The sequence below is a fragment of the Thermobia domestica genome, chromosome 2 (assembly GCF_964235325.1).
Source record: "Thermobia domestica chromosome 2, izTheDome1.hap1.1, whole genome shotgun sequence".
Lineage (NCBI taxonomy): Eukaryota > Metazoa > Arthropoda > Insecta > Zygentoma > Lepismatidae > Thermobia > Thermobia domestica.
Genome location: NC_137455.1, coordinates 94,144,618 through 94,216,706, shown reverse-complemented (window position 1 = coordinate 94,216,706; position 72,089 = coordinate 94,144,618). Strand labels below are relative to the sequence as shown.

At 36.4% G+C, this 72,089-nt stretch overlaps 1 protein-coding gene across 2 annotated transcripts; it reads left to right on the top strand.

The window, feature by feature from the left end:
* Positions 1-19,968: 19,968 nt before the first annotated feature.
* Rnmt (RNA guanine-7 methyltransferase) lies at positions 19,969-62,993 on the top strand. Of its 2 annotated transcripts, none has more exons than XM_081743952.1 (8): positions 19,969-20,422; positions 37,262-37,469; positions 40,382-40,638; positions 45,495-45,676; positions 49,250-49,420; positions 50,852-50,963; positions 56,507-56,642; positions 61,802-62,993. In XM_081743952.1, exons 1-8 carry the CDS (start codon positions 20,327-20,329, stop codon positions 61,909-61,911), a joined length of 1,272 nt encoding a protein of 423 aa, XP_081600078.1. In that variant the 5' UTR covers positions 19,969-20,326; the 3' UTR covers positions 61,912-62,993. The 2 variants fall into 2 exon arrangements, with proteins under 2 accessions (XP_081600078.1, XP_081600076.1); XM_081743950.1 differs by having other exon boundaries at positions 19,974-20,422; positions 37,259-37,469.
* The last annotated feature ends 9,096 nt before the right edge of the window (positions 62,994-72,089 follow it).

Here is a 72,089-nt window from a genome sequence, read left to right as displayed (position 1 = left end):
CATCTCTTCCTTATTGTAATCCTCTCCTATTATTTGGGAAAACGTGAGATTTAGCAGCTCTTCTTCATTTCTCCTTTCTTCGACGTCTTCTTCTGTTCCTTCTTGTAACCACTTTATAATTTCTTTAATACGGCCTGATGCTTCTTCTGTTATCGTTCTATTGCTAGCACTGTTCAATAATTGTAATAGTTCTTCTTCATCATATTCTTCTTTTTCTACTGGAATTTGAATTTCATTAGTTTCTCTTTCTTCTTCTTCTTCTTCTTCTGTTGCTGATGCTGTTGCTGTTGCTGCTTCTTCTATTCTTTCTTCTCCGTCTTCTTCTTCTTGCATTTTTTCATGATGATCTATTTCCATTTCTTCTTCTTTTGCGTCTTCTTGTTCTTCTTCTTCTTCTTCTTCTTCTATCCCGATTATGGCATTTATTTCACTTAAAAGAACTTGCGTTTCGTTATTTACGCCCACTACCTCTTCTTCTTCTTCTTCCATGTCATTAATGAAGACCGTAATCTCCTTCAGTAAATCTTGCGTACTCTCTTTTGCCATTTTTCTTCCTCAGATGTATATATACGTAATGCAATATGTGTAAACGGTATATGAATATGATATATAATAGGATATATAAATCTTATTTAAATGGAATATATATATATATATATATATATATATATATATATATATATATATATATATATGTATATAAATATTTTGAAAGGATATATAAGCGTTTAAAAGAATATACGAGTAAGTAAAATGTGATATATAAGTAATTAAAAAGGAATAATAATAATAATATCAACAGGAATAGGGAAAAGGATTACACTTATCTTTATTTGTATGCAACCTAAAATAAAAAAGAAATGAATTTTGTTACTTATAAATCAATATATATTAGATATATAAATATATACTATATAAGACAGAACTTTATGATGTCAATGAAATAATCTCTCATCATACCTTTTAAATATTTTTAACTTTTCTTCCTATTCCATGGGATGAGGCGTGAAACAAATGTATGTTCACAATCTCTTTCAAATGTATTGACTAATGAAGATATGTAGATTACATGGTCTTTTATACTTATTCTGTTTTAGAATTTTATCGTTAATTTTAGTGAACGCGAAATCCGTATTTCCTCCTCCTCCTCTCTACACGTCTTTCTTTTATACTGTCATTAATTTTAGCGACCACAAATTCAATGCTATCTTCTTTACAACTTAACGAAAAGATGCTATTGACTTTCCAAGGAAAACCGTTCCTACATGTGTCTTATTCATATGCTCCCCTTAACGTGTGAATGAGGGAGGGAAGACATTTTAAACTAAAAGATTTCATCTCTTTTTTTTCTTACGTGATACAGCGTTCATCTTTAGTGCACGGGAAGTCACAGATTGGAATCCTGTCACGATATGGAATCAACACTAGGAAAACTATGGAATCGATACTAATATTGTTTATTTTATATTATTTTTACGTGTAAGAATACCACCCCCGGGAGCCCACAACTTTTTACCCCTTAGATGTCATGTTACTGATTTCAAAGTGTCTTTATTGAATACAACACCTTCGAAAACTATAGAATCGATACTAATGTTGTTTATTTTACGTGTATGAATATCACCCCCGGGAGCTCAACACTTTTTACCCCTTAGATGTCACGTTACTGTTTTCAAAGTGTCTTTATTGAATACAACATCTTCGAAAACTATGGAATCGAAACTAATACTGTTTATTTTAAAATATTTTACGTGTATGAATATCACCCCCCGTGAGCTCATCACTTTTTTACCCCTTAGATGTCATGTTACTATTTTCAAAGTGTCTTTATTGAATACAACACCTTCGAAAACTATGGAATCGGTACTAATATTGTTTATTTTAAAATATTTTACATGTATGAATATTACCCCCCAGGGAGACCCCGTGAGCTCACCACTTTTTTTTACCCCTTAGATGGCATATTACTATTTTCAAAGTGTCTTTATTGAATACAGCACCTTCGAAAACTATGGAATCGGTACTAATATTGTTTATTTTAAAATATTTTACGTGTATGAATATTACCCCCAGGGAGCCCCTCGACAAGTGAACTTTATGTTAGATAATATTATTACATGAGTACTGTACTTTGAACTAAGGGGACTCGGTGAATCAATGGTAAAGCGTTCACTTGTGATGCGATAGGGGGCCTTGGTGATTTAGTGTCCACGTCTCATATAGCCTCGATGCTGAAAGGGACGCTATGACAATATAGATGAAAGAATTTTTACAAGTACTAGGGGGCCTCGGTGAATCAATGGTAAAGCGTTCACTTGTGATGCGATAGGGGGCCTTGGTGATTTAGTGTCCACGTCTCATATAGCCTCGCTGCTGAAAGGGACGCTATGACAATATAGATGAAAGTATTTTACAAGTACTTATTGTCTTTTCGAGTGCAAAATAATACGCGTTCAATACTACACAGAGGCTTGTAGTATTTGAGCCTCGTCGCCCAAAGCTTGGACCTCTCCCAACAAAAAATTTCTTAATGCACGCCTGTGTACATAGCTAGTATACGAATTCTATGACGGGAATCTGAGCATTTTAGAAGAAATGATGATAATAATAGGGAATATTTTAACTACTTTCGTCCTTTTAAAGTAATATCACATACAGCTTAGCCTATAATATGGAGAAAACTGTATAAAGTTCAACTTCCTAGATCAACTTAAAGAAATGGAGAAATGTTCTCTTATTTGAGAATAGACAATTGTTTTAACTTGAAGATTTGTGCCCCATGATGAAATCGTGGGGTGCTGTGGCTCAGTGGTAAAGCGTTCACCTTCTGTGATTGGGGTCCCTGGTTCGATCCTAACTCTTGCCGTGTGAACTTTGTGGTGCATATAGCCTCGCTGCTGAACGGAACGTTAAACTCAAAAATCAATCAACATCATGTGTACATAGGTAACGGCATCCGAGATGTATAAGCATCACTAGTTTTGTCAAGTTTTAGATCTCAAACACTGTTTTAATATTACCTAAAACACACACACACACACATACATATCTTCGCTTCGTGTTGTCTGAAACCATGACCTAAGATAATGTTGACGCGACAGCTGGAGAATAACATTGAAATACAAAACATGTTCTGTTATCTTATTTTTCTGCTCTTTGCAAGTAGACATTGCAGATACAGAAACTCTCTCTCAGTTCGTTGACTTATGTATGTGTGTATTTAACGTTAGATTTCACTCTTATTAACATTAGAAAATTATGAAATTAACTTCAGTGCCTCAGTGATAGAGTGTTCACCGCTAATGCATGAGGTCCCCGTGTTCAATACAGAAACTCTCTCTCAGTTCGTTGACTTATGTATGTGTATTTAACGTTAGATTTCACTCTTATTAACATTAGAAAATTATGAAATTAACTTGAGTGACTCAGTGGTAGAGTGTTTACCTCTGGTGCATGAGGGCCCGTGTTCAAATCACGTCTTTTTTTTTCTATATACTTGTCATTAATTTTAGTGACCACAAATCCCCTGCTTCCTTTACAACTTAACGAAAAGATGCTATTGACTGTCCCCGGAAAACCGTCCTTATCATTTCATTTTTACGTTCCAGAGGGCACGGTGGGCTCAGTGGTAGAGCGTTCACCTCAAGTGCTTGGGTCCCTGATTCGATCCCAGTTCGTGCCCTATGAACTTTGTGGTGGACAAACATCGTATGCGTGGATTTCCCTTCGGAGTTCACCAGTTTCCTTCCACTTTCTTCATTACATCATTTCATTCATTTTTTCATTATCACCTCTCCTTCATTAGCCTAGTAGACGTAACCGTAGGACGTAAAACTCTGTGGACAAACACCGTGTACGTGAATTTAATGCAACATTTCATTCATTCATTTCTCATTACCATCGTCCCGGCTGGAGCTCATGTGATTCGGATTCCACGTTAATCAGTAGGTCCACGTCTCATATAGCCTCGCTGCTGAAAGGGGCGCTAAACTAAAATCAACTCAACTCATCAACTCATCATCACCTCCTGCATTAGCATAGCCGACATAACTGTAAGACGTAAAACTTAGTGGTTCAGATTCCACGATAATCAGTAGGTCCACGTCTCATATAGCCTTGCTGTTGAAAGGGACGCTGAACTAAAATCAACTCAACTCATTACCATCGCCTCCATTAGCATAGCCGACATAGAAAGACAGACAGACCTTGTTGGCTTTATTGTTGGACGTAAAACTCTTCATTGTTTAAAAGATTTCATTTACAGACAGAAAGACAGACGTATACATCATATTATCAAAATTAAAATACCAAGTCTACAGACACTTCTTGCGTCAATTGCAATGCGAACCAGAAAACATTCAAGAATTCCATCTTATCATTTTTCTTAGAAGCCTCATAGAAGTTCACTTATCTGTTTTTAACTAGGGCAGTCTTGTTATCTCATTGTAGTACGTATCATCAAAACATTTGAGAATAGCATCTTATCTGTTGCTCTTGAAACTAAACCATTTTAAGATGTAGTTCAATGTACTAACAAAACAGAGGAAGAAAGAGACTAACAAAACAGACATTCACATATGTGTCTGTGTGTTTTTTTTAATGTTAGAACATGAACGGAACTTTGAATAAATACACTTGTTCTTTCAACTGCCTTTATAACTAAATGAAGAAAGAACATATATATATATATATATATTTTACTTACCTATTTTAATAAGAACGAGCGGTATCACAAAACACACATACACTTCAGTTTTAGGTTGAAAACACAATCAATTGATAGGATTTATTCGTAAGAACTTAAAGCACAAAACACTCACTACAGTTTAAGCTGAAAACACAATCAATTGGCAGGTTTCAATCGTGGTAACTCAAAGGACTCTGATGAAGATCCGGTAGACGTTCAAGAGTCTTTACGGGAGGGGGCGGGGCTTGGGAATTCAAATTAGCTAACCAATACAAGACGACTAGAAAAGGCATGTTTTTTCATGAACCTATAGCTGATGGTAACCCTAAAAGGCATGTTTCATCTTGTTTCTAGCAACATGATGTTCTCAAAGGCTATGAACATAACAACTAAACAGGAAGTGATATCGATTTACTTATCATAGCAGACATCGTCATGTGAATATTCATATAACATACTTCACACCCTACGTTTTAAACAATATGATATGCTATGAGAAGTTTCCATTATTAGAATTTGCTCAATCATTGGAATCCATTCGCAGGAGGTCTGGGGAAAGGAGTGTATAGGTATGTGTTTCGTTATGAGACTTATATCAGGTTTCATGTCTCACGTCTTTAAAAAATTGTGAAATACAATATTTACCTTAGCAACTAAGCCAATTTCGTGAGAAGCTTTGATCATTTGACTATCACGTCTTCTACAGACACTTTGTGGGAATAGGGCCAAGGGGCTAATCAACACGATTTTGCATGAGTATGTGTTTCGTTATGAGACTCATATAGTGTGTCTCATCTCACGCTTTAAAAAAAAAAAAAACCTTACATTTAATATTTACCTTAGCAACTAAGACCAATTTCATACAATCTGCTGAGAAGCTTCGATCATTTGAATATCATGTTTTCAGTTCATAATCTACAGTCATCTCGTGGGAATAGGATCAAGGGGCTAAATCGCTTATACTCTTTGGCTTTCCAGGAGGAGTAGGGGGTAACGGGGTTCAAATAAACCAAAATTTTCCCACGCGCTTCTGTACTACCCGTAAAAGGCTATGAACATAGCAACTAAAGGCTTGTCGAAACTTGCCTCCCAATTCCAGGAAATGACATCAATTTCTAGGAAAACAAGATAATTTTTTGCTGACTCGGCCATCTATCGGCACCCACTTCTACTTTATGTGAGTAAATATGAGGTCAATGGTGTACAAATAGAGAAAGTAAGCATTATTAAAGACCTAGGTATTGCATTGACTGTCAGTCAAAGTTTTCTAATCACATGAATTGTATTGTTTAAGGTGCCAGAAGGATAATAGGTTTTATTTTTAAACAGTTGCTTGTATTTCAAAGAGATAAAACGTATATATTTCTATATAAATTACTTGTAAGACCAAAATTAGAATTTGGTTCGGTAATTTGGAACAACATTTCTAAAACTTTGACAAACAAGATTGAATCTGTGCAAAAATGTTTTAAAATGAAAATGACCTACTACTCACATAGCTATGAATATTGGATCGATTATTGGGGTTTGGAAAGTCTTATGAATAGGCGAAAAAAATTCGACAGAGTATGCATGCAAAAAATACTAGATATCGTTTATATCAGTGAATATTGTTTACAAAACATAGGTTTTAAACTACCAAATCATAGCATAAGAAATAGCACGATTTTAGTTCAAGATCGACAGATTCTTTAAGCTCATTTCAGATTTACTGTATTGAACAATGTGAAAGTTTTATGTGATCTGACTGAGAGTTTTTAACCAATGACGTTTAGAAACATTTAAGCCAAAATGTAATTTTAGACTGCTGTTCTTAGCTTCTTGTTGTTTTAAATAGATGGAGAACTTGATAATTTTTACTGCGTTGACAAGGAATTATTTCTGCTTAACTGACTTTTATCTACATTGTGTTTTATATTAGTACTATTATTATTATTCCATCGCAATGTAATGCTCTGATACCACGTGCTGTATTTTTTTGCCAAAAGCTGTTCGCGGCACTAAAATAAAGATGATGATTATTATTATTATTATTATTATTATTATTATTATTATTATTATTATTATTATTATTATTATTATTATTATTATTATTATTATTATTATTATTATTATATTTTCAGTTTATTACCTTTTTGAAACCTGGGTCCCTGGGTCTTGACAGTACGTGAATTTAAAACTACAGCTTGTGGGAAATGTACGAATAAGAAATCGGAAACTGTTCATGAAAGTCCATTTGTTTGACTGTCTTCATCTTCTGTACTCTTATATCCCTTTCGCGAAGTACCCGCACGATTGTGCGGGTTGTGCGGATACCATCTACAATTACTAATAATTATATATTTTTGTGTTGTATTTTATTTCTTCGGCTGGGGACGGCTCGCTACAATTTTTCGGGTTACATGAGTTCTACACATGCGTCAATCTCATATGAGAGTTCGTATTTCTTTTGTTTGCGGTTAAAGTTGGTTGGGGATTTATAAAGATGTTAAAAAGTTCCCGTACGGAAAGGAGATAAAGAAAAGAGTTAAGATAAGTGACTTTCTGGATATACTACTACAAGTAGAGTCGTTAAATTTTAACTAAAAGAAAAAACATTTTCTTACGAAAGCAGGATATAAGGAAGAATTTTCGGAAATACGTATCGTAAAAAGGGTGGGGTAAGATATTGTTTTTTAAGAGTAGGGTATCTCACAAATCTCTGAAGCTAGTAAAATGAAACTTGACATATTTATAAACTGTCCATTGTAAAATAAACAAACAAAAAAAGCCCTGAAAATTCAACACATGAAAGGGAAAGAACAAAGGTTGCATTTCCTTTAATGTTCGAGTTCCGCATTACTTATACAGAAAAAAATTTATAGTAAAGAACTGATTCATGAAACTAGGTATTTCAACTTTTAACTAAAAGTAATAAAATATATGTTTCAGCGTCTTGAAAATTACATTTCTAAGAGGTAACTAAAGTCAATTTCTATAGTATTAAAATTTCCCACTGCTTATGAGATTTGGGCAGAAAACTCTCCCTTCAGGTCTGGGTTCGTCCAGTTAAACAAATCTGAGTACAAAGTGGATGATTAATTAGATTTTTTTAATTATTTTAACAAGTTGACGTAGTTTAATTTTTTAAAAAGGTTTTCTTTCACATTCTATTATAAATAATATTAATTTTCCGTAATTATTAAACACAGACTAACCCTCACTTGAGGGCCAAGAGTTCGTTTTGGGAGTTAAGCCATCATTTGCCGTCCGTGACTTAACCCTTGATTTTAACTTCACGTACAATCAAGGCTCAGGTCTAAAAATGTAGAATATTTGAAATTTATTATTATTATTATTATTATTATTATTATTATTATTATTATTATTATTATTATTATTATTATTATTATTATTATTACTAACGGCAACGGTAACAGCTATGTTAGTAATACTAAAACTATTGTTAATAAGGGTAACGAGTAAAGAGTAGTTAATTACGAGTATGACAACTATTTGCTACGGAAAGAGTTGAATATGATAAATATATGTGTAATAATAATTTACTTCAAATCAACACAAAGAAAGCAAAATTTATGACTTATATAAAACTAAAACACAACATTATGTTACTAATACGAGGCCAATGGTGTAGAAATAGAAAAAAAAACAAAACAGACATTATCAAAGATCTGGGAATCACATTTGATAAGTAGTTAATATTTTGTCAACATGCAAATGCTATCATGCAAACAGCAAGAAAAAACAATAGGCTTTATTTATTTATTTATTATTTCAGAACGATAGAATATGTATTTATACAAAGTATTTATACAAATTACTTGTAAGAACTAAGCTGGAATCTGGTTCTGTAATATGAAACAGCATATCTAAAACTTTCCTCCACTTCCACTTCTGGGGGAGGAGATGCTCCTCAGCTTTGTTCCAGCCGTGACGCTTTGAACATGGGGTGTATGAAGAAAGGTAAGTACAAGGGTAAATTACGGAGAAGATTAGCTTAGATTAGGAAGTCATGGAGCGCAGGTAACGATAATGGGGGCTGCTGAGAGAGAATACAGGTCGAGCTTTTTGAGAAGAAGAAGCCGAAGGAGATGATAAATCGCGGTGGAATTTTTAATGGAGAGAATGGTGCACACTGGAATGGGACCATAACCAAGCAAGGAGTGCAAGGAAGTAAGAAACACTGGTCGGTAATGCTGTGTGTATGTACAGGCATAGATTAGGTGATTCAAGGTATCCCGAAGGTCCTGACGATATTTTTGCACCGGAATCTGTACGGTGTTGAGTCGAATTCGACTGAACAAGACATGGTGAGCATGAGTCCATTTAGGGTGATAAATAAAAGAACGTGTGGTAGGATTAGGTTCTATTCGCCAGTAATATTTACCTGGTCCGCCTCTAGCCTGGAGTTGATAGTTTCGCCATTCGCTCTGCTGTTGTGCTCCAAGAGTTGGAATAAATGAGGTAGCCGGTAACTTCACTGCGACAGGCGCTAATAACGTTCCTTGTTTACATAAATGGCCTGCCTCCTCATTACCTTGTACCTGTTTGTGCGCTGGTACATGTATGAAAGTTACCTGAAGTCCTTTACGTTGTATTTGACATGCCCGTTGTAGAATATTGACCAGAATCTAGTTGGAATGAACCGGTTGAGCTGTAGGAAGAAGACGACGAAGAACACTCTGGCTATCATTACAAATACAGCTAACAGGTGGTTGGAGGCATAACACACGTTGCATTGCAGCTCGAATAGCGAGTGCTTCAGCCATGTTGTTTGACGTGTGGCCAGGCAATGCCTGATGAAAGCGCAGATTATAATGAGGTATAAAGACACCAATGCCCACCTTCGATTGTCCAGCCTTTACCTGTTTAGAGACATCCGTGTAAATAAGCACAGCGTCAGAATGATGTCCCATAGAGAATGGGGAGCGTTACGTAGCCAGTAAGGCGAAAGAGATGGAAATTCCACTTGCGTAGGAGTGATGTATGTGGTGTATGATGATTGGTAGTATATGGGGGTTTAGGCGTGCGGTAGATAAAATTCATCCGTTGTTTTACACGAAGATACGCAAAGTAGGTCCAAGGCAGTTGTCGACGGTAGGGTAGATTTTTGCTACTGTTAATAGTATATAGGAGTTGTTTTGGGGATGATGGGTGATGTTGTAATTGCCATTCGATTCAAGATGAACAGTTTAGCTACATGAAAATCTCTAATATTGTAAGGAATTATATGTGCTTCTTCGGGGAGTGACTTGTTCGGTGAGTTTCGAGGTTGCCGAAGTATGGAACGGAGTCCTTGCACTTGTAATCGCACACACAGTTCACTTAGCCGCCGAGGTAGGGGACAGAGAGCTGGGCAGCCATATAAAAGCCTAGATTCCAAGCACTGACGGAAAATACATAATTGTGACCTGACATCCATTCCCCATCGTTTAGTGCTGAGTCCGCTGATAAGGTTGAGGATGGGTAGTACTTTGGTGTTAAGCGTGTCGAGATGTGCAGTCCAAAGTAATCTAGAGTCGAAGGTCATACCAAGGTAATGAAGATGAGAAACTGGCGATAGTTGTCTGGAAGTATTAGCGGCAGAGTGATGTTGCGCCATTTCCGGGTGAAGATGATATACTGATTTTTGTGCCAGTCTACACTAAGGCCATGATCTCTGCACCATTGTTGTAAGTTGTCTATGGCTTCACAAAGTTTAGTGGCACCATGGATCACTGTGAAAGTGTGAACATATAACAAGAAATCGTCGGCGAATTGATTGACTCTGACCAACGTTCTGAGCTGCCTATGAAGCGAGATGATGAACAGATGTGAAAGAAGCGGGCAAAGGCGAGAATCCTGTGGTAATCCTTGAGATACTATCCTGGGGTTAGTATAGCGGTAACCAACATGCATTGAAACTTGTCAATTATGGATGAAGCGGAGGTATTTCGGTGGAATCTTGACTGCAGATAACTCGTGGACGAGCACATCCAAGGGTACACTGTCGTACGCTAGTGCAAGATCAATGTGGACGGCCATAAGGTATTCCCTCCGTTGAAAAGTACTCCATATGTCAGTGACGAGACTGGTAAGAGCGTCATGAGTGCTTCGAACTCAACGGAACCCATCCAGGGTTGGGGAAAATATATTGTAATACTCTGCCCACCACATGAGACGTTGAAGGAGAATCTTCTCAAAAGTTTTGGATATTCACGGCAATAGTGTGATCGGTCTGTAGCTGCTATGGTTCCCAGAGGGCACATTGGGTTTATCTAAAACTTTGACTAACAGATTGACAGTGTTCTTGGCACGGACGCGATGTTAGCGCCACAAGAGATTTTTAGATCCAGTGCCGTTTACGGCTTATGCCGTTTAGGACTTGTGCCGCGAAATTGATTTTTAGGTCTTGCGCCGTTTAGGACTAGTGCCGTGTCTCTAATCGTGCAACTGGGGCCTCAGGGGTACATTCCATTCACTGTTCGCAAAAGTTTGTATGCCACAACGCAACACGAAAGCTATACCAAGCAATTATAAATGCTACACCAATGTTTGCTAACTACAACCAACTTTACGCATTGAATTAGCGCAAACATGGGCGGCGATTAGGGGGGCAAAGGGGGGCAGTTGCCCCCTCCACATTTTTGAAGCAACCCATTAATGTATATACCGTAGTTTCATTTGGAAATATAAAGTTTATGTATATATTACTGTTTCATTAGAAAAATGGTGCTATGTAACATTTGTCGTTGCGTGATTACGTATTGGTTGTCTTCCCGTGAAGTTAAGAAAGCTACAGGAATTGCGTTTTAAGTGCGACGGAAAACAACCCAAAAATTAACCTATTGGAGCACAACAATTCGAGCATACTTTCAATCCAGAGGTATAGAAGCCAAACCTGCTAAATTCATTTTCAGTTTTGTCAGGAAACGAAGAAGTGATGCCCCTATGTTTCAGAATTGTTTAACAATTTTCTTGTTTAGAGGTCCCTACTTAATACAAATGAGTGAAATCAACCATTAAACAAAAAAAGTTGTTCAACAATTCTGAAAACATGAGGGCGTCACTTTTTCTTCGTTCCCAGACAAAATTCAAAAATGGATTTAGCAGGTTTTGTTTCTATAACCCCTTCTTACAAGGGCTCGATATGTTAGTCAGCCGCTTTGAAACTAATTGAGAGAACATTTCGCAAAAAAAAAAAAAAAAAAAAAAAATCACAAGTTATTTTTTAATTGCACAAAAATTGACAATTCCTAAAATGTCTTCTCTTCTTTCTAAAGTAAGGAATATTGATTAAAAAGAGCGTAATAAGAAACAACTTCTACCTTTTCCATCGTTTTGTAATGTAATATACGAGTGAAATGGTGTGTGTTTAAGGGTGTAACTGTATATACAATTAAATTTAGTGGATTCAACATAATTCTAGGTTTTAGGATTATTTTGTGTAGCTGGAGTGTAGAGTGATTCCAAGTATTGTTGTCTTTTAATGTGTTCCAAAAAAGTGAAAACTGCACCTAGTGGCAACGAACATGTTTCGGGAAGCTGCAAAAGCAAATATTGCTTTAAATGTCGTAGCATATGCTTGTAGTAGTTACTGCCTTTCATTTTCTAAGAGTAATAACATGCATTTAATAGCATGTGTGGAACTAAAAATTAGGTTGTTCAATTATCCCCAGTTTCAGTATAGCATCTACAAAACAAGACTCCTCATTCATTACTATGATTAATATTATTATTTCTATTTATTTGGTTTTCAAATTTGTTACTAAATAATCGGATTACACAATTTTCCAGACAGAATTTTAAGATGTTCATGAGCAAGGAATCAAATCTCTTCTTACATTTCCGTTATTTCAGAGTACAAAGGTCTAGTACCTACTTGCGTTGGTTTTGTCAATTTACTTAATAAAATATGAAATACGATATACAGTATTTTAACTTTAAAATATAGTATCCTATTAGTTACACAACCTTTCGTGAAACAAAGTGTTAGAAACAACCAGGAAAATTAAGATTGATATATAAATATTCAGATCATGTCTTGCCCCCGACTTTTAACGTCCAATCGCCGCCACTGAGCGCAAACCTGTACAAAATTAATAGGTGCTTCCTAACGTCTGCGCGTAAGAAAGCTTGTGGGACTTTTGATTTCGCTTCGAATGGATGTACACCTGTGATAGGCATACAACAGATTCCGAGTGATTCAAAGTGATACTTCTGTGGTGATCTAGTGTACTTGACTTGTGTAGTGTTCTTCACTTTTTATTTTCTCCGTGTGTTGTGCATTAGTGCAAGGTTCTTTTTTTTCGTCGCTGCCTAACATGGCAGCCTCATCAGAGGGACACGTGCCTCGATACACTAAAATGGATGCTTCTCCGCCTACTAATTCTTCAAATTCCCATGTATCAAATGTGCCTTATGCACATACTAACAACAAAACTTATAAAGATCACCATCTCGGACCTTATGTCATCCACGTTTCCTCCACTTTTGCTTTGAGCAAACATTTTATGAAACTAGGTAGACTCTTATACAATAATAATCTTACAGATGTAACTGATATTCGTACTCTTGGCCCTCAGAGCTTAAAGGTCTTTTTTTCGTACTGGCAAAGCCACCAACGATTTCCTTCAACATCCTTTATTGATGGCACATAATTGGCGTGCTTACATTCCCAACTATGCCGTTTCTTGTCAGGGCATTTTACGAGGAGTCGACCCGTCCTTAACGAACTATGAACTCATCACTGCGTTGGGATGTAGTGCTCCAATTTTACATGTTCGCCTCATGTTTCGTAAACGTTCTTCCTCTGATGATTCTTCTGTTCCCCCTACATCTGGCTCTTCTTTAACCCCAACCTCACAATCTAAACCTTCTGTTACGGATTCTACATCCTCTTCCATTCCCAACGGAACAATCGTAGTTACTTTCGATGCCAATACTCTCCCCTCCCATTGCACTCTTTTCTATTTTCACCTTCCCGTTGAAACATATATCCCCGACTAAAACAATGTACTAACTGCCTATTTTACGGCCATTTTAAGTAGGCCTGCCGTGGTAAGCAATCTTGTGTCACGTACGGCAAATCAGACCACCCTTCTCCCTCCTTCTCTGCACCTCCCAGGTGCAAGCACTGTGCTGGTGACCACGCGGCTACCTTATCTCAGTGTCCCAAACGCCTCATTCAAATTCAAATTAACATCCTCATGGCTACAGAACATCTATCCTATACCGATGCTAAACGACGCTATTTGACTTCGACTCCTGCTCAACGCTTCTTAAAGGAAGATCCACCTCCCCATTCTACTTCGTCCTTTCTCGCCATTTCTAGCTTTACTCCGTCCTCTATCCCTACCTCTACTTCCTTTTCATATTCAACTGCTATCTCTCGGCCTTCCACTTCTCATTCTCCTTCCGCTGTTAGAAAAAAGCGATCTCTTAGTCCTCACTCTTCGCCTCCTATTTCTGCCCGGCATCCATCTCTTCCAATTGAACAATCCCCTTTAGCATTTTCTCCCATTCCCAGCACCGTCGCAGCTTTTCAGAAACCGTCACATGCGGCAGATCCTATACCTTCTTTTTTGTCCGCTGTTTCTTCTATCCTTACTATTTTAGAAAAATCGCAACATATATTTTCTCCTCCTAACTATAAATCTTGCATCACCATATTCAAGCTATTACAATGACAGTCACTATAACATCATCTGGTTCACTCTTTTCCAATCTCTTACAATGGAACATGAAGAGTTCTCACAGTAAACTGTACGCCTTACATCACCTCATATCTTTATTCCATCCGTCTTTTCTCCTACTCCAAGAAACCTGGCGTACAGATTCCTACCGCTTTATCATCCCTTCCTACCATTGGCTTCATGATATTCGCCCAGACGGACGAGGGGGACTCTCTCTCTCGGCATTCATAACACTTTACCTTATGTTCTACACCCTCCTCCCTTCCAATACCCAGAAGTTCAATGCCAAATGGTCACCGTTCACTCTCTTACCCTGGTTAACCTTTATATTCCCCCTCACGTTCACCTCCCTGATCATCTCTGGCTTTATCTTTTTAATTTCCTTTCCCCTCCCTGGATTGTGGCGGTGACGTAAATTATAATCACCCGTTCTGGGGCTCCCTTTTCCAACCCAGCTGGCTCTGCCCTGTATCGCCTACTTTCCACCTTACCCTGTACTCTTCTAAATACCGGCACTCCTACATGTCTTCCCCGTCCCCGCGAATTTCCTACCGCTCCTGATCTTACCTTTTGTTCTCCTGCTTACTCTAGCCACCTCACATAGACTTTTTCTTCCAACCCCAACGGCAGTGATCACTTCTCCATCATTTTACATAACGCTACTTCTCCTCCCTTTCCATTCCTTATCCCCCAAGGTCCGTCGACCCTACTGTTCCACGCTTTTACAGCTCCCTTCATAACTAGCTGTTTCTACGTAGCCACTTTCTCCAGCTGTAGTGTGACGTCACCGCGGTGAAGCAGGGACAAATATCGTAGGCTAAGCCAATGTTCCGCCATAGCAATTTGCAAAGGAAAATAAATTTTAAAATGCGATAAAAATAGACTACAAACAGATACAATACGTACTTACTTTAGGATTGTGCAGCACTTGAAGAATAGCTTTGCATCCACTATCTTAAAAGCATCCTTCTTCCGAAGTTCCCGTGTTTTTCTATTCAAAAACCGAATTCTGAAGAATGTCCTAGCCTTGTCGAATAGTTTCAACATAGAAGTGTCTTTCTTAGGACATCAAATGGTCAGCCAATCACGTTCTTTTGTTTTCGACTTTTTTTTTAATTTTCAAAATACATCTTTTTATTTTTTGTTGCTTCCATCCACCGGGAAGAAGGTAAAATGAGACCACAGCATAGCCTCACCTTGCCACCATTCAACTTGGAAAGAATTGCAACTATGTTTAATCCTAAGACTTCAACTTTCGATATGATTTCGAAGGTTTTACTCATAGTCTTATCGAAATCTTCATATACTGACTGTTTCCACACATCTATCAAGCCTCGAATCATTGCCACCTGGACATTTCTGTGTCATTCCAAAATTACGTAAACCTGTTCGTCATAGGACACGCGCCCATTAACATTCATTTAATCAAATATAAGCACTGAAAATTTCTTCACACTCTTTAAGCAGCGCCCTTGCTCCGTCAAAATTTTCAAAACTGGTGTAAGAATACCACGAGAAAATGGTTATTTTTGCATGCAATGTCGAAGTGTTGACACATTGGGTACGCGGATTAGAACATATAACCGCAGATGATTGTATAATTTATCACGGTGGCGCGTTGTGTTAATGCACGAATAATATCTTAATTAGTCCATCTTAGTTTTTTCTTGCCATTTATTAGCATATTTACTTGGCCCTGTAAAAAATTTTTTCGTAATATATCCACCACCGGTTATTAACCATTCTATTGAAACGACCACAATATTATATTTTAGAACCGGTCTTTGAAATTAAATTCTTTAATATATTTGCTTTTTCAATTCTTTTAACTTCGTTTGTAAATATAGACTAGTATTTTGGCTTTATACGTACTGACAGAGTTTAGTTTTTTGTTGGGCCGCGTGGCTCAATGGTAGAGCGTTCACTTCTGGTGCATGCGTTCTTGGTTCGATCCCTGCGCGCCAAGTGAACTTGTTGGTGGACAAACACCGTGTGCGTGGGTTTTCTCGGGGTTCTCCTGTTTCCTCCCACTTTCTTTATTCCACTATTTCATTCATTTTTCATCATCACAGTATCCTTTAGACCACCCGGTATAACCATGCGACGTAAAACTTAAAAGATTTAATTTTCGTTTCTCATTCTCTTCATGCAAAAAGGAAAGCTATTCCTTTAGTTCATGTCCCTCACTCTCCACAGAACAAACGGAACATAAAGAGTTATTTTTTGTTCCGGTCATAATAGTTATTTCATCTGACTGTATCCAAATGCCTGATTTGTTTTTACTCTAAACACCTAACTTTCGTACACTTATTTCTTTCATTATTTACAGGAACATGGTTCCGTATGACACTGATAAGTTCAGTGAAGGCACAACATCGGTTTAAACTTATTCTTGAGTGGAATATTTAGAAATTCACGTTTTAAATCACGTTTATAAGCTTCGGGAATAAAATGATTTGAATAGACGCTGGCGTTTTTAACTATAAAGGTGTCTTTTCGACAGCATTTCTCTTGCCAAACTTTCCACAGAGGTTCCGAGGGAAATATCTGATAAATAACTTCGGAACTCTTAATATTTCTACTATGATTGCAAGTACTTATCGTACAATTCGACATGCTTATAAGCTAACACGAACACTACAGTAATTATTTTTTCTCAATACAGGGAAACAATCATTCGCTTTATTGCAAAAAATCAAACTAACAAGCATGGGTGAATGAGAAGGACCTTGGGCGAAAGCTGTTTCTGCTCCCGCGGTGACGTTACGATTTTACTACATCTTTGGTTTTCAAAGAAGGGTAGTTATGGCGCGACCTTAAAAGAGGAAAGGAACAGTAGGGTCGACGGACCTTGCTTATCCCCTACAGGTCACCCATATTCTACTAACCTCGATTGGTCCCTTTATTCTTCCTGATTTGACCATTTCTCTCCCTTTCCCTTGTTCCACAATCCTTTACATCTTCACACTGCTTTATGTTCTCGCCTTTCCCAGACAATATCACACTCCCACCGTGATCCCTCTCACTCAATTCATTCCTCCATTGCCCATTCTCCTTATCCTAAATGGTGGACTAGAGAATGTCAGCAATGGATTTTCCGAAGGCGTCAAGCCCTTAAAACATACCTCGCCACTTGCTCCTATTCCAATTTCCTGGTATATCAACAAACCCAAGCCACCACGGCCCGTATTCTTCAACAAACCCGTCGTAATGCCTGGCGACAATTTTGTTCAAACCTACGTTATGGTTCCTCTTTATCCTCCATTTGGAAATTTTACCGGTCCCTTCTTAACAAGGCGTGTCGTCTTCCCTCTGGTGAATCTATTTCCTCTCCCGGCTCCATCAATTCCATTCCCAATTAGCCCATCCACGTGCCTCTTCCCTCCTCTCTGGCTCTCTCCTCTCTATTCCTCAGAACCATCCACCCCTATCCATCTTCCTTTCACCATGTCTGAACTCACTCTCATCTTATCCCGTCTACCCAACTCTTCATCTGGCAAAGACGGCATACATTACCGACACCTACAACATCTTCCACCGTACCAGCAATTCTTACTCGCCTTATATAACGTTGTATGGTCTTCTGAATGAATTCCCCCTCCGTCGAAAGACAACCTTATTATTCCCATCCGCAAAGCCACAAAACAACCTGGAATCGCTGAACATTACCACCCTATTGCCCTCTCGTCATGTCGCTTAAAGGTCTTCGAACATCTGAAACAACGCCTTCAATGGTTCTCTGAACACCACCTTTTATTTTACAAACAACAATACGGTTGTCGACTTGGTTCCAGTGTTTCCGACTGTCTGTCCGTTCTTATCTCCGATATTTGGCTTGCTTTTTCCCGTATCCAGTTTGTTTTTACCGTATTCATTGACCTTTCTCAGGCTTATGACACTGTTTCCCTTTATGACCTCATAGATATACTTTGGCAACAAGGCATCTCTTCGAAATATCTCCGTATTATTTACAACCTTCTGGTCCAACGTACCTTGTATCTTCGCCCCGGTTCCCAACTCTCTGAAGTTCGCACCACTTCCCAAGCTCTTCCTCAAGGTTCTGTATTATCTCCTATTTTGTTCAATCTCTTTCTGGCCTCTATTCTTCGCCAAACCAGTAACACTGTACGGGTTCTTTCCTATTGTGATGATTTAGCCTTCTATATTACTTCTACCTCCCCTCAATTTGCTATACCTCAACTCATTTCAGCTCTTACCACATTCTCCACCTGGTGTTCCAAACATGGTTTAAGAATAAACTGGAATAAAACTTCCTTTCTCGTTTTTACCCGCAAACATACTCCCGCCCTACCCTCCCTTACATTTACCGGTATTACCCTTCCTAGCCGTCCCTCTATTAAATACCTCGGAATCGTCTTAGACTCTTCTTTACGTTGGACCCCGCATTATCAACTTCTACATCAAAAAGCGTCATCCTTCTTACGTTTAGTTCGGTCTATTTCCACTTCTACTTGGTCTACAGAATTCCATGTCATAAACAGGTTTACTTACCTATTTTAACGTATGATGATTTTTTCTATCTTCTCCCTCTAGGGTTTTTCAAAAATTCCAATCCCTTCAATATACTACTCTCTGCCGTACTCTTAGCCTTCCTTCCACCACTGCTGCTACTGCGCTTTATTCTGAGACCCGAGCTCCATCCTTAGCAATTCAGTTGAAACACCTCTCAGACAAATTCTGTCTTCAACGTTACCAATTTACCTGATCCTTTCTCCTCCCTAAACTCACTCTGCTCCGACACCTTCGTACGGGCCGCAAACGTTCTCCATATCTTGCATCTCTCCCTTTCATATACACCAGTTACCTAGACCTTGCACCACATCTGTTACATATCCAGCGCACGTATACTCTCCTCCATTTTCCACTCCGTAACAGACTTCACATTCTGTACACTCCCCAACGTTTATATCTTCTCCGAAATGCACTACTCCACTTTGTAACTGTGGTCTCGATACTGGCTCCATCAATCATCTCATTTTCTCTTGTCTTCTCTACCAACATCGCCAGCCATTTCTCGCTATTCTTAATAAATGTAGATTGTCCATTTAATGTAGATTCGTTAATTTTCACCTTATCCCCACCAGTTCTTAATGCCTATCATCTTTAGTTACAAAGATCTGCGTTATTTCGCATCTTATAAGCATCTCTAAAGATTCATCTCATTTCATTATCTGTTTCTTTTGAAAACACCATCTATAATTGCCGGGAGAGGGATCTTCGCTAATGCAAGTAGCAACCGCAGAAGAACAGAAGTAAGCTTGTGTTGGGCAATATCGTGTTCGTGGATGTTCTCGGTTTACTTGCGTTTCCTTCTACATTCTAATTACACCGATTTTAGCCTAAAAAGGTTTATTCGTGGTATGTTGAAAGATTGCATTTCATTTTTCATTGCTAGTCTTCTTTTGCATACAGTGACGCAACACAAAAAAATCATAAAGTCGTTATAACTGCTATGACGAAAATCGCAATTTAGCATTGTGTTAACACAAACCGTTTCAGATTGTCCCATGAAACCCCAATGCATAATTGAAATATGAACGTATCCATCGTTGTATCGCCGACAGTTAATTTGGACGCCCTGCCATAGACAATAAACTGTGTAGTAGATTCCGAATGAAACATCTTTTGGTCAAATGTAAGTGATCTACGTCTGTCCGACGCTGTTTGTGCTTTGTTACTTGGAGCGAAAGTGCCGGCTTTTATTTATATTTTGTATGTCTGTTCGTTGCTAAAAATTGAAGTTCTTAAGGGATACTTCTTCTAATTTGTGAAGCAATATGATAGTTGATTATTAATAATTCTTATGTGCAAAAAGTATAGGAAATATCCTAGTGTTTATGGGGTCATGAAATTACGTGTTTGATACACTAACCTGATGAATTACCTGTAGCAGAGCAGGACGCTGTTAGCGTTTGCGTTAGTAATAACATAGCGATTCATTATAATGTCAAGCAAAAGTGAAGAAAATGCAGCTCTTGCAGAAGTTCTTGTTCGGAAACCAGAAGATGGTTCAAGTAATATCCAATTGAAAAATCAAAAGGTGAGTGATAAAAAGAAACTTAAAATTGTAATAATTTTCTCATGTAGATTTCAGACTGTGCAAGCCACAGAATGGGTATTACAAGGTAAGCTTGTAATAAGGTAAGTTTTATAGTATGTCTCAGTCGAACCCAAGTATAAATCTCAGTACAGATTAGGTATTCGGGTGCAAGTAGATAGTAACGATTTAAATTGTTTTTTCGCTAGGATAGTCCACAGAAACAATGGGTACTATCTACTGTTTTGGTACAGATTTAAAATGTTTGTGAAACCGTGGAATTACTTATCGTTAAAATAATTACCTATCTCAATATCTACCTACTTGTGATGCAGGTTAGAAAAATGCAGGGATTTTTTTTTTTTTTTAAATTTAATTTTACCGGTAAGAGGAATTCAGAAATGGAAAGGAATGATTAGCTGCCGCATATAGTAGCCCGAGATTACAGGACTTACAGAGATGTGAATATAATCAGTCGAAGTATCAGCATGAGAGTAAGAAAAAAGCTAATGGTCATCGCATATTGATGCGATATTAGGTAAGCAAGCAATAGAACATAATAGGGCAATGTTTCAAACCCACTGTCTTATTAACTATCTTAGGACTTTTGTGCTGCAGGAATGCAGAGAAATATGGAGATGTAGAGCTGATACTAATAAGAGAGGAGTTGTAAATGTGGTGAAACAGGGAAACAGTTTGGCTTCTATCTCATTTAATGGGATCATAAATATAAAATTTACGGAAGAAATATGTTATGATACTTCAACAATAGTATTGTACTTGGGTTATGATACGACATATCAATATGTGTATCTGGTGCAAATTTACTGTACGGATCCACATGTTTTTAAAATTTACGGAGCGAATTTATTAATATTTGAATAGACTGCTATGTAAATAATGTACATATGTGATTCACTTTGAGCAGATAGTTCTACCAAATAGAAAATTCTTAGGTAAAATACGATGTGAAACATTTTTGGTGAAGGAATAAGAGTGTGAATAGGCCTGTAAGTAATTACTGTCAGTGCACAGCATCTGAAATGAATTTTAAATGATAATATTGTGTGTGTAAGTCTTCTTTTTCACTGTCCATTTATGCGTATACGCCCCGTCGCTGACGAGCATGCTTCCTACGGACGCACCCCCTCGGTGTCGCTCGGGCTCACCTGCTGCGCTTCTAGCCTGACGGTTAGATAGCATTCGTGCTTTTTAGTGGTCACCTAGCGCAAGTTGGTTCTTGCTGTATGCGTTGTAGTTTTCATGCCATACGTTAACACTGCATTTATATGTCCTCCTGAAGTAAATCTGCAGCTAGTAATTGGCTCGTCATTTGGTACATATTCTGCGAAAAGAAATATAAAGCTCTAACATAACCTGAAAATGTAGGAAATATGTCAAAACTTCGTAGAACCGTCAGCTTGAGTAATGTCTAACTGTGTTGTGTTCTTGCCTGTGAGATGCATATCTACGTGAAAATGCATGAATGAATGTCGAACTTGTTATGCATGGATTCGCCCATACGGTAGATAACCACAGTATACGAAGTGGTGTAGAGCTATGTAAACTGAAAGTGCTAACTCATGGCTCGCAACTATAGAAGTGTACGAGAGTTAAGGGATCCACATAATTTTGAAATATAAGTGAGTGATGAGTTTTGTTACTTTAAAAGGCAAATATAAAAGCATTGAAAACATAACAGGATAGTACTTATATAACGTTTTAGTAACATACAATTACGAAAATTAATTCTATGCCATATACAGTGTTCCCCTATCCTCGGTTGTGTGTATACCCACCTTCGCTCACACGCATTCTCCCTATGCCCACCCTACCTAGCTATTGCTCGGGTCCCCCTGCTGCGCTCCTGCCCTGACTCGGTTAGATAGCTCTCTGGTTCGATCCCAGCTCGCGCCATGTGGAGTTTGGGGTGGACAAACACCGTGTTCGTGGCTTTTCTCGGGGTTCTCCCGTTTCCTCCCACTTTCTTCATTCCACCATTTCACTCATCTCCCATCATCACCGTCTTCTTTAGCCTAACCGCCATAAACGTGGGACGTAAAACTTAAAAGATTTCATTTAATGTTTTCGGTTAGGTAGCATAGCTCTTACTGGCAACATAGCACAAGTTGGTTAGTGTCTTTTCACAATAGTTGTTGTCGTGTACGTAGACTGAAGTCGTCCTAAAGTAAATCTGTACAGAGGATTGTAAGTCCACTGTCCAAAAAGTATTAAATTTATGTATGGATCCGTACAATAAATATGCAGCATGCTACTTTACGACGTAGAACACATGGGAAAGGCATGAGAAATTGCTATGTGAAGGCAGTGTACAATGTAAAAAAAAAAAAAAAAAAAAAAAAAAAAAAAAAAAAAAAAACTGCGTCATCGTAAAGATGTAGCAAAGCTGTACCATCTACAGATTTTTTTTTTTTTTTTTGCACTATGGATAATGCACATACGTGCCGTCTCTCACGCGCCTGATCTCACGTACGCACCCCCTCACTAACGCTCCGTTCCCCATACTACACTCTGCCCTGACTCGGTTAGATAGCGGAGGTTCTTTGTTGCCAAGTGGTTACCGTACGCATCTTTGACTTGGGAGACCGGAATTCGACTCCCGGCTCAGCTCGTGATTCGGATTCCACGTTAATCAGTAGATCTCGTCTCATATAGCGTTCTTGCTTTTTAGTAAAAATTTAACACAAGTTTGTTTATGCTTAATTCGTGCTCTAGGCACTGCAATTTTTATGCCATATGTGCACACGCTGTAGTTATATTCAGCCGTCCTAAAGTCAATCTGTACCTATTAATGTAACTCCTTCTTTAAGAACCATTTCTGAGGCAGTAAGGGTTAGAGATGTGGGTCGGGTAAATACCCAGTGGGTAGGTAAATATAAAATGGGTATTTACCCCTTTTGTATTTACCTACCCAAAAAATGGGTATTTTCTGAAAGTTCAATTATTTTGATGTTTTAAGAATTGTTAACCATACCAGTGACCTTTTTTAATATTTTGGGGCCTGTCGAGCGTGTTTTCTCGTTCATTCACTATAAATATGCAAAATAATAACCAATTGACCCCGTTCATGTGCGGTGTGGGTTTGCAGGCAATTTTGACCATGACTCACCCACGATACAATTTTGGGTATTATATGTTATTCTAGGTTACAACGTCATCTAAAACCTATTTTTTTTAAATGTTTTTCTCGAAGAACTTCACAGGTAAAGAGGAGATGAAAATATTGAATCAAGTGTTTTGAAAAGGGGAAATGCTGGGGATGAGCTGTTACAATTTTCAGACGAAGCCCTCGTGTACACCTATACATGCATCTAAGTTTGAACAACATCGGTCAAGCCAATCTTGAGAAATAATTAACTTTTCCGAGTTTACGTCATTGCTCACGAACAAATCAGAGTCAGAGTTGAAACATGAGAAATTATTGTCTCCTGGGGGTACCTACATTACCACCCTCTTGTCGTCCCAAGATTGATCTCGGGCTATTTTACTATACTTATCCACCTATGCCCTTTCTTCACCAAGGTGTGAACGGCTTTTAAACTTGGATTAGTTTCGCCAAGACTTAAACAATTAAGAAATTGTAGTATGACTTCAAGCCTTAGGTTGTCCAAACATAAAAATCGTATATAATCCCTCTTTGTTAAATCCTTGGGAGACAGTTTTAAATGTAAAGTCTGCGATACGCCGCCGATTTTCAAGAACCCTATCAAGTTATTGTGTATTTTCATTTGAGAACAGATGTTTTGAGACTCCTTCAATCCAACAATTTTTCCCGAAATGTGCAATTTTGAAATTTTAAAATTCTCAGAAATGTTTCACAGACAACTCAGACAACCGTCATACGAATAAAGGATAAATGAAAGCTGGGTCATGTATCTAAAGCATTGCATATCAGAGGCTACAACTAATTGAATAAAGACGACCAAAATTATCAAAATCTTTCTGAGTCGAACATTATGGAGGTTCAAGTTAATCATGAAAAGATGATATGTCTACTAGTTTCCAACTTAAAAGAACATTTTGGAGTAATTTTAATGAAAGGAGAAAGTGAGTTTGATATAGTAGGTATAGTCGCATTTATTATACGAAAAAAAAATACATCATTTTCCATAAAATATACAGGCTTTTCTTAATTTTTTTATGGCTCCTTAGATTCAACGTCACTATTTCGGATTTTTGATATAATATTGATGATTCGGATTTTTTAATATGTATGTTTCTTAAAACAAATGCCGACGTATGGAACCTTATTGAAGTCTTACAGGAAGCGTTGAAGGAAAGCATTGCCAAAGCGATCTTCGTTAGTGGGTGTCCCCTGTCACTTGTTGATCACTATTTGTGGATTGATTTTTTTAAAAGAAAATTCGTCCTTCGTATTCTCTCCCATCAAGATATCGCCTGGCTACGAATTACTGGGATGCTCAACACAGTGAAATGCAAGGGGAAGTTAAAATGAAGTTAGAGGAATCAAGAAACCTATATTTACAGTGTGACGGTTGGAGTAACTTAAGAAATGAATCTATCAGTTATTTCGTCATTTTAAAGCCTGAACCTGTTTTTGTTGATTTCGCGTTGTCACTAACACAATGCACATTACTTGTCTGAAGAGATTATGAATGTTCTGTCAAAACATAACCCTGAAAAATTTTAAATAATTTTAGAAGACAACGCGTCCAACATGAGAGCAGCTTTTAAATTAGTAAAACAGAAGTATCCTAGTATAGTATCTTTGGGTTGTCTTGCTCATTTTCTCAATTTGCTTTGTTATGACATCATTGGAAGTTCATCGGTAAAGACATTACTGGGAAGTGTAATTGATGTTGTTAAAACAATCAAACATAGCCATCACCTGCAAGCACTATGTACACAAAACTCAAGGGAGAAAAGGGTTACAATTTCGTTAAAGTTGTCTGGAAAAACAAGATGGGGAAACCATTTACAATGCCTCCAAAGTGTGCTTGTCAATAAAACTGGTCTTTAGATGCTCGCGTGAGTGAGGAATCGTCATTACCTTCAGAAATCAAGAAAATACTTCTTGATGATGTATTCTGGATTTGTATTGAAAACCTTGTAGCCATTTTGAAACCTATAGTGGTTTTACTTAATTTCTTCGAGTAAAATGAGTATCAGATAGACACTGTGCACTCAAAATTCCAGAACCTTCATCTAACTCTGACAGAACAGTTACAATCACCAATCCTTTCGAAAACAGAACAACAATCAATAATGGAAAAATTTAAACAAAGAAGTGAACCCGGCTTGAGTCCAATTCATCTGGCTTCAGATCTCCTCAATCCAACTTTTCACGGCTGCAAATTGACCGCTAAAGAATTGCTGGATGGAGTAAACTTCGTTTGTGAAATTGGAAAACAAATGGGATTGAATTCTGTTTTACTAAAATCACATTTGACTGACTATAAGGGCAGGGAAGGAAATTGGGCATGGACGTTTTTGTGGGACGAAGTGGAACAAATGAGCTCACTACATTGGTGGAGAGGGTCTCGAGACATCACTGAATTAGCTGATGTCGCCATTCGAATCCTTTGTGCTCCGGCTACATCTGCTGCCACAGAAAGAACTCTCTCTACATTTAGTAAAACAATAAATCGTTTATCATTGGAAAGGACAGGAAAACTAACATATCCTTCTTATAACTGGAAGCTTTTAAATAAGAGATTGCCTGAAGTTTCACGGATGCAACACTCAGGACCAGTGTCATCAAGGACCAAGTCACCAGCTGTTGACATGGAACAGAACAAAACACCAGATACATTGGAAGAGGATACAGAGAAATGGGTGACATAGAAGGAAATGAAGAAGGGAATAATAGTGATGTTGATATTGAAGAATTATGTGATGATCCCGACTCTGATTTTACGGTTGATTCTGAGTAGGACGGTAAAATTTGTGGTCGTTTTATAGTACTCCAAATATGGTAGAGGTTAATTGCTGTTCTATATTGAATAATTTAAAGTATAAATATTACTGAGTTACTATACAGCTTAATGTTGTTTATCACATTAATATTTTAAATATGCTATTCCAACAAATTCTTTTACAAAGCATTATTGTTAGTGTTAAACTCCATTTAGTGAACACTTCTAAAAATCAGGAATTAGTTACTTAAGTGTTTTACGAAATGTTATTCCTTATTTTATGGATGATTTTCTTTCAACGGCATATTTAGTAAATAATTTAATAGACCAATTTATTAAATTTAATTATCTTGATTATTCTGCAACTTTCGTAATCGGTAAATGTGTAATTTTCTTAAAGTTTCTAAGTATTTTCAAGGTTATTAGTTACTAAAGTCGAGTTTCTTTACTATGATATAACTATATCAACAACTTCGTTGTTACAGTGTAGTTTCTTAAACATATTAATTTATTAATTCCGTAAGCCAGGGGTAAAACATAAAAAACTCATTGGTCCAATTCTTTGCATACTCGAGAATTCAGTACATCTCATTGCCTATAGATAAAATACCAAAAATAACATTATTTTGCGTGAAGAAAGTAACCAGCCGTATCTGTAATATAAATTCAGTTTTTTTAGTTATTAAAAAGGTTGTTTTCACCATTAATATAAAAAAATTAAGGTAATGTTAACAATATATATGTATAATAAAATTGCTGTAAACTTTAGAATTTTAAAATAGGAAACCAATTATTAATAATTCATTTTCCGCCATTAATAAATTTGATAAACTAAAAGAAAACGTATTTCTTTAGTAATAGAGATCCTTCTGTTACTTAAATACTTTAGTTAGTGTGTTCATCGGTGATTTGAAAAACTGGAGAATGTATTGTAAAATAAAAGAAGATGAGCCAGATTGAGAAAAATGGAGAAAGTTTCATGAGAGGCGAACCTAAGGAAGAACTTAAATTCCGTGTCATTAATACCAGGAGCTGCTGGCAGGCAGAATACTTAATAATTATATAATAATATATAATAATAGTGACAGGTTTGGTGACAACTGACTTCACTTTCTTTAGTCATCGTTACGTTCTGTCATAAATTTTAAATTTTCGTGTTGGTTTGATCCACTACCAAATTCTACCGCGTAGTTGATTGGACGCCTCAGAGGCACACCAAGGTAAGAATTCACAGGGTAGAATGGATAATTATTTTCCGCCAAGGGTAATAGAAGGAAATTTAGTGTAAGTAGAAAGAAAATTGTGGTGAGTAGGTGAGAAATCCGACGGTATCTTCTATATATATAAAAGAGAACGCACAAAATCCTTTGTCCGCTCATCACGCTAATACGGGTGAACCGATTTCTTTCATTTTTGGGGGGTTGTTAGGATTTGGACCCTAGATGGTTTTTATCATATCACTTTAATTTTCAATTACCAGTGTCTTGAGATAATTGACCAATCAGGTGTGAATACGTACAAAAAATCCTTTGTCCGCTCATCACGCTAATACGGCTGAACCGATTTCTTTCATTTTTGGGGGGTTGTTAGGATGTGGACCCTAGATGATTTTTATCATATCACTTTAATTTTCAATTACCAGTGTCTTGAGATAATTGATCATTCAGGTGTCCATACGTAGAAATCCTTTGTTATTAGTTCATCATAGGTATAAAAATAAACGTATTTATATGCAACCCGCATGACCCTGTGACTCGGCGGGTTAACATAACTAACAGGCGCTATAAATCACTTGAAAGCGAAAAAGTAAAAATTATCTAAGTAACAAAGTTTATTGCGTTCCGGGGTGACCGCAGCGAAGCGGGGTGAACGCTGCTAGTTACTTAATAAATATCAAATTCATTTTTTAATTACTAGAAAAAATGATTTTTTAGGTGGTTATTTGGTGCTCTTGTTGCAGGTGATACAAATGACCATTATATTTTTCATTGACAACGATAAAATCCATTTATTGCTAATTGAAACATAAAATACCCACTAAAATACCCATTTTGGGTAAATACCCGGGTATTTACCCGCTGAAATAAATACCCAGGTATTTTACATCCCTAGTAAGGGTGCATTTTGTGCTAAGAGAAGTGTATGTTCCTTGAATATAAGTAGCCCTTTTAGTGGCAACTTTGTACAGGAAACAAATATTTTTGTATGCTTTTTGAAATTTTTGAAGTCCGAAGAACACGTATTTGATAGGGGGCTCCACCCTCAAGGTCCCCACTAAATGTTTATTTACATAATATTGTATTAGGGCGTTGTTTTTATAGAGCTGCTTGGAAAGGTGAGACGTAAGAATTCATTGTTTTCATTATATCTAAATAGTGCGTCGTTTGCAACATCGTACAGTTGGAAGGCTCTAGTTTTGCGAAGTAATACAATGAACATGAATATGTATGTAAGGAGAGCAAAGAAAGCTTCAAAACAAGAAATATTAAGAGTGAAGGACGGGAATGAAAGATTAATTGCAGGTAAGGTGTGTTAAAATAACAATACGTAAATAGTAATACAACGTGGAAAACATGACCTAATTCGTTGCCGCTATATGTGGAAGATAGTCGAAAGTGGTAGTGATTATGGAACGTAAAAATGACTTTCATAGTTCAACGTTATTCAATTAAATAGTCTGCAGTGACCACCTAGCACTGGTTGCTACGTGTATTCCTTTATGCCCATATATGCTTTGTGTACTCCCTACGGACGCATAAATCGCGGCCGCTTCATCTTCATCCTGTCAAGAACTATAATAGATTAAATTTTAGTTAGCAGTGGTCAGCTAGCACAAGCTGATGCGTATTTTTCTCACAAGTAATGACATGTAAATTTGCAGGCATATTATAAGACTACACAATTGGTAAGCAGTCATCGAGAAGTAAGTCCCTAGGAGGCATTCGGAAATAGTGGAAGAATTGTAAATTTTGAAGTTCTAGTAGCCATTTAGCTTTACCTGTTCTAAGTGGGCTATCGGCATGCACCGAAAGATCAGCTGTATATAAGGCATGAGTAGTGTTGTAAATAGGAAAAAAAAAAACCGTTCGTATTTTTTCAGAAATGTACGTTTTTTTTTTTAGAAAAAATACATTGCCTCGTTTTTTTTCTAAATTTAGATTTTTTTCAAATAGTCATTTGTTATGCATCTTACGTCAATTTAAGTATGAAATATTTTTATGTAGGTGTAATCACCGTAAAATGCAACATAAATTAAACGCTAGATACTGATACGCTGCAAATATTTTACAATTTACATGAATACCATACCTGGGTCATTCCATGTGAAATCAACAAATTAAACAGGGATTTCTGACCCGAACATCTTAGATTTTTACCAAATTTTAATATTTCGTAGGGATGGTCAAGATATGGAATTGTGCAAAGTTGTAACTTCCTGTGTGGCGATGTTTCTGAATTATGGGGGCTCAAAAATACGAAAAAATCGTCCACTTTGGTACATACACGAAACTTTCGGACAACACTGCTCTTGATCTAATTGGCGTAGAGAGCTGATTCTTGTTTTGTTTGAAAGAGCGTAAAATACGCTTTCCAACCATATATCGCATGCCTAATTTTGGAAGAATATCTATTTAAGGTCACCCAGTGTGACCTTTTGACCTTGAACTTTTGAGAATGCATATCTTCGATTTTTCTAAAATTCACATATAATTTACACACAAGCTTACTCTATAGCATAACGGAAATAGAAGTTGGGACAGTAATGGGAACTTTTAATAAAATTGTTTTTTTAGTAACAATTTGTTTGTACCAGACAGAGTTTTAATGTGTAAAGCAGTTTGCAACACTGTAGCATTGCACAACAGCATGATAGATTGCGCAGTCGTCTGCTACAGAAAGATTTGGAAGATTGAGAGGTGTGGATACGTTAGTTAGAGGAATTTGTTGATAGGGGACTGAGTCCACACGTTCAAATGTACGATTGTGATGTCTGTTAAGTCAGTGTTCCAATGGTCAATTTTATTTAACGAATTATTATATCAGAATAATGTCATCGTCAAGATTCAAGAAGACAGTTTGCTGCAATGCATTTATTATAGAATGTCATGGGAATGTCAAAAGATATTTGAGAAATATGTTGCCGTGGATGATTTCAAAGTGTTCATCGCTAAAAGATGGATTTAAAATTTGTGATTCCTGTCTTAAGAATCTAACAACACCTTGTGATTCGAGTACGACTCCTGTAATCACAGAGAGTGTGATGATTAGCAGCACCGATGCTGGAAATAGTGATATTGAGCAGTGCGTCAAAGAAAGTGCGTTAGAATTTCTGAACCGCAGCCCAAAAGATCACAAAATTATTAGACATTTCTACAGAGTATGGGAAGCAAAATGCAGCAGAAAGTGAAATTATAATGCAGTTGAAAGAAAAAATTCGAACAGCGGATAGAAGTGTGCAAGTAAAATTGCTAACTGTACTTCCAAAAGGTTAACCTGTCAGAAAACATCAGCAAGAATTTCACTGCAATAACTACATGGCTCGTAAAGCAAAAGAACTTACTCATCAACAATCTTCATATCTTAAGGATCTGAAAGAAAAACTTCTTGATAAGCAGTGCATTGTTCTTTCCGATTTTGCAAAAAAAAATATTCGTTCGTTTTCCTAGAAGCGTCACAAGGTTTCCACTGGAATAACGGTCAAGCAACTATTTTGCTTATACTCCAGAAATCTCCAGACGTCTAGTTATAACTGACAGTGTGGTCGTCAGCTGTCTGAAACATGATACAATTTTAGTGCACCTATTGCAGAAAATACTTATTACCTTTCTGAGAGATAAATTCGGTTCTGAAGATTTAACAAAATTATTCTATTTCTTCGATGGAGCAGCAGCTCATTACAAAAAAAAAAAAAAAAAATCAATATTAGATACATTAAAGCTAGTTTTCCGTACCTTTTTTTTTTTTTTCGCCACACATGGAAAAAGTACGTGTGATGGACTCGGGAAACTTAAAAGAATTAGAAAAGATTTTGTTTTTTAAAAAATAACGTACCACGAAATTCACAGGAGTGACGCTTCCGCAAGAGCAAGTTTGAAAAGACCTTATAGTGACCAGATAACAACCAGATATATGATTGGGGAAGGCAAAATATAAAACATATGGCCTTAAAATATGTCACTAATAAGGAATACGAAGCGGAAGCGTCACTCCTGTGAATTTCGTGGTACGTTATTTTTTAAAAAACAAAATCTTTTCCAGCTTGAACACGAGAGCTGTCGCTTTGTATTATTATTATTATTATTATTATTATTATTATTATTATTATTATTATTATTATTACATTAAACGCAGTGTTGCAAACTGCTTTACACATTAAAACTCTGTCTGGTACAAACAAATTGTTACTAAAAAACAATTTTATTGAAAGTTCCCATTACTATCCCAACTTCTATTTCCGTTATGTTATAAAGTAAGCTTGTGTGTAAATTATATGCGAGTTTTAGAAAAATCGAAGATATGCATTCTCAAAAGTTCAAGGTCAAAAGGTCATACTGGGTGACCTTAAATAGATATTCTTCCCGAACTAGGCATGCGATATATCGTTGGAAAGCTTATTTTATGCTCTCTCAAACAAAACAAGAATTAGCTCTCTACACCAATTGGATCAAGAGCAGTGTTGTCCGAAAGTTTCGTGTATGTACCAAAGTGGACGATTTTTTCGTATTTTTGAGCCTCCATAATTCAGAAACTTCGTCACACAGGAAGTTACAACTTTGCACAATTCCATATCTCGACAATCCCTACGAAATACTAAAATTTGGTAAAAATCTAAGATGGTCGGGTTGTGGGCTTTGTTGACTTCACATGGAATGACCAACCTACTAACAATTCGGGTTTCAGCAGTTTTCATCAATATCAACTAAGAAATAAAAGTAGAAATGAAATCTTGTTTTTTCGTGAAAGCAGGCCTTTAATAAATACGAAAATAATGTCACGAACAGTATAAAATTCAAATAACTTGTCTAAAGGTAAAAACTAATACTAATTTGCCTAATAGTATTTTTCTAACTCTCATATATAAATAATTTGTCGACTAGATATATATGATATGCAGAGCCGGCTCTACCATATTTGCAACACGTGCATTTGCGTGGAGCGGCAAGTTTGGAGGGTACGGCAAAATATGTCATAAGTATATTATTTAAATTAGATATTTCTTGTTGGAAACAGACTTCACGATGATGGTAGTTACATTTACTAAGCTGACCTTCTATTTGAATACTACATTCATAAATTATGTTTAGGTTGCATTAGTTTAAGATCACATGGACAATGCTAAAGCAAATGGTCGAATAAATCCAAGCATAAATTGCTTGATTGTTGTCAAATGCAAGAATTCAATTCTCGAATAGTAGCGAATATCTGTTTCATTTAGTAAGTTATCACAGTTTTGATATGACAACTAGTCATGTTTTTATCAGAAACAGGTTCCTTATCATTGAAGATAGAAACTTTTTTTTTTTTTTTTTTTTTTAATGTTAACAGATGTAGAAGAAAAATCAAGAAATAAAGATGAAAGAGCTACTTGTACTGGAATTGCAAATTGACACATTGAGATTGAAGCTCGATATTGAATTCTATAAAAAGGATTACCATCTTTCCTCTGCAGGTGTGTTTGCTTTATCTTTCACTAACATAATAGATTAATATTTAAAGAAAAAACAGACACAACGGGATTGCGTTTTTAGTAAGTATTTAAGCCTTTCTGAGTGCAACTGCACTTACCCTCCCCTTCGTTGTTCATGCTGGAGTACCATACTTAAAATCATAACTTTTAAGATTTGTTCTTTCTGGAGAAAGGGGGAGGCGACAAATTATGCCATTACACGGGGCGACAAATTGCCTAGGGCCGGCTCTGATGATATGTATATACAAGACATGACTATAGGATGACACAATTTGAAGTAATGCAGGGTGTTTCAAAATGAATATTAGGGTTTTGAAACGTTGTAGTATCTATTACTATTAACTTACAATTATATATATTATATCAAATGGAAGAGCAACTCGAACAGTTCTGTACGCACGCGTGCACATGCATTGTTTCTTCTGTCTGCCGTTAGAAAGATTAAGTAGTAAAGATGGAGACCAGAGAGCAGAAAGCATTTTGTGTTTTAATAAAGACTGAATCTGTAGTTACAGTGCAACCGTCTGGGTGAAGAATAATAAAGATACGCTTGCAACTATGTCCTTATCGTTTGCAGTTGTTACAGGTCTAAAGCCTACAGATTACGGTTTACGTGCCAATTTTGCAAGTGAAATATTGCTGCATAACAATGAAGATTTTCTGGGTCGTGTCGTCTTCAGTGATAAATCGACATTTCACCTAAGAACTAATGTGAACACTCATAATGTTTGTACCTGGCGGTCAGCAAATCCTCAGGAGATGGTACAGTTGAAACGAGATTCCCGTAAATTGAATGTGTTTTGTGGCATATGGCGGAAAGTTTATGGGCCTTTCTCGCCTATCGACTAGATGTGCGTCGTGTGACGAATGAATCTCACATCGAACACTTGTAGCAAAGACTGTTTGAGGTACTCTTTTACTTAATGCATTGCATATAATTGTACGTAAAATGTAATAAGTACTACGAAGATTTAAAACCCTGATATTCATTTTGAAACACCCTGCGTTTCTCACCAACAGTGTTGAAACTAAGATGTAAAACAGAGAGAAAATTTTCCTTATCATGTTATTGTTTACAACAACGATATTATTATTAGTCGAGACTATAACTACAACAACAACAACAACACGGATTAGTAGTCAAAAAATGTAATCAAATGTACACTCGGTGGCCCAGTTGGCGAAAGTGGCACACACGTTTGTGTCACTTTTTTAATCCGCTCCTGTGTGGACACTAATTAAGATATCGGGATATTATTTTTGCCAGATATGGTTGGACCATAGTTTATCATATTAATTTCGTTTTCTTCTGGTGTCGAATTTCCTTCTCAAATTTCACTCCAGTCAAAAATTCGAGAATTTTCTAATTTCGAATTTCCTTTACTTCTTTTTTTCCTGTAGCTTCCTTCGTTGTAGAAAGACCTCCTTAAGACTTGCCCGGTAGATACCTCTAATGCATACCTAACTGTTGACATCAATTGGACTGGCCTGCGCGCAGTGCTGCCAGTTAGGGAAATTAAAATTTCCCTAAATTGGCAAAAAATTCGAAATTTTTGTTTATAAATTCGTACCTATACGTCCGAGTGCAAGTCAACTTACGCCAATCGAACATTTGTCCTTACTTACCAAACGCAAGTACAGATCGTTATAATAGGGTAATTAGGGGGCGCACGAAATATTCGTATTTAGGTTCTAACCCTTGATTTCTCTAGTTTTTCCCTACTTTTCTGTTTACCGTAATATATTTTTGGTAATGAGAACCTTTGTTCCTTAAATATCGCCATAATACTTGTAGGATATATTAGTGGTATGCCAATGTTTAATTTAAGATAGTTTGCGTCTATCTGGTAGCATGTTGCCAGCTACAGAAAATTTTTAATTCCAGATTTTAGGGGGAAATTTTGGGAAAATTATGTGTTTTGTCTCTATTATTTCCCTCTTGTTGGCTATATCGGAACAAATGTACCAGTATCTGAAAGTATCGTCTTTGCCCTACACAACGCACTATAGAAAGTTTCAATAGGATAATTAGGGGAAGTACAGTTAAGGTTTACAGTAGAGTTTGCTGTCTAATTGGAAAGATAACTTGTGATTTTTTTTTATTTTTTATTTTATTTTATTTTTTTTTTTAGGTAGAATGAGATATTTTATTGACATGCTTACTTTATTAGATATCGTCAAAATACTTGTAGGATATATTAGAGGGATACCAAAGTTTATTTTAAGATAGTTTGTGTGTGTCTGATAGCAGTGTTACCAGCTGCAGAAAATTTTAATTCCAGATTTTAGGGTCAAATTTTGAAAAAAAAAATCCCTTTTTTCTATTATTTCCCTCTTGTTTGCTACATTCGAACAAACGTACCATTGTCTGAAAAGCCTCGTCCTTAGCCTACACAGCGCACCATAAAAAGTTTCACTAGAATAATTAGGGGAAGTACAATTGAGGTTTATAATAAACTATGTTCTGAAAATGGTAAAAAAATGGTAAATTTCTGAGGTAGAATGAGATATTTTTTTTTTTTAAATTATGCTTACTTTGTTAGATATTGCCATGATACTTGTAGGATATATTCTTGGAGTACTAAGGCTTATTTTCAGATAGTTTTCGTCTGTCTGATGGCAGTGTTTCCAGTCAAAACAATTAATTCCGATTTTAGGTGAAAAATTCGGAAAATTTCTCTTTTCCCCTCTATTATTACCCTCTTGCTAGCTACATTGAAACAAACGTACCACTATCTGAAAGCTTCCTCTTTGCCCTACAGAACGCACCATAAAAAGTTTCAATGGGATAATTAGAGAAGCTGTAGCTCCGACATATCTGTTGATTTTTGTTTCTCAGGCGTAAAAAGTGTCAAAATTTTGTGTGTATGATGACAGAGAATTTTTTTCTTTCCCTCTTTGAATGGAAGCCAGTGACTTCAGGATTTCACTGTACCTTGTCAACATACCAAAAAAATTTTTAGGTGACTTGAACCCATATAGCAGCAGTGGTGCTAGATAAAAAAAAAAATTGAAATTCGGTTAGGGAATTTTCACCCTTATATTTCCCTCAATAATTTCCCACCCGTTGGAAACACTGCAGTGCAACTTACACCAAAACATAGCCACATCATTTTCTTAAAAAACAAGGCCTTAACCATATCAATCGAATGAATGGTTTTTGAGCAATAAGTCACTAACTGAAAATGTAGGAAAACGCCAAAAATGACCTGGGTCCGAAAGGAATAATCACATAATTTTGCTCGTATAGGTACAAAGAAACAAACGATTTGTAAGTTACGAGGGCTTCGACTCAAGTTCTGTTGATTATTTCAATAATCTGCAACATAAATCAATAAATAATAGTTGCCAGAAAAAAAAACAGACATTTGAAAAAAAAACATGAAAAAGAACGATGTTTTTTATTGGAAAAAAACCACAGAAAAAATACCGTTTTTTTACAACACTAGGCATGAGTATACTTTTTCAACGAAGACCTCAAGTAGAATGTCTGTAATACTACAGGTGACTTCAGAGGAAGTTTCGGACTAAGTAACAATATTAGTTAGGTTTGGGGGATGACCTCTTTTTGATGACCGTATTCTCCCATTTATTGTTGTGATTGAAATAATTAATATCCTAAGATTATTATTATTATTTAGTTTAACGTCCCACAATTATGCACTTGGCGAAAGCTGGGATCGAACTAAGGATTGCATAGGCTAAAAGTAAGCGCTGTATTACTGAGCCTCCTCTAAGGCTTTTGTGTTTTAGCGTTTACATGTGTTGTTCTATTGTTCGTTCTTTGAGTTATTTTACGTATCGTGTTTTCTGTTTTGTTATCACTTTAGCTATAGATTTCTTTTAAATGTTATTTCATGGAGCTTATATTTCATTTACTTTACACGTTTTTAAGTCTTATTTTTGATGATTATTTTTATTTTGAGAATCTTTTTTATGAGAAGCATATGCCGATCTGACGGAAACAAAATAAACGTCCCCTGTAGATACTATAATCTATCAAGCCTTCGGTGTACTCTGCGTACTACTACTCACCTAACACACGACTAACAACATCCAGGCACTGCACACGCATCCTCTGTGCTACTGTTTCACACATCTTCCGTAATGCAAATTGCAAGTGTTCCTTTTATTTTGATATTTATCTATAATATGACCAGATGTGCACTATTTTACAGTTGTTAATTTTACTTACTGTGACGTCCACATTTATATTTAAAGTTTATTCTAAGTATTATTATTATCTTTAATTAGCAGTCATCATCGAAGGAAAGCTCGTCGACAATGAGTGAATCTCCATCGCCGTCTGATTTGTCCACCAAGTCGAGGAGCGAAGGTCAAGAAGTGGGTGCAATTGTAGCCGCTCATTACAACATGCTCGAAGAAAAAGGTCTAGAAGAGAGATCCAAGAGCCGAATAGTTTACCTGAGGAATTTCAACAACTGGGTGAAGAGCATGCTCATTAGTAAGACTTTCCATCTTCATTAGCTGATGTTATTATTTTGTAATGAGTCTTTCGTAGCCATGGAAGACAATGGTTATTGGGACTTACTAGTAAGTGTGGATAGTTACGAAAACTTGCGTCACTCGTGATGTTAAAATTTAAAGTTTTTATTTAAAAAATAAAGACGATTCCCAATATGTTAATAGAAAGAAAAAGTCTTTTCAGTTACCATAGGTAAACTTTTTATGCGTGTTATAAATTGTTTTAAGTTGCTATAGTTCTTTAAAATTTTTCTTTACTAAGTCATAAAAGGAATTATCATAACTTCCTAGACGTGCAGGGATATGAACATGAAGCATTATGTTTACTTGAAGATTCTTAGTGATCAGGGGAATCTATTCCACCAGTAATCTTTGCAGCTTTTCACTTTACAGTTTGCATCAAGGTTTCTGTTTGACGAAAAATAAATTATGTAAAGCTTAAAACGAGAACTTGGAAAGGCTTTGCAGAAATTTCTGGATTTTTTTTCCCCTCACCATCATCTTAGAATTGAAAAGCACAAAGCAAGAGTTTGCAAAGTTGTCCCCCCCCCTTCCCCGAGCTAAAATAAATTAAATTGCGATCACATGTCACTCTTTTGCAGAGCACTTCTTTTAGCGCAAATAGTGTTCCACTGTGGCCCTCTCATATTATTTTATCTCCCTCTAGGAAAAAAAAAAAAATAGAAGAAAGCGTTAGTAGGTGCCGCTGTGAACTCTATTCAACATCTTTTATTTAGTCAAACTGACCCCTTCTGTAATTTAAAGTTCCTGAACAACTTTTCGGTACTTTTGTTGGATTAACTTTACAAACCTCGCTCAGATGGTATCTTTATGTACGCAAACAAAAGTGCCACTTTTCAACCTGAGAACCAATAGTTGTATTAGCAAATGTTGGAACAAGAATTCTTCCTTTGTGCGCATAATGCCTTCGTTAGCACGCCTGCTCCATGTGGACATATCCCACGCACTTCATTCTACCCAGACGCGGATTAGATGCAATACTAGATTGTAATCTCGTAATGATCATTGCATAGATTGGCGGGTATCTTTCGGACATTGGCACCTTGCATGCTCTATCGGTAAATATACAAGAACACTTTCTATCGTTAAACACTTCTAAATATGTTCTGTGAAATGAAGTGAAATAGTTTATTCAACGTCCCACGTTTACGTCCTTTTGCTACTTTTCGTGTCTGCGTAAAGTTACTAACTGGAGCGTGTAATGTAAAGTAACCCCTTTCATTCATATCACGTATTAGAATTGAATACCTCCGAAATATTATATCAGAATAAGGGTGTAAGTGGCTTCAAATTTCACAGTATTCGGAGTTAGTCATATTCCTTTCCATTACAGTCATATTCCTTTCCATTATAAAGAATAGTCTCCTACCTATCTCATGTCTTTTCTTTCCACGGCGATTTTTGAAATTTAAACGTTTTGTTTCACTCACCTAACCGCATTGGAAAAAAGCATTTGAGAACCTCTACACACTATGGTGAAGGTTGCTTTTTTATTTTTTAATTAATTAATTTATTTATTTATCTATTTATTTATTTATTTTGAACTATAACATCCCATGGTGTTGCCTTTATTCAGAAGCAGACGAATGATTAGTGAAAGTGAATGATTGTGAAATTAAATTTATTGTGCTCTTCTACCGGGAATCGAACCCAGGACCATGTAAATCAATGGCATGTGCACTAGACCGGCGGGGAGCCCTGGCACAATTAGTGCACAATATTATTATTACTGCTCTATTGTAATATATATATACTGTGAACTGTAACGTCATGGTCTGTGTTCCATTTTTCAATTACATTCATAACCCCATACCTCTGTTTTGTTCAGGAGTTGAAAAAGCTATCTGATACATGTTTTATTAGACCAAAACAACTATATCATATGTCTTCTATTATATTTCGATCACACGAAAACAAACAAATGATTGTACTGCCAAACTTGACGCTTCAACATGCTTTTGTCACCTTGCAAAGATTTTGCAACTTTACAGTCGTATAAAATCTAATCGCAACGTTTTTTTGAAAAAAAAAAAAAAAAATTATGATTGAGCAAAGTTTAATAGTGGAATAGGCCAGGAGTGCAACCATTTCTCCTACACCTTCATGATGAATTTGCAGTGGACATTGACAATTGCCGTGTTTACAGGACTCAAAGCGTTTATACATGATTTGAGAAAAATTCAGACCCTATCGAGCTCGTTCTCTTATGTGAAGCCCCCCCCCCCTTTTTTTTTAAGCTAATTGAAAGTCCATGGAACTATTTGGATCAGAGGATAAAACGCAGGAGTACGGTTCTCCATGATTCGGTAGAACTATGGGACCTACCATTAGGCTAGTGAATTCATAAAGTGGTCATACAACATCTCGTGGAGTCATCGCGAATCCAGAACAAACCTTGTATTAGGCTGTGTTAGGTAGGTTTGCGAGAGTGGAAGGGAGACAAATTATTTGTCCAATATATGTAGTTTTGGTATAGTGTATATAGCTGGAAAGCAATTCCCATAAAAAGGTTTTTAACAAGATTTGTATTAATGTATGTATATTGATTTTTGGAGGTGTCAATTCATTGTTTTATTTTCAACTTTGTTTAGTTGAGTATAATAGTCTGTGTTCGTTACCTAGTATATAATGTATCTTCCTTGCTAAATAAAGTATACCTCAGGCCTAGTTGTAAAATTCTGACGGAGCATCCTGTTCGTAGTCTTTTTGTATTTTATAATTATTGTGTCATTAATTAATTCTTAATTCTGTACACATACTTTTTTAAATAGAAAATTATATTACCGGAGAGAGAGTATATATATATATATATATAACCTGTTCGCGTAGACAATATTTCTTACGCTTTCTAAGTTTTCTTTTTATTATTAGATGAGTACCTGTCCAAGATTAAGCAAGAAATGAACAAAGGAGACCCAATCAGAGTATTGGATATAGGTTGTGGTAAAGGAGGAGATCTCTTGAAGTGGCGGAAAGGAGCCATCACTCACTTAATTTGCAGTGATATTGCAGAGACGTCAGTGGAGCAGTGTCAGTCTCGGTTTCGAGATCTTCAGCAAAGGTGTAAGAATGACCGTGGTTATGCACCATTGTTCACAGCTGAATTTATAGTTGCAGACTGCACGAAGGTACGACTGGAATAGATATGGTTTAGAGAAAATAAATTAGTCTATACATTGTTTTTTCTTCAGTTACAAATCTGTGCTCAATCTGTTGTTTTTACGGTGTTGAGCTAACTGATTCCTTAAGCTATAGAGCCAGTTAATTAGTTATTAAAGAATCGTTAATCAGAGCTATCACTGGGCACAATTGTGTTTTGGTACTTTATGACTGTTAAGAGAAAAGCAATTTCCAAGATACTTATTTCTTGTTAGGCTATAACACATGGCTGCGAGTATTGTCTCAGAATCTGTAGTGAATTTTACGAGTTAAAAATAATAAAGTAGGAGCTAGTTATCTGAATTGTATTTCATCCTGCACATTCTTGTTTTCATCTTCCCGTAATGTTTTTTACCCAGGTGAAAACTGAGGGGACGGGGGAGAGAGTCAAGGAACAGTCTCACTTGACTCAATACAGTAATTATTTCGCTGTTTGTAGTTACTGAAGGCTTATCAAATGATATGTTTCTCTCTATGTAATGGTAGCCAAGTTTTTAATAATATTATCCAGTTAATGTTTTCGTTGTGCTAGTATTCAGTATATGTTACTATCATTTATTATTTAACTGTCTTCGTCAAGTCCTGTTTGTTTCGGCTAATATGTGTACAAAAACCAGTGTAAAATATGGGTTTTGTGTTAGGTTATAAATTATTAGGTCTTTTCCAAGAGCTAAAAATAGACAACTGAATTCCGTTGAATTCGCCCTTACAGAGGATATGGTATTGAAAAAAGCTAGTTGTTTCCTTTATTTATTGTATAAATATATGATACTGTATTTCTTTTATATATTTTGACAAACTTGAACAACGGATGTTGTACTTTTGCATTCAGAATATATTCTTTGACTCTTATTTTTAAATTTATTTTGGTTGTATCCATTTGCTTCCCGGCAACTGCATATCGTGGATTTTCTTTTTCTTTTTTAAATTTGCAATTCAAATATTGAATCATTCCATAAGTAATATCGTTTGCTGACAGCGCCATAGCAGAGTATCGAGTGAGATAGCTCCACAAGTTGTGTTACACGGGTGTGCGTTAGGACAATGCAGAAACATAAAATCATAATCGGTATGTAATGCTGTATGGATTTGATTGAAGTTTATCACAGCAACATCAGCGATGAAAAATATCAATGGATAGGATACCCTCGATGTGTGGAATTCTCAGAGATGATTCCAGGAATTCCGGTTTGCAGAAACCAGTCTTACCGATATGCCACAACAAGGAAGACGTGTTAAGCTGGACAACGATGCTCTGCGAACAGTAATTTAAGTCAGTCTGCATCAAACAGTGGAAGAACTGGCCAGTGAATTGACACCACAACAAAAGCAGCAATATGTAGATATTTTCAGTTCACAGATGGAAGCCATTTCTAGACATGTAGATGAAAAATGGGTGATTTGTCCCAACATTCAATGCAGATGTTATTGGGTGCCGAAAGGGGTTTCGGTAGGAATAGCAGCAGAACGTGATCTCAGCCCCCGCAAGATGGTAATGTGGGTTCCTTGGGATATGGGTAACATCGCCCATTTTAAGCTTTCGCCACCAAACCACTCATGGCAGAGATACGCAGTCAGCAGCAGGAGCAACTACGGGCAGCATTGTTGGAGAAACGTTCTGCATTGGTCAGTCGCAAGGGTGTGCTTATCCACAGGAACAACACCTACATTCTGCAAGAATACTTGCGCCAAGTTTGCTGAATTCGGGTGGAGGAATTTTGCTATTTACTGTATTCACCGTACTCAACACTACTAGACTTCAGTCTATTTCGCAGGCTCCAAAACCACCTTGATGGCAAGACACTGGTACCGAACGTGTTGTTGTTAGTGTACGGCACCTAATGTTCGAGTTCCTTACATTAAAATTCCATGACACTTATCAGCAGAAGATTCATCAGCTGGTTGATAGGTGGGAGAGAGTTGTAAATTAGGGAAAAACAATTATGATCCCTGATGATTACGTTCATGCCATTTTTCCGATGTTTGTTTAAAGATGACAGAAAATGACATTACTTAAGGGATGACTATATTATTACACATATCCAAATGAAAAATCAAAGGTCTGCGAGATAATATAAGGTTTTCGGGGTAGTATTAAGTTCGTTCTTACTATTCCGAACGCTCCATGTGCAATTCAATAGAATGCTATATTATATGTGGTAACACAAAAAATTCTAAAACTACTTGACAAAACACATAAGAGGGGTTGAAAAGCAGCATTGCTGGCGTGAAGTCTGTCGAAGCATGTAAAAGAAACACAAAGCGGTGTGATATATTCTAGAATTTTATTTGGAATTTAAAATTAAATCTAGAGACTGGGGTTTGAACATTTATTTATTCTCTTAAAATAACAAAAACTTAACATAAAGAAAAGATTGCTTGAAGAATAAATGAAAGAGAGTGTTTCACTGTTGCCACACTTGGTACAATTGTACCAAATTCAGCCCTTCTTGTCATTCATTAGCCCGTTGGTACCACGCTGGCATTTTCAGCCCCTTTTGTGAAAAAGTTGGTACAATTCTACCCAATTTAGCACCATAGATACCACTGTGATTTAAAACTATTAATAATATGTTGTGATGTCTTTTAGGGAAGGTTCTAGGATGCTGGACCGGTTTTACATTTCTTTTTACAAATGTCAGTTTACTTATCTTATATTCTTCTTACAGTCTATTATCCTCCTTCGGTCGTGAAATAGGTGAGAATACGGTGTAATAATTTATATGTTAATGTTTTATTATAATGTATTGTTTACACACGAACTCGGAGATGATTGATTTGTTGCTTGTTTTATTTATTTTTTTCTTATATGACCATAATACTGTTTTGGTTTATTGGTCACTTTGAAATAGAGGCGCATTTGATTTCCCTACAATACTCACCGAACATGATAACTTTTCCCTTTTAATTTGCGGCCTCTATTATACTTCCTACGTGCGAAAAAAAAAATCATCTACTTCCACGGTTGTTCGGGGTCGTCCTATTTGGACGTTTTTAAAAAGAGAACTTTCTTGATTTGGACTCTTGGAAGAAGGGGGGGGGGGGGGGGAGAGAATGTTCTAGAACTTTACCTCTTTTAGGTTCATGTTATTGAGCCATGTATTACACTGGTATAAAATAATGAATTCAGCCCTTTTTGTTTCAATTTGGTACTATTTTTCAGCCCACTCCAGACCTAGGACTGTGGCAACACTGGAGTGTTTAAGAGTACAAAACAAGCCTTAATATATACAAGAGGTTAGTTAACAAATAAATGGGAGACAGTACTTGAGAGTACATGAAATACAAGCATAACAAAAACACTAACAGGTATTAACAACGTGCTCTTTCAACAACGCCCCCCTCCTCCACCTCCCATCCTAAAAAAGGCGGGGCTACATGGTGTTATGGCACAGCTCTTGCGCGGCAAGATTCGCAATTCTTCGCTTCGATGATTTTATTTATTTTCTTTAACTTCAATGACAAAGGAACCAGGAGGATCCAGAAGGAAAGAAGTAAAAGCATTGCATAAAGTAATAGAGAACATAACAGATGCGTTTCATTTCAATTCTGGATTCATTGTATGATTACTATTATTTTTAAAAAGTTGTAATATATAGCTGAGATGCTCATCCATCTATATTTGAATCCCCTTCTCCCTTAGGATATGTATTTCAGTGAAAGTGTGATAATAAAAAGCCATAAGACACTCTGCTTTTGGCATAAATTGTAAAATCGCCACGCCTCTTAATCTGACATGAAAAAAAAAATATATGTATATATATATATATATAAAAATCCAGCTTGAGATTAGTACTAACTGTCCCAAAAGTCATTTCAAATAGGTGAATCTTTTCCTGACTCCTCCAAAATTATGAGTTCAAGACTAATCTCAGTCATTTTGAACATTTTGTTTTTCACCTCTTCTTACCCTCCATACCAATAGGGGCTGAGTCTGAACTTTAATGATTTCGACATGTCACTATTCGTCTCAGTGAACCCGAAAACTAAGGACTCGATACTATTATCAGTCGTTCACTATTACGTTTGCGTGTCATCTCCTTGCACTCTCTTAGGAGTGTTTACCCCATGGGGCTGAACTTACATCAAAACGGCAGTGGAAGTGTTACTATCTATTTATGCGACCTCGAAAATGATGAATTCGACACTAATATAGGTCATTTCCAAGTATTTTTACTTTTTACCTCCACCCTTAGAGGCGATAAGTCTGCTTTATCTCGCAGTTTTTTTTAAAAGGTTGTAAGTCATATGTGTACTAAGTTTGGTTTAAATTGCTTCAGGTGTTCCAAAATAATGGTAGTACATACACGTACATATATAAATTAATATATAATGTAGATAAAAATGCCCCTGCCCCCTCCACATTAAAACAATAGTGCATATATCCGTTTATTTTAATGAGGAATGTATATATCGAGTTTCATTTTTCTAGTTTGAGGAGTTTCTGAGATACTCAATATCTCGCCCCTCTCCTACTCCCTCCTTAGAATATGTATTTTAATCAAAGTAGCGTGATAGAAACCCTGTTCGAGGTAAGTGATAACTATACCAACAGATCATTTCAATTGGTTCAGCCATTTCCCGTGATTCAATTACCAATAAAATCGCTTTTATTTTTATATAATAGATATCAATGCAGTGGGATACTATTTATACAAATTTTGACATTTAAGATAAGTAGTTTAGTTTTCCTTTTTATGTACGAATTAAAATTTGTTTTACTCGTAACCTATTTTAAAAGATTCTAGTTTTCCTATAGAGAGGTTAGTTTAATATGACTACTTTTCCCCTTAGCATAAAATAATACTTACTAAACGTATTTCAGATTCGATTGAAGGATCAGTATAAGAATCCTTCGATACAGTTGGACTTAGTTAGCTGCCAGTTTGCTTTCCATTATTGTTTCGAAAGTTTACCACAAGCCGATCGCATGTTACAAAATGCGGCAGAATGTCTTAGGCCAGGAGGTTACTTCATTGGTACGATTCCTGATGCTTACGATATTGTGTAAGTTATTAAATTATTACATCAATTTGGAAGTGGGTGTTTGATCTACAATAATACACTTTGAAATTTTATGAAATAACAATAATATGTATATTATTATAGTATGAAAAATCCTGTAATAATCATTAAATATTATGTGAAATATTGTTATTAAGAGTCTAATTTGTTCTTTAAGCATGTAAATCAAATCAATCAGAAATAAGTTTTACTAGGAGATAGTATGAATATATATATTTTCTTAAGTTGTGTTTCCGTCAGGTTTGCAGTGCAATTTTAAAAGGAGTTTACATAAGTCAAAATGAAATGTTTATTTAGAGACCTCAGTGCTTAAAATTTAGTTTGTTTCAAGGGATCCTGGTGGTGATAGCGGAATGCTTAACAAAGGGTAATGACAAAAACAAAAGATGTAACACAACCGTAAATGTTAGTGGCGGCGTAATTCGACACGTAATACAAATTACAAGTCTCATTTGTTATTTTTAGGTAAAATATTCTGTGTAGTAAAATAAATTATTAACATATTGCATCTGTATTTAATGCACGCTGAATTGGACTGTTCTACTAGTGCTGATTATATAGCATGTCATAAATTATTCACAGGTTATCATAATTAAAGTATCGGACCGCGCTGGCTCAGTGGTAGAGCGTTCACCTCTGGTGCAGCGGGTCCTACGTTCGATCCCAGCTCGCGCCAAGTGAGCTTTGTAGTGGACAAACACCGTGTGCGTGGGTTTCCTCGGGGTTCTCCCGTTTCCTCCCGCTTTCTTCATTCCACCATTTTCATTAATTTCTCATCATCACTGTCTCCTTTAGCCTAGCCGGCATAACCATGGGACATAAAACTTAAAAGAATTTCATTTCATAATTAAAGTGTCGCTGTTCAGAGGGCTACAAAGATATAACCACTGGACAGAATGTAGTCAAATTTTGTGGGAGTATGTTTGGAACCATACAGGAGCAATTGGTATGGTAAAACAGACTAGTCCATTTCTTATCACCAGATGGAATTGTGGCGCAGAACAACGCCAGTTAAATGCGATGTAGAAAAAAACGCTAAAAGAAAGGCCATAATTATCTCCTTAATAGGTCTCGTGGCATTGGTTAGTAGTGATATGATTGGTTAGTAGTTAATAGGTCTAATGGCTACCACACGTGTTACATCCGGGGGTAGTTTGGATCCAATACTGGAGATACTTCTGGAGGTGCATTAAACGATGTTACTGGGACTTCCACGTAGCTACAACACTACACTATTGATGCTTGGTAATGCTGAAATTCATATTGTAGAAGCATTTGCACGCGTAAGCACCTAACTTTTCATCCAAGACCAGTGGTTACTGATGAAATATCAGTTATGCTGGCATTGGCAGAATGGGCTTTATTAGTAAACCTGCACTATACGTTGAACAACAGTACTGGTGAATACAGTCTACACCTGAGGTTACGTCATGGTCCCTCTGCACCATGTGATTAGAGGAAGTTTGAGGAAGTTTGAGGAGACTGGTATGTTAGGACTGAAACCAGGAAAAGGTCATAAGATAGTGACGCAACAAGAACTTGAAAACATTGTCATTGCCATCGTGGAAAAAAATCCGTGAATAACGATGACATGATACCGATAAGTGCTAATACAGTATCAAAAAATCTGTACATGCGTATTCGATCGTCTGGAAAATTATTCGGAAATTTCTACACCGGTATCCATGCAAGTTAACACTAACACAGCAGATACAGAAGTTCATATGACATGCACACTGACCTTTCGTGCTCGTATGGAAGTGGACAATGCTTGGTCGTGGAATGTTGTGTAGAGTGATGAATCGCACTTTCACCTAAATGGAACAGTGAACAGTGGGCTCAATTCCCATTTTATCAGCAGCTCGTACTTATTTGAGGATGATGGTCCAAATGGGCAGTGACGAAGTGCGTCACTTCTCAGAGATACATAAGTGTCTCGAATCAACCATTTTCATGTAGGATGAATCGATCCCACATGTTGTGTGTAACGTGCTGCAGGTTCTTCGCCAACATTTCATAGATTACATGATATTAAGCCATATCTTTGCTTTCCATGACCTGCCCGAACATCCGTCTTAAGAACCCTCTGCGACTTTTGGTTGTATGGAAACCTAAAAGGTCTAGTGTAAGAGACACATTCCGACTCAGAACATTATTGAGCATGTCCAGGCTCTTACTGCGTTCTGCAATTGGCCATGATTCTGTTCTTGGAACTCACATTGAACATTATCCCGTACCTCATTGTGAAGATGCAGGTTAAACCACGAGTACAGTATTTTCCTTGTGTAAGTGCGTTCATATGCCAAGTGGTGTCGTTATTTGTTTAGTATAATGCTTACCTTCATATTCTAGCCTTCGATTTCTTGCTTACTTTTTTCTCCGTATCCTCCACCCTTAACACGCATGGTAGTCACCAGACCACGAGGGTATTAATAGCAGTAATAATCGATGCCATGAGACCCATAGGGAGGATTATTAAAACCTTCCTTATCATTTAGGATTAATAGTGCCATTTTTTTCTTCCACACCATACTTAATTGGCGTTGTCCAGCATCACAACTTGATCTTGTGGCGAGAATTAAAATTAACTTGTTTTACTACACTAATTGCTTTTCCATGTTCGTAGATATATTTCTACCAAGTTTGGAGAGTCCTCCGAATAGCGAAACTTTAGTTATGATTAAATCGAAAAGCATGAAAAAAAAATAGAAATATAAGAAATATGTTTCAGGTCACTAAGATGATTTATTTAATTACGTAAATAAAGTATGTACGTAATAATAATATACAGTAGTTCTAAGTATCTACTTTGTATCTTATAACTGTACTTCTTCAACTTTAGCCTGTAACAGTTGTGTGATGATACGTAGCAATAGTATGGGATTAAAAGCCAATAAAGTACCATCCTTCAACATTATTTCCGAGAAATTTGATTAAACCATGTCCCGAACATTGAACAATACAAGAATAAAGATGGAATGAAAGGAGGAGAAAAAAAAAAAAAAAAAAAAAAAAAGCATGCTGAAACTTCACTAAGTACCTAAAATGAGACAGTTCGTCAAGCTGTAGTGTTTTCTTTTGATTTTAGGAGCAGGGTACGTTAACCTATCAATTCATAGCAATTTGTGGTATTCACAGTAAGTGAACTTCTAATTGTGAACCACAAGCTGTTTTCAGAGAATATCTGTGCAATTAGTAACGTTGTGACCATCATAAAACGTGATGTGTGATGGTTGGATGCATTATAAGCACGATCTATGCATTGTTTTCTTTTTCTTTTTTTTTAATATTTGTTTTTTAAAAAAATATTTTCACCGTTGAAGATTGACATTTTTCTGATATGCCGTGTTAATCATGGCTTATTCAAATTAATTTCAAAAATACGTCAAATGATGGCACTAGATGTGCGTGTAACTATCATTAAGTTTCCACGTGTCTTTACACTGTTGTTACTGACCAAAGTTGATGCGACATGACTTTTTGGACACGTTGTAACATAAACCTTGTCGGGGGAAAAAATAAAAGAGAAATAAAATATAATCACATGTATTTCAGCAAACGGCATCAGGACTCTGGCAAAAAATCCTTTGGTAACGATATATTCCGAGTGGAATTCGAATGTGACACTTCGCAACCTTTTCCTTTATTTGGTGCAAAGTATAATTTCCATCTAGAGGGCGTTGTGGACTGTCCAGAATTTTTGGTACATTTCCCCACATTAATCAAGTAAGTACTAAATTTATGTTTACGTATTACTATCTCATAGTTCAAGTCGTCCTGTAGTTAATAAATATTAGAAGGAAGAGGTGAGGAATAATGAAATTTTATTCCATGGAAAAGAAATATTAAGTATTGATCGAATCTATTATACTTATTTCTTGTAAAACAATCCTTTCGATTTAAGTAGAAATATAATTGGGAGTAAATTTTAGATTTACCTTAAAAAAAAGAATAGATTTGAGATTCGAAACCAGTACAATGTTATTAAATTTTGAGGCTTCGAGTTTGTGAAGAATTACTGTAAAATTTATAATTAAGGCAAGAAAAGTTTCTTGTATATTTTTAACGTAAATGTATAACCTCCAACCGAACTCCTGCTATATAGAACTCCTTTTTTTGAAGCATAATTACGTAGGTTGTATTAGACAGGTAACAAAATATTGCATGTTGTCAGAGTTGTTGAAAATTATGCTTGAGAAAATTAACTTTGTTGTCAAGTTTCAGGTTTCAGAAAATTCATTCTTCCTTTAATACTTTTGTGCTTAAGTACAATATCGTGATGGAAAGATTATTATTTTTTTTATTGGCCATCTTTTAGTTATATGTCCTAAACTTGAAAGTATTTAAGCATAAAATCAAGATAAATGTGTCTGCCAGTTTCTCTGTTAAGTACTAGTAGTTAAGATGGCACATATGCTCCTAATTATAATATCGGTTGCGTTTAGATTTTATACCCGTGTGTTATGTCGTATTTGTTGACACGTAATGGTTTGTTTATTTTGTTTATCCCAGTACTTCACATGTAACTATTTCTCCAGGGTCTCAGATTCAATTCTAGGCTTGAAATTTTAGTGGACAGCGTCGTGCAAGTGGGTTTTCACAGTATCCTCCCGCTCTCACTCACCATGTTCTTTCCTTGACACGTAAAAGTTAATAGTTATTTACATCTCATAATTAACATGACGTCGTTTGTTTCTGTGATAGAAAACTGTATGAGTATTAAGGTGTTTTCGAGCTATCATCAGTTGTTATATCGAACATTTCTTCAAGATGTTAGTGGCATTGAAGTACTTACATGGCTTTAGGATGGTGTAAGTAAATCTTGCTCATTCTTGTTTTGAAATTACGTATAACTTAAATAAGAACAAAGTCTCACCAAAGCAAATACGCATATATTGCCGAAACGGTAAACTAATATTAACAGAAAAAAACTACTAATGAAAAGCTAATTATGTCAAGTTGTGTGAATATATGGAATATATATGTAAGGCTGTGTAAAGATTAAAGTTTATATTTCGTGTAAAATTATTTTAATTATGTATTTTGTGTGAATACTGTTGTCTTATCATTTGTTTGAATACATTGTTTTTGTGTAAATTATAAATAATCATACAAGCATGCCGAATTGAATACATCGCATTTTTTTCTGTCTTTCAGGTTAGCCGAGAAACATAATCTTAAGTTGCTGTCCAAGGAGAGGTTTGATGAATTTTATGAACGAATGAAAGAAGAAGGTCGTTCTCTTCTGGCAAAGATGCAAGCATTGGAGGTAAATATAAATTTAAAAATTCTTGTTATATTTCAATATAATGTGATGCAGTAAGATAGAAATGGCTTTAAAAGCTAGAGAAGATAAAGGAATGGTAAACTCACCTCTGTATCCTGTCAGTAATAATTACAATTCACTTTAGAACCTTTCTCTGTACTATTTATATTTGTTGCATTAGTTTATTAAAGCTTTTAATTCAGGTAAAAACGTTTAACACGTGTTTGTTTCTTTTGTTATATGATAAGGAAGTTTGATTGGTGTAAGAGAGGTGAAGAAGATAGGGGTCTTTACTACTATGTCACAAGAATGGCGGAATCGTGATTTCTGGTTGACAGAAATCCTCTCTGACAGGAGTCAGAGAGAGTCGGGGAACATACTAAAATTTCTGTAATAGGCAAATTTTCCAAAGGTAAAAAGCGTAGAAATTCTGAGTAAGACAGCAAATTCTTCTGTGAAATGCAAATTAATTTCTGAAGGATTAATTAAGCTGCTGAATACTAATTTTTCTGCAGATTACAAGACTCTCCCATAACTATATGATTCTACAGGAAGATTGTGATGAGAGCGAAAAGTATTGCCTTTAGTTGCATAAGACGAATAGTTCATAGCTCTAAAGTTCACAGATCCAGGGTTAGTGAGTGTGGACGTGTAAAGACTAGCAAATTATATTAATTGATTAATCCAATTATATGAGTTTAATATATCTTCATTGGTGATGCCATATGAGACAAAACTTAGGATTTAAGTAGGATACGAATAACTACAAGGGTTTTATGTCCGAGGCAAATATTCTCGTTGGATATTAAACCCGTAAGCACGCTATCGAAACTAAGCAAACTTCTTACTTTCACAACGTTACAGATGAGATTGCTGAAAATACTTTTAAAAGACATAGATAAAGAAATACAAAACATGTTCTTTTTCACCACAGATCTTTAAGAAAGTCTTCCAAAATTATGACTAAGTAAGATTGACTATGCTTCCAGTACTTTAATTGGCGGCAGTGAAAGTATTAACATATCACATTTGATGAAGAGCCCATGGTCTCACATATATAAATACGTGAAGATCTCTATGTTTATTCAGTAGCACCAAATTTAAATATTCCATCGATTAATTTACGATTTACAGACATTAGTGTGACGCTACTTGTGTTGGTGAAAGAAGATGGATTCCAAAGAAGTTCGTGTTTTGATTAAACATTGCTTTCTAATGAGAAAAAAAAAGTCTGAACCAGGGAATGGGTTGATAATGTTATGACACATCTTTTCCAACGTATACAACAGTAAAGAAGGAAATGCCGAATTTAAACATCGTCGTACATGCACCGATGATACTGAACGTTCAGGTCGTTTATACGAGACAGTTACTATAAGTATATTGTGTTGTTTTGGATGATCGAAAAATTGAAGTAAGTGTGATAGCTGACATCTTAACAATATCAGCAGAATGCGTGCACTATGTTATACGTGACCATTGGATATGAAGTTGTCTGTGCGATGGGTGCTGCGTTCCCTAACAATCAACTAAAACTAGCAACGTGTTGATGATTCTTGTGCTTTGGCGTTAGTTCGAATGTTTACGTCCGTTTGTAACAACTGATGAAACATGGATCCATTATTACACACCGGAGTCCAATAAACAGTCTACAGAGTGGTTGTAAGCGAATGAAAGCCGACCGAAGCGGCCAAAAGGCACAGCGTTCGATCTGCAAGGTTATGGCCAGTATTTTTTCGGATGCGCGTGGCATAATATTCATCGACTATGTGGAGAAAGGAGAAACAATAACGCGAGTATTCTGTTACATTAATATACAACTTGGACCAGGAGATCAAGAAAACAACTACCGCATTTGAGGAAGAATAAATCTTGTTGAATGCTGACAACACACCTGCACCCTCATGCATAAAAGCAAAGATGAAATTGGATTGTTTGGTTAGGAGTTATTTCTCGACCCACCATATTCTCCAGCGATTACTGTCTGTTTCCTAACTTGAAAACAGATTTCAAGAGAAAGAAATTTCACACAAATGAGGGGGTAATATCGGAAACGGAAGCCCATTTTGCACCTTGAGAAATCGTATTATTCCAAGGGTATCACAATGTTAGAGACCCGTTAGAAGAAGTGCATTTCTCTTCAAGAAGACTGTGTTAAAGAATAACGGAAACAGAATGGGACAAAACGGTTTTGCATGCAAAAATTGGTTCTGATCCTTACATTTGTAGTCCGCTGACTTGTCACTTCATGTAGTATGTGGAAGATAAAAATTGAGCTTTCATTCTTGCATGGTAATCAGCGTTTGAAGTAGACCTTTTAGTTGTTAAATCTATTATCATCGTCAGTTTCCGACTTTGGTCTGGTAATCCCTACAACGAATCTTTCATCTACTGTACTTCATCCTGAATCTTTACGATATTTTTCCTCCTCTTCCGTTTTCTTTCATATCTTTTCCTCAAATCTTCTTGCAGTTTACACGGACATTGTGTTCCTCTGTTTGTTTGTCCCAAGCATTCTGTCAATCTACTTGTCCCTGCTCTTCTTTTTTTTTACTCAAATCTACTCGTCTTTGAATATTATTATGTTTTTATCTTTCTGTTCTTCGAATATTATGTTTCTTTCCCTCTGTTCTGCTTTTATTTTTCTAAATATTCCTTCCGTTACGACGTTGTGTACGGGAGATGGCTCTGCGCTGTATCTGTCTACATTTTACGTTGAATCTTTTTTAGGTGGACCATTTATATCGATACGCCCTTGTAATTGATAGAAAACGTTTAAGTTTTGCACCATGCAGATACCGGCAGGGGGACATTGTTTAGCTTGCTCCGTGATACCACAAGATTAACAGTGTTGCCTATCGAGCATAAAATTTTATTTTTTCAAATGACACTATGTTGGGTTAGTACACAGTGCAAATCTACATGTAACAATTCAACATGAATTATACCACATTTGTCATGCAGTGTTTGCATGCTAAGGACGCTATAGTATATCGAAAAATAACCAAATTTTGGAAGGTCCTACAAAGTAATAACGAGAGATTGACGGAGTAATGCACATCGAAAATACTTCTATTTCAAATACTACGGTTATCATATGACTAGAATGACCAGATTCTGATAAGCGAAAAATAGGACACAACTATAGTAGTAGAATATATGATGTACTACTACATCGGCAATACGCATGTTCTTATTTCATTTAACGTTAATCGTAAGTTAATCATTCATTTGTGGTTTAAAACAAAAGAAAAAAAGGTTACTTGACTATCTTGAAGCATAAAATTTTGATGAAACATAAAATACGGTTCGTCTTAACGGTTATTTATCAATTACCTTGAAAGCATTTTCCAAAAATGTTAAATTATTTTTATTAATATGTGACGTCTGTTTACCAACTAATACAGTGCTTGGTAACATATTTTTCGTTTGAATGTGATTATTTTCCTTTCCTAACAATAATCTTTTGAAGAGTATTGAAAAACACAGCGGTTTATCATTCGGAAAAAGAGCATCTGTAATGAAATGAAACATGTAAAAAATTAAACATTATTGCAAATATTGTAAGTATTGCAAATAAGTTAAATCAGGACATTTTAAAAAGGGACATTTCTCGGTTTTCTACTAGACACACGAGTTTTTCGCAATGCGCGATAAAACGAAATGCGTCAGAATTAAGTATTTTTCAGTTTCTTGACGTTTTATGATATTCTATGTGTATTTTCATTGGTTTCCGTTGCACGATAAAACGCGAAATTGGCAGTTTTGCGCGAAATTTCTAGCAATACGTGAAATAACCCAAAATTCTAAAATGGGTTAAAAGCGCCAGTTTTCTGCTGACAACGATAGAACGTGACATGAATGGTGCAGTTTGGGCACCATTATACGGCTATAGAAAACATGTTGCACGTTAGCTATCACCATCGCAGCTGGATGCGGAGGAGCCGTTTTAGTTAGCTAACCAATGGCATCATTGCAAACACCTTCTGTCTTCTTCTACTCAAGGTCAACCGCATAAAACACGTTGCTTGTCTTGTTATTTTGCCACAATAGCTACAAAATGCGAAACTTTATTTGGAAAATGCGACAAAACGCGAAATTTTCAAATTCTTAGTGCGAAAATCTCGTGCCCCTACATATGACTATTTCGAACTAGTAGAAACAAAGTTACAGGGGATTGAAAATTTTACTTTTTTCCAAAGGACTTTATCTCGAAATAGTGTTAAGATAAGTATATCACATCGATTTATGTATATTGTTCTCAATGTACAAAGATCACATGATGTTTACAACAATTTGATATCTCAAACCATTTAGAAGATATAAAAACTGGTAAAATTTGATATATTGTTTAAAATGACGTATTTGTGGGAACTTTTAAAAATAATTTTTGATTTACTTTGATTTTATGACATTATAACAATTATTTTTGGTAGGTGTAATTGCAATAAAGTTCTCAGAATTAAATTATTTTAATAGTTGTTGTATATGGGAGGTGCCTCTGCACTTTCACCTGTCTATATTTTACTTTGAATCGTTCGTGGTTTTTATTTGTCCGCACTTTGCATCGGTAGTTTTCATAGAGTTGTTTGATCATATGCAGGACAGACCTTTATATTGATACGCCTTGCAACTTTAAACTAATAGACACAAAACACTGAAATTTTGCACCATGCAAATATCGGCAGAGGGACATTATTAGGCATACTATGTGACACCACAAGGCTAACAGTTACCAAACAAAACATACTTCTCCCAAATGACACTATGTCAGATTATTACGTATTACAAATGTACGTTTGGTGTAGGTAGTTTCAGGATCGATTCCATACTGAGACCTACAGTTTTCGATGTTCATACAATATTGCATTTGACAGGCGGTGTGGTGCTTAAAGTGACAGGTAGCGAACATACTGCAGATCATTACAAATAACAATAATAGAAACCGATAAACTGTCAAGATATTACCCAACTAACAATCCATTAGGTTGAATTGATATATTTTATATTGCTCTGTCCTTCGTTTTCGCTGTAATACCTCTGTATTTTAAATTCGAAATGTATAGACTTGTCCACGAAAGTAGCATTCTTCAGAATGGTAACTCGAGACCGTATATTGCGTCGAGAACTGTGCGAGTTGTCGATCAGTTGCATTTGAAGGTATTGCCACATTCGCTTTACAGTTGTGGCTTAACTCCGTGTGGTTTTCACACTTTTGGCAGTCTGAAAGAGCCTCTCTTACAACAAAAGTTCCACATTGGTAAGAAAGTAGTTCATACGGTTTTTCAGTATTCGCAAGGACTAGCTTTAAAGAAAGAAAAAAAAAGGGTTGACGGACTCCAGAAACTCGTAACCGGACGGGGAAATAAGGTGCTGTGGCTACATCAAAAGTAGTAGAGGAAATTTCAAGTAAGTGTCTTGAGTATTTAATGAGTTCCCCTTTTATATTCATACTTATTGCGTAACTACTTTAATTTCAATCAGTTGTCCTGAGAATATATTTATAAATCAAGTATTATATATTGTTTCTTTCATTGTTACTCTAGACTTACCCACCATTCCATGAAGCTCCTTTATTGGGCAAAATACCTGAAGATTATGAACATGCACAGCAGTATATGCAGAAAACAACGGGACACAGAAAAGTAGGAACGTTGTCAAAGTCAGAATGGGAAGCAGCTTGTAAGTACATACTTCAGATAGTATTTTTCAATTGTTTGAAATGATATTTACATATTATATACAATATATATAAAATTCTGGAAGTAATTGTACCGTGCAATACCTATCTCAAAATAATCCTGAATTCCATTAGACTTCATCTTTTCTTCCTATAAGTAAAGTTTCGTTGCTTTATGTTTGATCTGTGATAGTAGAAATGATTCTGCACTAATGTAAACATCTAATTTGAAATAAAACTAGTATTAACTTTATTTTATTTCAAAACATAGGATTTTAATATTATTTAATACTAAGTGATACCAACTCCTAAAACTATTCTTAAATAATGCATATGCTATAAAACGGGGCGACTTTGGACAATTTCAAAATCGAAACATAAATGACATCACGATATCTGGTAGTACAACAAAACTTTTGCTCTGAAAATTTCTAATGGGTAACATAGAATACATTAATAACACAAGATAACAAACATTCAATTCTTATTATAATAGCGCAACGTATCAGTCTGTTAGTCACGCTCCTAATAGTTCACAGTCAGGCTAACGAGGGTTGTTACACAAGTTCTAAGGGTTGTTACACAAGTTCTAAGCCTACCTATGAACGGAGCAGCAGAGAGTTTGAGAATGGTGTTGCTTTTCAACATAATCCACTGTCAAATCAACACATTGTGTCAATACATGTTCAAGTGCGTTAATGTCGCTGGTAAAAATGATTTGTCGAAGGCGTGTAAAATTTCATCTATGGCATGCGTAATGTCATCATCAGTGTCGAAATGAGTACCTTCCAACTTCTTCGAAAAGAGGTGAAAGTTAGGTGCCAAATCAGGCGAATAAGGTGGGTGTGGTTAACCCGTAGCCGCAATCATGAATTGCTGCCATTACGGTGACTGACTTGTAGCTAGTGGCATTGTGTTGATGGAGAAGCACACCTGCGGTCAGGTTCCCACGACGATTCTGCCAGTATTATCTCCCAGCTGTCATAGATCTATATAGTACTCCCAATCACTGTTCACCCCTTTGGAAAATAATCCACTATCACTACCTCTTCCGAATCCCAGAAAACTAGCCATCACTTTTCCGGCTGAGGGCACTGAATTGGCTTCTTCGGCTGGGAAATGAGGGGTGTTTCCACTGCTTGGAACTTCGTTTGGACTGTATTGGTAATGGTGGACCCATTTCTCGTCTACTGTTATGAATCGAGTGCGAAAGGCGTTTGGATTTCTCCAGAAAAGATTAAGATTGTCCCTTGAAAGGTTGCGTCTGGTAAGCTTTGGTTTTGGCACCCACCTCGCGGAAACTTTGCTCATTTCCAAATGCTGGATGATAATTCGGTCAGTGCTTGCAGTAGATACGTGCACTGTCTCAGCAAACTGCCTGATAGTCATTCGCAGATTATCAGGCACTGCGATTTCATGCATTTTGTCGATATTCTCGTAAGTTAATGCTTCCACGGGCCTTTTTGATCGGGTGTCATCTTCAATGGTAGCTCTCCTCTTCTTAAATTCGACTCTCCATTTCTTCACTGTGGCATATGAAACGTCACTATCACTATCGCCTAAAGTAGCAACCACATCGGCGTGGATCTCCTGCTGCTTTAAACCTTTCTTGTGGAGATCTTCAATAACAGCTCTTGCCTTCAATTTCTCCATTTGGTCACACTTTGCTCACTCTTCTGTTTTTCTGGACCTGTAACAACAGAATAAAAATCGATATTAATACCAAACTTGGTATGACATCATAAGAAGGGTCAATACAATACAGCTTAAAAGTTACATGTTTAGGTCTAATATTGCTTGCTTAGGCTTAGAATTTATGTAACATCCCTCGTGTTGTCGCTAGCGTGCCGGCTATTTGCAGACGAGCCAAAGGCTTAGGGCGAACAATGTGTGAAAATAAAGCGGAAACAAATAGTTACTTTCCAAAGTTAAATTGAAAACGGGGCAACTTTAGACACCTGTTAATTTTCAGTAAATAACAACTGATTGGACCAACATTGGCCATAGAAATGATAATACCCAACGTTCAAACAAAATCTCAGTTTTCCTCCTCTTTTCTTTTTTTTTAAATTGTTTTTATCTTAAACTGTGTTTTCTAGTATTTGTCAATATTTCCGTCAAAAGAATGGAAAACTGTATTTCATGTGTCTCTAGCGCCAATGAGATATTCGTATTTTGTATGTGTATATTAACTATTTACAAATACCATTTCTTATTACTGAGGTAGGAAATAAACATGAAATAACAATCAAATTTATTCACATCAACATTTCTGAAGGACGCTATAGGATACATATCACAGAGCTCATAGCGAGTAACTTTCTTAACTAAAATTTACTTTTTTTCAAATTTGTCAATAAAAGTTACTTTTTGGGAGGTAAAGTGACTTTTTCGTGTGATTTGTGTTTTGCATTGGCAGTTTTCTAAGAAAAATATAAAAATAAATGAAAAAAAAGACAGAAACTTCGTTACTCATTACTCTTCTGAAAACTTCAGTACTTGCTGCCACATGTGAAACGGTCAGCTTTATTCTCACATCAGCTCTTATTCTTTCTAAAGCACAATGGATGGTTGGTGGATGCTTAAGCTCTCAAGATGGGGTTGAGAACCCTTCTGAGTCTATTCTTTCTTCTATCATAATAGTCTTTTAGTTTTCTCTCGTAATAGTTAACGCTCCGCTCAACGTTGTGTGTGTGTGTGTGTGTGTGTGTGTGTGTGTGTGTGTGTGTGTGTGTGTGTGTGTGTGTGTGTGTGTGTGTGTGTGTGTGTGTGTGTGTGTGTGTGTGTGTGTGTGTGTGTGTGTGTGTGTGTGTGTGTGTGTGTGTGTGTGTGTGTGTGTGTGTGTGTGTGTGTGTGTGTGTGTGTGTGTGTGTGTGTGTTTGTGTGGTTCATCATCTGTTATGCTTCTTGGATGTTCTTCTTAAGAGTAGGTGATAAATTTGAATATTTCACGGCTTTGAGAATCCTCAGTGCTAAGTAAAATATAATGTCTCGGATAAAGAAATTCGGAAATAGGCCAGAACTGGTTCCACTTACTCAGAAGCTTCTTACATCTGCTAAGCCTTCTTACCGTAACTATAAAGCATACTTAGAAAACCTAAGAAAGGAGTAAGCTCAAAAAAAAAAAAAAAAAAAAAAAAAAAAAGTAAAGAAGAAAAGATGAAACAAAACAACAAAGAGAGAGGTGATGGAGAAATTGACAAAGGAAAAAAGGGGCATGATGGGATTTTTGTCACATTTTCTTGTGCTTTTGGGCACTTTTCAACTATTTACAAGAGACCAGACCCCTATGAGCCCTGATATCACATAAATTAATAATAGACATACCTCTGCATTGTGTAACGAAGTTCCTTTTATTCGTGAATAATGTGGGTTAGCTCTAACTTTCCTCAATACCAACTCTGGTTGTAATACTTGATTTTGTAACTAATCATCGTTCAAAGTTGTTACCCTGAAAAAATATTACAAGGAAACAGGATCATCTGAAGAAACAATTACTTGTTGTTTCCCAAATTTCCACAAGTGAAGAGGGGGCCACGGTTGCTCAGTGGTAGAGCGCTTACCTCTTGTACATGGGGTCCCTGGTTCGATCCGCGGCTAAGTGAGTTTGTGGTGGTACAGTGTCTATAGGTTTTTCGTGGTACTGCCGTTTCCTCACATTTTCATTTCACCAATTCTTCCATTATTCACTTGCCTTAATCATTCGTCCCACTTACCTGAAAGAGCATAAGCGTAGGATGTTAAACTGAAATATTTTATTTTTTCTACAAGTGAAGAAATGCATCAGTAAGAATCGAAGTTCACATAACGATTGTAAAAAAAATCCTATTTCAGGCTCATATAACATTAAAAAACAACAATTCAATTGTATTAATGAAACTTAAGTTAACATGTAAAAAATAATAATTAAATAATATGGAGAGGAAGGTGAGAAGATTGTTTTTATATAAACCAAGAATTTTCGGGTTAATTTGGATCGTAGTCAATTGGACAAAAACTGAATCATAATTATAGATATATTTTCGTATTGTAGATGTGGTATCGATTTGGAAGCTTGCAGTTCTGGGTTGACATGATTAGTGAAAATCAGTTGATCTGAAATGATGAGTAGCTCCTTCGTGGCTGAGCGGTTAGCGTACGTGTCTTTGGCGTGGAAGACCTGGGTTCGATTCCCGGCGGGAGCTCATGTGGTTCGGAGTCCACGTTAATTAGTAGGTTCCGTCTCATAGCCTCGCTGCTGAAAGGGATGTTAAACTCAAAATCAACTCAACTAAAATGATGAGTGTAAACACTAATTTCATTGATTGGTTCTGTAAAATTTTTACTAGACAGTTTCGGCCACTTGAGTTGTGACCTTGTTCTCTAGGCAGGTTACTCACATTAAGATCGAATCACTTTATGAACACATGTTTCATTTTCATTGCAAATGTTCATATTTTGAGAGACCCCGAAACTGGTTGTTTGTGTAGTTTTTTTTACGGCAATTTCTCTCCCTTGTGAACCTGTGTACTAAAAGTCCAAATGTATTTATAAAGTGGCTCAATCTTAACATAACTTTTCTGGTGAACAAAGCTTCAGTAGCTGAAACCGTCCAGTAAAAGTGTTTCCACTTCTTATTTTTAATAATCTCAATAAAAACGCGTCAGTTCCAGCAAATAGCAAAAATTAATTACCTGCAACCCCAATATACCATTTACTGTGTTTTTATAATCGATTATGTATGAGTTCAAGTGATATTTGTATCTTTCGATTAATTTACCTATCTCTTTGTTCCTGTTAATATCTGAAAATAAGTTGCGAAGATTAACATGCGTAATTTTCACCGAAACTGTGAGTTGTAAGTACAAGGTTTTATTTTGAACAATATTAAGGAAGTTGCCAACCAATATAATATAGTAAGTGATACATTAAAATTTAAATCATTAGATTAGTTTAATGGCTGTTGTTGTTCTCTGTCGGTTTGGGAATGTCCTGCTTCAACCACTTATGTAAACTTAAATTCAGTGTCGTGGAAAACAGATGTCCTTTCGCAGTTACTTTGTTCAAAGTTATATGTGTGTGTACTGAATTTTATTTGATTTTATTCTGGTTGTGAATATTACTTGTGTTAGTAGTGTATGTTAAGTATATTTCTCATAACTGTTCACGTTATATTTTACAGGTTTGTATCTTGTTTTCGCATTTCAAAAAGTAGTCCCAGGACAAAGCTCTGATGTTGATGGTGAACCGCCAAGAAAAATACAGAAAGTTAATGAGTCAACGAAAACATAAGGAATCTAGCTAGACATTTCATATATTCCAGAATATATATATATATATTACGGATTATCACATATATATGCAGGTTGCAAAGCTTGCATGTTTGTGCAGTGAACGGAAAAATGTTCACTATTGTTTTCAAAACAACACTCAACCTTTTCGGACAACAGATATGGACAAAAAGGGTTTGTTCGTTGATAATTTATTACAAGGAATATGGAGATTCCATTCATAAGTGTAAGAAATCGGTATTCTCTCTAGAAGAATGCTTGTGTAGACTTGACATAAGAATCGTTTAAGACGTTGATTTCAGCGAGATCGGATCATTAGTGTTTCTATCTAGTAGTGACTAGTGCTATAGTAGGTTTTATTAAATGGCTATGGTCTTCGTCTATCCTTGGTCCATTTATTGTTAAATGGAAGGAACGGAATATAAGTGTAATAATCGTACAGAGAAAACGGCTTATTTTTTATGACAGTGTTGAAGATTGTTCAGTCGATACAATGATAAACTGAAGTAATAACTCTTTAATATTTTGTTATAGTGTCATAAAATATTATTTTTCAGTGTGACGGAAGAAAAGTGGTAATTGATGCACTCTTTTTAATGAATCAAAAGCAGGTTGTCCACAATACAAAGCAGTACACTCCATAATGACAGAAATAAAACCGAATTCACATTCACAATATTAAAAAAGTAAGGTAAATAACGTTGTACAAGAGGAAATCAGATATGAAGCACAAAAGTATCCTCAAATGAGTGAGTCGAAAGTGGTTATAGGCAAGTAATGTACTAGTTGTACTGTATCTGTATCAGAAATCGGTATATTTATGGCAATTGTCAGTTTCACAAGAGGCTTTACAAATGTGATGCAGCCATAGACAAAAACTTTATCTGTAAAGCAAATTGTATGTCTCCTGTATTGTCCAAGGAAGGAATGGATTTTTTTTTTCTATCTGTATATTTAGCTGTAGTATTCATTGTTGAGATGAAATGATCCAAAGTTTGTAAGATTGTTTTAAGTTATTTTCCATGTTGTCAAGATATTTCTACCGTGTAATGACGAAGCCTTAATTACATACATTACTACTAATCTGGGTCATTCATTATCCTTAATGCCTATTTATTGCAAGTAATAGACAAGACATTATATTATTATTATTTTATGTAAACACTGAAAAACTGTCGAATTCAGAACTACTTTATGTGATTTAAAATTATTTTTTGAAGGATACAATGAAGATAATTTTGTTTCAATTTTTTTTTTTTTTTTTCTGCGGCTTGACGGATATGGTACAGCTATTTTCCACAGCGAACGACTCTCTTCTCTAAATAACCACTTGAACACGTGTTTGAACTCTTAGAAGTAAGGTTTCCCAAGTGTCGCACTCCGATTTTCTTGAAACTCCTGGAGTGAATAAAGGAATTAAAAGTAGGACTTACGTGTTTTTTATATCGGCCAGTGTGGGGGATAAAGTAGGTAAACACCACCCAAAAGTACGAACCTAGGGCAATATGGCACCTTTTAGCAAGGCCATAACTAGTAGCGCACAATGCGGATTTGCTTGAAACTCCTGGAGTAAATAAAATAATCAAAAGTAGAACATATGTGTTTTTTATGTCGGCCAACGTGGGGATTGAAGGTGCCCCTTCCCCCCTTAAGTCGGAACATAGAACAATATGACACATTTTAGCAAGGCCATAACTAGCATCTCACAAAGCTGAATTGCTTTAAATTCCTGGAGTGAATAAAGGAAACAAAAATAGGATAGACTTTTTTATGTCGGCCAAATTGGAGGTTGATGGGGGTAAATCCGCCAAAGTGCTAACATAGGGCAATATGATACATTTTAGTAAGACCATAACTAGCAAACACACAGCGCGGATTTGCTTGAAACTCCTGCAGTGAATAAAGGAATCAAAAGTAGGACATACGTGTTTTTTTTTTTATATATCGGCCAACGTGGAAGATGAAGTGGTAAACATCCCATAAACCGAATATTGGGAAATATGACCACTTTTAGAAAGGCCGTAACGAGCAACGCACTCTGTCGATTCGCTAGACGCTTTTGAAATTTGTAGAGGAAGAAACAATAAGGGGAAAACAACTGGCAAATGGCGAATCAATTACGAATATTGTGTCATCATCTGCATGCAATGTGAGAGGTGGTATGAATTCCTGTTGCTATGGAGAGATTTAAGAAAAACAATCGATTGATCCCTTGTAAATATTGGCCAAGGTGAGAGATAAGATAGGAATTTGTTACTGCAGTTCGAATTGTTTGTACCTGTTTTAGAAAGCAATATCTTTGAGTGTTTAGAGCGTGGTTACCCTGACACGATACTAGAAATTATATGATAATTACGAACAATTCATAGCACAATTGGACACTGAATTTAATTCGTTTTATCCTTGGAGCTCCTTCGTAGCTAAGCGGGTAGCGTACGCGCCTTTGGCGCGGGAGTCCCGGGTTCGATTCCCGGCGGGAGCTCATGTTCGGATTCCATGTTAATCAGTAGGTCCCATCTCATATAGCCTCGCTGCTGAACGGGACGTTAAACTCAAAACCAACTCAACTCGTTTTATCCTTGATAAGCGTGTTACAAGTGGAGTGTTATCTCGTAAGAATAACGCCACAGTAAATCGTCTATCAGAACAATATGATCAAGTACAAGTGTGTCGATAGGTTATATCAGTGAGTAATAGTCAATGTGTTAATCGTATATGCCTTGTGTTCTATATATCATCAATGACGTGGACTGAACGGTGTGTATATATATGCACAATAAGGCATCCTTTTCCTTATATTTATTGGGCTGTAATATATCAAAGCTATAGGGCCCTATCCAAAATGGGTGTAAATCCATTAAACGTCATTCGTCTACTTGCAGCCTATTTAGCTATTGTAGACATTCGAGAACAACCTCCAAACAGGACAAACACACCTTGCAGACTACCTCCTGGAATTGATCAACGACGCTACATATAGAACCATTCCAATATACAACGAAGACGTTACTGTACACTTTGATTTGGATGAGGATGTCATGGAACCGAATGCCATCACAGACTCTGGAGAAGTGGATGAAACATACGAGGAATATGTGCGAAGGAGAGCATCGGGGACCTGCGGTGATATAAGTGGTGAATTTATGGACTTGGAATACAAGAGGAAAGCACTTGAATTATGGAAGAGTGGAAAATGAAAAAGATTGTCGTTACAGTCCGCCATGCGACATTGCAAGAGAGTATCGCCGCGAAAACACTCGTACCGTTGGGAAAAGCATGTCTCATCAGGTGAAACACTGAAAGAGAAATTGCGTGAGGTGTCGCTCGCTGTGCTTCAGAATTTTCAAATCTCCATAGGTGCACATTTACTACTGCATGACGTAGAGCTGCAGCGGTGGGCTCTCCAGGCAAGTCAGGAGCATAACCTCGCTTCATTTACCTCAAAAACGTAATTGTGGGTATTTAAGCGGATGCTCAAAATTGTTTCACGTAAAGTGGCCAAACTTATTGCTGTTTCCCAGTATTAGCTAATGTGTATCTCTAACGGCGTAACTAGTTATGGTCTTCTTAACAGGTGTAGTATTTCGTATGTTCGCAGTTTAGGTGGGTGTTTACTACCTTCATCCCACACGTGGCCGATATATATATATAAAACCAGGGCTCATAGCGAGTCACTTTTTTTTTTTTTAACTAAAAGTTACTTTTTTTCAAATTTGTCACTAAAAGTTACTTTTTTCGGAGGTAAAGTGACTTTCGCGTGTGATTTATGTTTTGCATTGGCAGTTTTCTAAGAAAAATATTATAAAAAGAAATGGAAAAAGGACAGAAACTTGTTACTTATTACTCTTCTGAAAGCTTCAGTACTTGTTGCCACATGTGAAACAATCAGCTTTATTCTCACTTCAGCTTTTATTCTTTCTAAAGTACAGTGGATGGTGGTGGATGCTTAAGCTCTCAAGGTGGGGTTGAGAACCCTTCTGTGTCTATTCTTTCTTCTATCATTATAGTCTTTTAGTTTTCTCTCGTAATAATTAACGCTCCGCTCAACGTTGTGTGTGTGTGTTTGTGTCGTTCATCATGTTCGTCTTGTGTTATGCTTCTTGTATGTTCTTACGAGTAGGTGATGTATTTTAATATTTCAGGGCTTTGAGAACTCTCAGTGCTAAGTTAAATATAATGTCTGGGATGAAGAAATTCGGAAATAGGTCAGAACTAGTTCCACTTACTCAGAAGCTTCTTACATCTGCTAAGTCTGCTTACCATAACTACAAAGGATACTTAGAAAACCTAAGAAAGGAGGAAGCTCAAGAAGAAGAAAAGATGAAACAAAACAACAAACAAAGAGAGAGGTGATGGAGAAATTGACAAAGGAAAAAAGGGGCATGATGAGATTTTGGTCACTTTTCAACTATTTACAAGAGACAAAACTACTCTGAGCCCTGAAACACGCATGCCTTGCTTTTCATTCCTTTATTCACTGCCGGAGTTTCAAGCAAATTCGCTTTGTGCGTTTCCTAGTTACGGCCTTGCTAAAAGGTGTCATATTGCCCTATGTTCCTACGTTAGGAGGTGTTTACCCCCTTTCATCCCCCCCACGTTGGCCAATATGAAAAACAACGTATGTCCTACTTTTAAATCCTTTATTCACTCCAGAAGTTTCAAGCAAATCCGCTTTGTGCGTTTGCTAGTTATAGCCTTGCTAAAATGTGTCATACAGAGGTTGTTCAGTCTACATTTGGCCAATTTCGACTTACCTAAAAATTTAGAAGAATCCATGGCGCCAGGTCCGTAAGTGCTCGATGTGTTTCCCTTGGTTCCTAACAATAGCCCGACAGCGTAATTTCCACTGTAATAGGCTTCTCTGAAGAACTGGGAGGTGAATCTTGTCCCATTCCCTTTGCACAGCTTTCCAAAGTCCGGCTCACAGTCTCCAAAGATAGTTAAGACGATTAGCCATACACTTTTGTGTTGGTGGATTTTCTTGCATTGCCATTTTGCGAAGTTTCCTCTACATGGTGGAGGTGGCCTTGGTGCATTCCCGCTTCCTAGGCAACTTCGTTGGTGATCCAAATGGTGGAGCTTCGTTGCCCTTGTACTTTTTATTTAATAATATTTTTTATTCCACTTAAACTGATGTTGTAACCATTCTTCTTGCACTGTTTTCTAATGACAGAAACACTAAAGTGGACGTCATAAAGAGCCGCAACATAGTCTTCCCAAAACCGGCTTAGTTTGGGCGGCATTTTGGTCACAGAGCGGAAACCCACACACTTGGAAACAAATTTAACAACACTCACAACAGTGGTTCTGTTTTGTGCGTTATTGTCGTCCGCGCGGAAAACCAACTCCGTTTCCAGGAAGCCACTGCACAACACTGCAGGACATCACGAGCCACGTCGGGTGAGTCAATTCTGCCCGGGAGGGGAAAGGAACGAAATCGGCCAAACGTAGGCTGAACAACCTCTATTGTCCTATGTTCGCACTTTAGGAATGTGTGTACCACCTTCGTCTCCCACGTTGGCCGATATAAAAAATTAAAAAAAAAAAAGTATGTCTTACTTTTGATTCCTTTATTCACTCCAAGAATTTTAAGCAAATCGGAGTGCGACACTTGGAAAACCTTGCTTGTTAGTGAACAGTTTCTTAAAGTACGGTATTTGCATTTCTTCATACTATTCAGTTGGTTCAGGCGAATAAATGCAGTAAGATTACATGTCACAGATTTGACACCAGTTTTGTCCTTATTACGACAAGATCAAATAGCGTATACACAACTGTTCGTTGAGGTGAAGAGACAAGGATGCACGGTGGCTCAATGATAGAGCGTTCACCTCTGGTACATGGAGTACCTGGTCGATCCCAGCTCGCGCCAGGTGGGCTTTGTGGTGGACAAACATCGTGTTCGTTGGTTCGATTTTCTCGGGGTTCTTCCGTTTCCTCCCATTTACTTCACCTTTGCATTCATTTCTCATCATCGCCGTCTCTTTTAGCCTACTCGGCATAACCATGTTACGTAAAACTGAAAGATTTCATTTCATTTCAGTAAAGAGACATCTACTAACAAGGATTCATACATTACTAGGTGCTGTGGAAATCTTGTATCATCTAGCAAAGCGTGACGATAGTCATGTTTCTTCAATAAATTTTGTCTATGTCAGCAAAACCATGAATTTTCCAACAACGTTGTTTATTTTCAAAAACGAGTCCAATAAACATAGTTTTGTATGGATACAAGTTTTGAAAAATCAATTGTGTGCTCAGACTCTTGACAATAGTACGGGGTTGGAAAAATACAGTCTTTTGAAAAAAGAACAAAACATGTGTTTAAAACATGAACAGGATGTTAAAAATGTTTTAAACATATTAAAAAGTTTAAAGCATGATTTTACACACATTTCAAAATCGTGTAATAACTTAGACTTTTGTTCTTTACTCGCAACCGGTAATACAGATTCATCCTGTATATACAGTTTAGTGCAATATTGATAACAGAGATAATTGCGTTTTTGTAGTACCAGCGGTTTTGAAAATGATTTTTGAGTGTCCATATCGGATTCAAAATGCTGACTTTCTATTTCTATTTCTATTACTGATAACGCACTTTTTTTTTTTTTTTTTTTTTTTTAAACCTGATTTCATTTGTGTAGCAGTGGTTCGTTAAGTAACTTTCGAATGACCATTGGATTTAACATGGCATTGTTTGAGGCATTTGGCTCAAATAATTTGTATTGTTGTCGGAATTGTACACACATGTGCATAATTTTTACTCAGTTGGTCACCTGGAAGCGGATGAAATTTTTGTTGCAAAGTTTGACTGCTATTTTGGAATACTGATGCTAATAAAATTATTTTAATTTCGAAAAGTACTGTTTGAAATACACTTCATATTTTGCTAGCTTTACAATATCTTCTGCAATCATCTGCTTCTTTAAGTCAATAATTTTATTGAAGAAAAGTAACATTCGGGGCATTCAGAGCACATTGGATCCAAGTCCATTTTCAGTAAGGTTCAGTTTTGCTCAGTAAATGAATTCTATTTCAAAACATATCTTCACAGTCAAGACTCCGAAATAAATTAAACTGAAACCACGTGAAAGGGCGTGGGCTAGTTTCATATGTCAGTGAAGGCGAAAGGGCAGCCTCCCCCACCCCCACCCTGAATTTCAGATTTTGGAGGGAGTAAGGCAGTTTTAGAAACCTTTTGATAAGCAAAGTCCAGCAGAACAAGTATGAGGTCTCCTTACACCGAATAAATATGGAGGAAAAACTGGAAAGTTGCTTAGGCACAATTTCCAGAATTTTGAGCAGGCCCGAAACTCGAAAGCACAGCCACTTTTGAATCCTTGGGCAAATAAATATTTAAAAGAAAAAAAGTTGAAGCCAAATTTATCCTGCAACTCAAGTTGGTTCGAAATGCATAAAATTAGTTTTTTTTTTTTGTTTTTGTTTTTTGTTTGATTGATTACAGGTTTGCATCAGTAGCAAGGCTACATGAGACAGGGCTTATTGGTTAAAGAGAGATTGTAACCACTAATTTTGAAATTTTACGTCGTATCGCAGTCAAAATCCATATAACAAATTCCAGACGTTTGCGCCTCTACCTTAAAAATTTAATGTTAAAAGACCGAAAATCGCGCCTGTAGCGTAGTACATACGTACATACAGACGAATAGATGTAGATCAAGTCGTCTCAGGAGCCTTACTGACGTTCGGCAATGATGTGACAATAAGTATCACGCTTTAAGGCAGTGGTTCTCAACCTAATTCCTATCACGACCCCCATTTTATCACATCCTCTTGCCAGCGACCCCCCTTATAATTTCTAGTTTGTAATAAGCTTGTGTGCCGTTGTTAATATACCTATTGTGGAGGTCTCAAGATATCCATCTATTCCTATAATAGAATCCATTTCTGGTATATAGTGGATAAGGTAACTCCCATAAAAGTGAATGGATTAAAACAAAATTTGGTCAGTTCATTCATCTTCCGCTTATCTTCGTGACCCCCAGGTTGAGAAACCCTGCTTTAAGAGGGAGAAGGAGTGCGCCACAGCGGCCGGAAGATTGGTGTTCAATTTAACACGGGATCTCAACCATTTTTTAGGCAAATCATGGTTTCATTTCGTTCTTTCGCAAAAATGTCTCAATAGCTCACTCAATATGATGCATCTCATTTTAAAGGTGCAATTTGAACGCTGTGCGTGATATTTTCTTCTTATAAATACAGATAATTATAATCCAAATTCCCATAAGAAAACGATCAAAATTAGAGGAAAAAGTCTTCTGTTTCTTTACAGTAAGGAAAAGAGCTAAAAACTTCGGACTTTTTTGAGAATGGAGTACTATCTTTGTATTTGTGCGCTACTGTACTATTTTTTCGCTGTTTCCAATGACATTCATTACACAATCGATGAGAAATTATATCCTTCATTATTGAATCTACAGAAATCAGAAATCAGATTTTTTCGTGTTCACGTACTTGGCCGTCTAACTGCTAGATGGCACTATAGTCATTCCTCATCCCACTTTCCTTCTCAGCGGGAGCCAGTCCTTTTGAAAACCTACTTTGAACTTCTTAACAGGGGCGGGAGGAAGGAAGTCGTTGTGAAGAATGGGAACTTCAAACACGAGGAATGGCAAAATTTATGACCTCTTTAGTTGATGGTTTCTGTTTCAGCAGTACAGTGTATTTGTAGATGGTTTCTATGAGAAGAAGTAATTTGTGTTGGTAGCGATAAAGTCAACCTTTCGATAGAGATTTGTGAAGGAGAAGCCGAACCAAAGTCTTCGTTTATCTATTCCAAGAAAGAAATGAAAACTTCCTGCAGGACTGAGAATATACATACAAGAGAAAAAATAAAATACATTATTATAATCTTATTATAATAATCGAGTAGATTAATCCCCGAAATATTCTTTGTTTACCTGTCAAAAAATCAAGAATAATATAAAGCTCTTTCATCAGCTTCCATCGTACAACATACTAAACACAAACATTACAAATCAATATATATAGTGGCGGATCCAGGATATGATCAAGGGAGGAGCTAAACCATAGTTTGTCTCTTTATCCAGAGTAAACAGGATTGAAGCCCATTTTAGCCAGTGTATACCTGAACGTCAAGGGGGGGGGGGGCTATAGCCTCTATAGCCACCTTTGGATCCGCGCCTGTATGTGTATACTGTTTGCAGTGCCGGATTTACGTATAAGCTAAACAAGCTATAGCTTAGGGCCCTGCTCTCTTGGGGCCCAAAAATCTAAAGAAAAACTGGATATACATTTCTAAAATACAAGAAAATTAAAAAATAAAATAAATTGTATATATACGTAGCAACAATGCTTCCTGCTGTGTAGCCTACGTTCATGTAATTAATGGGGCTCCTTCTGCTAGTCTGCTTCCTAAATTATCTCTAGTTTGTTCATTTCTGTATGTAGGGTGCCTATGTTCATCTGGACACATAAAGGACCCCATTACCTTAAACAGCTTGGGGCCCCACGAAACCTAAATCCGACTCTATCTATTTATGCATGTTTGCTCCCTCTCTTTTCGAAGCAGTGTTTCTTTGATATTGCTTCAGATTCCGGCAGGTTTTACCAAGGAGGGAAGAGTCCTTATTCATTCCAGGCATTCAAACTAGGAACTGGACTACTTGCTTCCAACATTCTGTCCCCCATGTATCCCGGTCTGAATCAATTGCCTAAAGCCCATAAAACATTCAAATTCAAATGTAAATGTTGTTCATCAGTGTCGACACCGAAATATTTCTCAATCAATGGTAGGGGTGTTTGGTATCCTCAATCTGTCTCCCTCTTATTAGCGGAGAAATACTATATTCGGTAGTAATTTTTATTTATTTTTTTAAAGTGCTGTTTAATGTATCGCATAGAAAACTAAATTTTTATATACCCTAGTAGTATAGAACCGCACCATACGGTACCTTACAAAATAAACATCCTATGCCAAGGATGCAAACATTAACAATAATAATAGAAAAACATACTAATAAACATTTTAAAGACATTCTTTCATTAATCAAGTCGCACTTAAAAGTAGAAAACAATTTTGGTTATGCATGACTTTAAAAAAAAAAAAAAAAGACGGGATGCGCTCTAATATAGGCTTACATACAGTTACTTTATAAATTCTTAAAATGACGCGCCCCATTCTTTTTATTTAGG

Bases quoted from the DNA above. Each gene is read 5' to 3' on its own strand.
- Rnmt (XM_081743950.1), top strand. From the start codon at position 20,327: ATGTCAAGCAAAAGTGAAGAAAATGCAGCTCTTGCAGAAGTTCTTGTT. The intron at 50,964-56,506 runs GTAAATATAAAT...TTGTTACTCTAG, and splicing joins CAAAGATGCAAGCATTGGAG to ACTTACCCACCATTCCATGA. The intron at 56,643-61,801 runs GTAAGTACATAC...TATATTTTACAG, and splicing joins GTCAGAATGGGAAGCAGCTT to GTTTGTATCTTGTTTTCGCA.